The following is a 72,089-nucleotide window of genomic DNA, read 5'->3' as shown; positions in this document are numbered from 1 at the left end:
CACCACAGGCTTTCTTAAAAATTTAATTTTTACCCCTTTACAGCTTGCTTTATGAGACATGCAAAACTCTCATACAATTGGAGAGATTCTAAATGTAAAACATAAATTTAACTGTTGAAGAAACAATGATACTTAAACACTAAGGTGTCCTGTTAGGCTATCTGCCCTCATACTGAAAACATATATGTTTTTCATTGTTATCACCCATTTTTAGGCCTCCATTCCTTTATTTACCTAACCTCTAAAATACAAATATGGAACTGAGATCTTGTTGTCTGTAATATATGGGTCAAGTTACTTCATCTACTGTTTTCCATATGACCCTAATTTTTTCTATTGTGTAGGCAATATTTTTAAAACATATGGAAGAAGTGTATTAATTGTAAGAGTATAGAATTGCAGATGATGTACATTTTGAATGGAAAGTCAAATCTTTTGAGACTCCTTATACCTGACTGTTGCAGAACAGAATGAAATCTGAAGTGGAATGATAGTGAAAATGACCCACTATTGCTATTTCCTCCTGATACCAATGCACCAGATAGTCATTGCCTCTGGCCCTAGCTGAACTCTCCATTTTCCCATGTTTGCATCCTGACTCTCCACAGAATTATCTTTTTACTAATCCTGGCATATTCCTTTGGCATCTTTCCTTTTTTAATTAATGAACTCTCTCAGAAGCACAGCTCAAAGACGATCTTACCAGTTACAGTTAATTCCAGGAATGCAAATGCTTCTTGAGTAGTGTAAAAGAAAGTAGAATAACAAAACCTCTCTGAACTGGGTGTCTCAAATGTGTTTGGCACAAAGTGCCTTTGAGGTAGCTTATCAGACAGGACCATTTATTCAAAGTTATATACTACATAAAGGAGCCTACCAGCTCCATAGTCATTTTTAAAGGAAGTAGGATGCAGCTGTTATCATTCGCTGTCTCTGTGTATGTCTTCATTCTTTTCCCCCCAAGTTTTCTCCATGAGAATGAAAATTAGTGAGCCATAGTCACAGAATTAATGGCACTCTCATTACACATTATTTGTCCTGGCAATACCTTAATTTTGGAAAGTATTTCATTAAAGCAAAGTGTAAAGTAAATCTGCTCGTGGAAAACAAACACAGGTGAGGTCAGTAAAGGCAAAATCTTTAACTAACCATAGAAATTTAGGTGAATTTCATGAAATAACAAAAATGGGCTAATATTCTAAACCATTTATATTCCCAAAGAAAGTTATTTGCTCACTGTAAATGGAAGAGTGTAAATGATAATATTAATTTGCCCTCCAAACAAAGAAGCAGTTAGCTGTAACTGTGTGTTAAACCAACATTATTTTTGTTCTAATAGATGCCAAATACTGTTAAAATTATATATATATATTTTATTTCAAGAATATCTTCCTGACTAAAGTCTGATGCCAGGCACAAAGAACATCAAGATGAGCTACAGTTTTCACAATGGTGGAAAGCTTCTGAGAGCCCCATCCAGATCTGAGGACATTGTTGAAGGTAGAGAAGGTACAAAGATGAAGGGACTGTTCTCAGCATGAAAACTGACTCAACTGAACATGCCACTTCAGAAGCCTATTAGGAAGTTGTCAAAAGCAACACTTGAGAGAAATGGTCTAGCAAATCACAAAAGTAATTAGTATGCAAATGCAGGTGAGAACAAAGCTGAGGACAATGAAGTTGAGTACAAAATATTTGTAAAATCTTCCTGAATTACTCAAACATATCTGCTTACATTCAGACCTTGAAAACAAGTTTGTCTGAATGACAAGTGCCATCCAGTGAGACCAATTTACATAAAATTAATGGTTATTTTTGAAAGGATACTTGAATGCTTTCATCAGATATAAATGCATCACTCCTGTCCAATTCTCTCCCCACAATTAGGGTATCATGATTGAATTATTATAACTCTTACTACAGAAAAATATTTATATTGTCAAGGTTTCTAAGACTTTTCTGTTCATCAGTAGGTAGCAGTTGCTCCTTAGGTCTACAGTAGGTTTTATTGTGCTGTTTAACTGCCCATTTCATGGTGGTCTATGCTTTTCCGTGACAAATGACTGCATGCAATTTGGGTGCTATATCATTAAGACAAGGAGGGGCATTTATGTTTTCCTCTATGCAATGTAACTGTGAATGTGCATTCACTTTGGGGGAATTATTTGCTTATTATGACAAATAGTGCATTTTCAAGTATTTAAAGATCTTTTTTTGGAAATAGTCCCTCCTCTATGTATATATTGAAGGTATTGCTGTGACACAGCATGAGAACTTATGGTATAGTTATCTGAAAAAACTTATCCACTCCCTATAACATGTTTAGATTGCTTTTTTAGACTCTATAAAATTTTAGCAAGCACTAAACATAGAACTTCATTCATCATCATGCAAGCAAAGACTGCCAAAGGAAGCCTACTCTTCCTGAGCTAAAAGTGGCAACACTCCAGTATTGGTAGAAATCAAATGAATCATTTCCTGCTTTTAGTTTTAGATAAATAATCAAAAAAGATTGTCTAGATTCTGATCCAAAAGTAATTTTTCAAAGCAAGGAATAAGAGTACAGCTACAAAGACTTTAAGTGGGGAATGTTCTTCCATTAATTACTTCACTGGAAAGGCCCTAAGGAACTTGTAGTCAGATCAAAATATTAGAATCCAATTTAAAACAAAATGTTAAATAATTATATTGAATTTTAAGTAGAGTATCCTCAATTGCATTGAAATAGAGAAGTTTGAGGATTTAATTTGCTCTTGATGCAGGCAGAGCAGGGGTGGCAGCTGCCACAGTAGAGAGTGGGTGGTGGTGATTGCCGTGACAAGTTGTTACCTGTGAACTCTGTTTTGTTCTTTCTGTTCTTCCTCTTCTGTTATCCGTCATGAAAAGTGTGTCTGGACTGCTGACAGGGTGATGCCAGGCTACATTTGAGTTTGTGTGGTAAGGGGAGACCTAATTAAGGGGGATGGAGGAGAGAATAAGGGGGTCAAGGATCACTAGAACCACAAAACCACTGAGAAATTAACGGAGAGCGGTGGTCAGACCAGGGCATGAAATCAGGGTCAAAGAAAGAGATTAATGGACAGAAGAGAAGAGTTGAGAAGGTTTGAATTAAAGGAGCTACTAGAACTGTGTTAGGAAGAAGGGCAGGGTCAGTGACATAAAGGATGAGACAAGGTAGGGAGAGGCCAAGACCCACTGTAAGAATCCCTGTGAGGCTTATGTCTCACAGAGGCTCAAAACTCAGAGATAAAGTATGCCTCTTACTCATTTGTCTTACCTGTCTGACCTAAAGGATGACAACTTCTAGGATCCTGGGTGAAGGTATATAAGAGGAGTTCAGGTAAACGAGAGATCTTGAATGATTCAAGGCCAAAGAGCAAGTAGTTCAGTAAATAACTCCTGGGAAAAAAAAAGGAGAGACCAAAGAACAATTACAGAGTCCTGACCACAGCTTAATGCCTGATTAACTGTCAGCTTCAGTGTTTATAAGGTGATAAAAAGATAGTTAAATCAAATTTAAAGTCCTAAGTAAACCTGCATGATCTACATTATTAATTATGTAAACAGTAGAAATGACACCTTTGTTTTTTCAGAGGCTGGTAGCAGAACATTGCAACCGGCACTGAGTCTATACAAGATCCAACCATCATCACATTTACTTATTGAGTTTTGTGGGTGTTTCTCACAGCTCGGTGAGCTGGTCCCTAGCTGTCTCATGGGAAATGCTGATAGTTACTTTGTCAGATAGTTACTTTGCATGGTAGCTTCCCACTTTTGCAACAAAACTCCTCAGTATTTTTTTAACGACAGCATATGATGGAGTCCAGTTCTGCAACCAGCCCAGTGTGGGGCTCCTCTAGTGGAGGCCGGGTGCCCATACAACAGCAAAGCCAGTTTGAATCATGTCATTTTATGATGTAGTCCTACAGTCCATGTTGTACCTATCAACAGTGACAGTAAAATCACTGTAAAGCTGGCATTGTCAAACACTTACCCAGCTCTGAAAATAAGATTGATCACATCTGGACAGCCTCCCACTCCCTTAGGGGAATGTCATGGGACTGGAAAAGTGAGCCTTCTCAGACACAGGAAGGGATTGAATCCAGTTATCTGACTCTCAAGATCGGTTCTGAATCATGAAACATTACACTGTAGCGAGTGGTTCAGAAGAAGAGTGGTAATTTATATATGTAATATAAAAATTATATATTGCAGATTTGTGGCTATATCTGGTCAAGAATTTCTGTTTAGGATTTTGATGGTAGGACAGAAATCTGTAAACTTGTCTTTCCTGGTTTTATGACCCAAACCCCCAGCATTCTTGCACAAATCACAAGATTACAAGTCTGAAAAAAACATCTTTCTGAGATTTTGTTTGGATCTGAATAAGGCATTTTTCACTCAATCTAGAATCCAAATCACAAGGGTATTCTTGGCATAAGGCTTGCAGTTGAAACCACTCAGAAATATGCGCGAATATTGACTTGATATGTGGGTTTGGATCATTTCAAAGAGTAAAAGGTGTGATTTGCTGTCATTTCTGGGATACAGACTGCTATTAACTCTTTTCATATCACCAAGAAACAGAAGCATAATGTGATATCTTTATAATTTATATAATATCGCTATGCATTTTGAAATCAGCGCCAGTTCATGGATGCCACGATATTCAGACTATAACCACACAACTAACCATTGATAACGTTGCCAAACTGGGTGATTTTTATGACTAGTCATGCAACATCTAGTTGTTTAGTGTTTGAGCTGCTAAAATCAAGTATTACATAACAATGTAATTTCATTCAAAAAAATAAAACAATGCATTAATTATTGGTTGAGTGTCTGCTTTCATGGTTGCAGACAGAAGCTTAAAAATGTGACCATACTGTAGACTAAGAATAACAAAACAAAAGACACTTTCTTCTTAAATATGAAGTGCCAGCCAGTCTCATAACTTTTGGTGTCTGAGTCATGATTTTTGAATGTTTGGGATTGGCAGTATTGTACTAATATGTTTTGTATCAAAATTCAACTTCAGAAAAGCATAACTTTTTCCGTCTAGAAATTTGTAGGTCAAGAGGCTATAAGGCATGGAAGGAGGGGGAAAAATGAGGGTTGCCTCTCAAAACAAGACCTTTCAATACTAGTTTTTCCTAAGGAACTATAACTTGAAGGCAGACCCAGATTTCTAATCCTGTCTCATGGGGCAAAGCTTGCTTGACAGAGGGGTTGTGCAGACAGGTTTCTATGTTGCCTCCACATTATGACACTGCAGCCAACTCCATGGGGGAGTGCCAGTTCAGAATGCCCTGAAACTACCTTCCCTCTGTGCCCAGCCCGGGGCTGTGGGTGAATACCACATTTCTGCTCACAGCAATGAAACTCAGTGTCTTCCAAAATAAATATTGTTTCTTGGTTACTAATATAAATAAATGTATTGCACATTACATTTTTGGGGAAGAATGTGCAAGACCAACATTTTTGAAGTCTAATGGAGAGGTCCTCCCTCTGTATCCCTCTAGTCTTCATACAGGGAAACTTCCACTTGAGTCAGTCGGAATTTACAAGACTAAAAACTACAGAGGCACTCAAAAGTACTTGAGTTTTTTGTTTGTTTGTGTGTTTGTTTGTTTTTTCTGAAAATAAGTATGAGATTTGGACAAAATTTTATTTGTGAAGGTGAAACAACTCTGATATTTCTTTTTTTCTAGTATTTTTTAAATAGTTGTAAATTCTGTAGTTTGTAGCTCTCTGAAAGGAAAAACGAATCGTTTGTTCACTAAATGGAAAATTAGGGAAGACAAATAGCACAGTTAAGAGCATGATTTATTGCAGCTCACATCGTATTGTATGTCCACAAGTTCTTTTAATGCTTTTCATAGGAAACAAAGCCTGGATTCACACTTCTCCTGGTGAATGTAAAAATAATTATTTTTCAAAAAGTTCCGCCCTTTCTCTCACTTCATTTACACTTGCCTTCATTATCTTCATCATTGTTGTGATAGATGATAGTGCTGGGAAGAAAGAGACAAAGAGAAAACAAATATTTCCTTATATTCATCATCGGTCTTTTAAAAGCCAAATAACTGTTTTTGTGTATGGAATGAGACTAAATTTTCCTCTGATCCTCAAAGCTAAATCTGTGCTTTGTAAAGAATTAGTGATAGATCAACCCTAACACTTAGCTGTTTGGATTGTGTTAAATGGATCACTTGAAGACATAAAAGTGCAATCATGCTATGTTTTATATTTAATAATAGTAAGCTTTCTCACCTTGATTGTATAACATCATTTCACAGATCCTTTCTTTACTTGGTGGAAGCCAATGTGGTTCCATTTAATGAAACATTGATGATTTTGTTTTCTTTTTTAATTAAGTTATTTCTTTTCTGTTTTTACACAAGGTGTTGATTTAGCATGTAGTATTTCAAAGCTAAAAACTCAATTTCTCAATTGATGTTTCAGCCCTGGTTTCAAAGCTTGTGTGGGGGGGGGGGGGGGGGAGAGAGAGGGAGTTTAAAAAATGGTTTAGACTAAACTTTCTCTATTCTGCCTTCAAAAGGAGATTGCCTCACTGGGAAAAAGTGGTGAGTGCTATTCTCTGAACCATTCCCAAGCAGTGCCTGGGAGATGCTGACATCATTCCAGAGGCAGTCTATCAGAATGGACAGGAGAATTCTAGGTCTGAGACTGTGCTCTGTCATTGATGTTTTTATCATCAGAGATGTAACCATAAAAAGCAGTTTGGACCTCCTACTTTCAAACGCTAACTATTTCCCAGAATTACCCAAAATATCTCATTTTTTTTTCTTAAACACCTTCACAGAGACTCACATGTGATCAGGACTGTTATGGCTTATGTATTTCAAATACTTTAGGAAGAATGGAAAAAAATATTGCTGCTAATTCCAACTTTGCCTATAATTCTCTTAATAGCAGTAAATTTAAGATATAGTCCAAGAAGTGGGAGCTGTGTTGATCCCAACCCCTAGAGGTGGATCTTGGTCATGTAACTTGAACTAGTCCAAATAATTTTCCTGTGAAGGAAAGTCAAATATATAGCTGTTTGAGGGACTAAATTTGGTGTCCTAAGTAAGAAGTATTAATTCTGGTGTTGATCTGAATTTCTTAAACACAGAGATTGTCTACAACTAGTGTTGTGGCATCTGTTTTGGTGTCTGCCCATCATCAGATATCTTCCTTTAGGCATTTCCAGTGTATGCTGTTGCTTTTTTTTTCTACACAATTGCTTCCCTAAAGAATTTTTAGAATACTAAAATAAGACACTGTTGATTGACCACATGGCTAGTTTGAACTGCAACTTTGGCAGCTCTTAGAAATTTGACTTTAAATCAAGAGTGATATACACTTGCTATGGTTGGTTACAAATGAAAACATGCCCCAGGAAAGAGTCCATAGTGGAAAATCTGGAAATTAAGGGCTTCTGATCTGTAATTGGTAGGGTGAGTCTTTTCTGGTGTTCCACTTCATATTTGTCAAGTCTCATTATAATTCAATATCACATATGAGGATGATCTGCAAGAGCGTAAAATCAAATTATAGACAAATCTTGGCTTCCTAGAAGGTTTCTCATTTTCTTAGTGGATGTTTTAAAACCTGTACTTTTGTTAGTAAATTAATAAATAATCGTCTGGTGTAAGAGGTCAAAAGGAGATTCATCGGAAAGCAAAAATGAATGTAAACACACTGTGTGAGTTGGAGTTATGTCACACAGGGAGAAAAAGAAATTAAAGAAAAATATGATCTGAACAAAACAGAAAAAACAGGTTCATCCACATAAATAAAACACAGATCTAGCTCTGTTAATTTATGTACTATTTCTTTGTAATTTAAAAATGAAAACAGAATCAATGGAATAGCACAGAGTCATAAAATTGTAGAATGGTTTGGGTTGGAATGGACCTTAAAGATCATCTAGATCCAAACCTCCTGCCATGGGCAGGGAACCCTCTACTAGACCAGGTAACTCAGAACCCCACCCAGCAAGGCCTTGATCACCTCCAGGTATGGGGAGTCCACAACCTCTCTGGGCAGATTGTTCCAGTGTCTCATCAATTACAGAATCATAGAATCAACCAGGTTGGAAAAGACATCCAAGATCATCAAGTCCAACCCTTGATCCAACACTGCCGTGGTTACTAGACCATGGCACTAAGTGCCACATCCAGTCTCATCTTAAAAACCTCCAGGGGCAGTAAATCCATCACATCCCTGGGCAGCCCATTCCAATGCCTGATTACTACCTCCGTAAGAACTTTCTTCCTAATATCCAACCTAAACTTCCCCTAGCAGAGCTTAAGACTCTTGTTCTACTGCTGGTTGCTTGGGAGAAGAGACCAACCCCCACCTGGCTACAACCTCTTTTGTAGAGAGTGATGAGGTCTCCCCTGAGCCTCCTCTTCTCCAGGCTAAACAACCCCAGCCCCCAGCCTTATAGTAAAGAATTTCTTCATAATATCTAATCTAAATCTATCCTCCTCCAGTTTAAGGCCATTCCCCCCTTTTTTTATCACTATATGCCCTTTTAAAAAGGTCTCTCCCCAGCTTTCTCGTAGGCCCTCTTTAGGTACTGGAAGGAGCTATAAGTCTCTCCAGAGCCTTCTCCTCTCCAGGCTGAGCAATCCCAACTGTCTCAGCCTGTCTTCATAGGAAAGGTGCTCCAGCCCTCTGATCATCTTAGTGGCCTCCTCTGGACTTGTTCCAACAGGTCAATGTCTTTCTTCTGTTGGGGCCCCAGAGCTGGACACAGTGCTATAGGTGAGGTCTCATCAGAGTGGAGTAGAGAGGCAGAATCATCTCCTTTGAGCTGTTGGCCATGTTGCTTTTGGTGTCTTTCTGGGCTGCCAACCACATCTGTTAGGATGCAAAGCTATTAAGTATGGAAGAAATGTTAGTATTAATGATACTTTTTTTTTAAACTGTCTTTTGGCAACTGGATACCAGACTACCAGAGACAGAGTGGATGACACAATGCAATTAGAAGCCACAGGCTAAGGCTCAGTACAGACAAAATCCAGAATTCCTACCTAGTAATCCCTGAGAGGTGAATTGACCATACACCTTGGGAGTAATTTTAAAGTTTAGCTAGAAAAGAGGTATAATGAAGTCCTCGGTCAAATAAAACCCATTTCGTTCAAGTTATAAACCTGAAAATGTTAGGTGAAATTTGTAGAAAAAAGATCAAAGACCAAGGAGCTGGTGGATGTAGTGGTCAGACAGGAATTTGAGGAACATATAATAGAGCATTGCTAACCTGAAAATATTCACAAATCATCAGTCAAGTATGGAATGTCATGAGTTTGGGGAATTTTTTGATATAACAAATATAGGACCTGTTTTGTCTTTTAAAGACTCAACAGCAGGGCATTTTTGAGCCACTTTTTTTTAAACCAAGTTGTGAACCATAATGTTATGTTTGGAAAGAATGAAAGCTAAGAGTCTTACTGCTCAGGAAAAAAAAACTTCAAGAAAACACTTGTTGGGTGACTTGCAGTAAAGGTCATAAAATTTGGCAATGCAGAGATAGATTAATCTGAAAAGTACTGTAGTTGAGGAAAACTGCTGGCAGTCAGTATGTGAGAAATTGAAAATAAGGCTGTATAATTTTTATAAAAATAGCAGTCATCATGCATAGGCCTGAACCTGATAGCTGCAATAAGCTTAGACTTCTGATATTTGACTCACTCACAAATGATTTTTGCTTTATGAATTAAGGTATTTGTTTTTCATAAACATTTACTTATAAATTATCAAGAAATCATCTGAGTTTTTAATTTCATCTATGCTTTTATCCTGTATTATTTTGCTTCTACTCTATTTTCTTGTTCTGATTACAAACAGAAAAAGTGACAAGCAGTCTGCTTTTAGTATAACATTTTTAGAGGTGAGGAAAAATACTCTTTTATTGTGGGTTGTAGAATATCAAAAAGGTATATGAAGTAGAATTTAAATCATACAATCAGGGATGGACTGCCATTATTTTGTTAGCCCTAATTTTGTAAGATCAAAATTGGTCTGGGCTAGTATGTTTGACTGCTGAAATTATTAGTGATCTAGACAGACAATGAACATATATTATATTATGGCAGCTTGAGATCTGGATCAGGAATTATTTCTTTGATCAGGAATTATACTTTCCTGGATCAGGAACTATATTGCTTTGCGGTGGAGGAAAAAGTTGCTTCAAACTCTAATCAGTAGTAGTTGATATTGGAAAGCTCTTATTTTTTTATAGAATTAATATATACTGCATTTAGATTCCAGTTCAGTGTTGGAATTTTTTTACATTAAGCCTTTTTAGCAGTCTAAGAGAAGGCATCCAAGCTGCAAACTTTTTTGTCACTTCATTTCTGAGTACTATAAATTTTTGCTAAACAATTATTTTATTAATCTGTTTTTTGTAAGGAAAAACCCCACCTCCTCTTTTCAGCTGGAGAATTAAATATCGGGTTTCCTACTGAAGGACACATTTTACGGAGAAGTTATAAACCCTGAATTAAAGTTTGTAATGGAAAGTGTGACAAACTTAACTAAGGCAATGCAACAAATATATTTGTAACAACACATAAAGAAATATATATATGAAATATATTTGCAACATACTACATGTTTATTACAGCTTAAACACTTAAAAATGGAAAAAACCACAGCACATACCCCCAACTCTTTTTAAAATTTTTTTAAATATAGCCAGAACACATTGAAAATTGTAGGACTGAAGAGTATATGGTAAGTGTTTAAATAACATCAAATGCAATAAAACATTTCATTTGAAATGTTAGGCAGGTGATAAAAATGTCATGTAGAATTACTATTTGGTGTGCTTCAAAAAAATAATTAGGAGAAAAGGCATAGAGAAAACTTAATCACCTGTGCAAATGAGACATATTTGCATTTGTTCAAGTGTTCAGAATTTTGCAGCAGATCAGAACCTTTATCAACAGCTGAGCTCAACTGCTGTGGCACACTGCGGTGGGACTGTACGCTTCCATCCTCATGGGTATCAGGATGTGTGAACAGTGTGGTAGCTCACGGCACATGCTCCTGCCCCCTTACCAGCCAAGCCAATGGGAAAAGAGGTAATAAAGGAAGTTTTTTCTCTCCCTTCCACCGTTTCCCTTCCTGGAGGGTACTGAAGAGGTGAACTGAAAGCTATATCAACCTCCTGCAAGAGAATGTGGCAGAGAGCAAGAGGGGTTGACAAAGGAGAGGAAAAGAATAAAACGTTGGGTACCTTTAAGACTTCCTCACTAAAAATAAAAAGAAGAAAAAAACTGGAATGGAAGGAGACATAACTCATGGGAGGTGATTCCTTGGGTGAGTAATATCGTCTGTCCATTTGTTAGACAAATGTTGGAAAATGTGTGCTCTACATGTTGCCTTGTAGTTATTTTTTTTAAGTTTGGGAATGGCCAAGTAGGCTTGAGGAGAATTTTGACCATAGATTCTTATATATTATTTTATGATTTTTATATAAATGATATTTTTAAGACAACAAGAATAATTTTGGAATCTAAAATAAAGCCATTAGTATAATTATTACTTCAATGTTCCTTCTCTTGCCAGAAATTCTGCCATTTGCTCTCTGTTTACATACACTGTTTTTCTAATTTAGCTGCCTATGATAAATCATCCCTTCCACTTCAGGAGGAGCAAGAGAATCTCTTGCTCTTGTTTTCTGTCATATTAACATCATCCTGAATACTCCTTCCTGTTTTCTCTCATAATACTTATTTAGTTACCTTGTCTGCCTTTGCTGGCACCAAAGACTTACTGTGCAAGGAGAAAGGTCATTTCTGTCTGGTAAATAATAACCCTAGTTATTATTTTGAGAGGTGGCATGAACCGCTGCTACTTTCTCTATGCTTCTTCTCAAGGCACAAGATGTTTTCCCTGCCCTGCCATTTCTTCTTTCTCCCCAAGGTCGGTTTCATTTTCAGTGGATACACTTAGACAAGTCTTGGACTTGGTTCAGTTAAAATTACTGTATGTTTGGCCTCTGTATCATGGAAGCACAAGCAAAGCAGCTAAACACTGTGGAAAGTTGTTGTTCTCTGTTTTCTCTGGCCATGCATAAAGTTCTTCAGTGCAGAAGCTTAAACATTTTGTTTTGAATTGAGTCCTCTCTAATTATATGCTTTCTGGTCTTATGCTAAATTGAAGGCAGAATATAAATGAACCATTGCTTCTCAATACTCTTGACAGTAGCTGTTATTCTTTTGTTAATTATTATTATTATTTTTTGTATTATTTTTTAGTATGGTGAGGTCCAGCCTAAGATTCAGGCTCTCTGTCTAGACCCAGGAATAGCCCAGCTTTTCTTGCCTGTATGGAGAAGAGATCCTTACAAGCCTGATAGCTGGTGAAAAAGGTTAAGCCTCCATCTTCCTCTATTTGCAGATACTCTAGAAAATTAGTATCAGTTTCAAGAATAACTATTTAAAATAAGCAGGGAACATCTGCTCTGCCTTGCATTGCATCAGTAGCTGGATTCATCTTTTGCCTTTTGGCTAGTAACCAAACAGAGCAAACCAAACTGGCCTGGGAGGCATCTTGACAGTGTCTTTGTGGTGTGCTACAACTGTAGCTTGCTAGTCCTCTCAGTAATTTGTGATTTGTGAAGAAGAAGATACTTGAGGACACACGCTGGTGTTTATTAGCTGCTGCCTTGCGTATTTTAAAATTACTCCGGCTTATGGAACAGGGGTCTGTTTTAGAGTCAAAAAAGTATGGCATCATTCTGCATAGCTGTGAAAAACTGTGCTGTCCTCAAGGTGCTGGAGAGCCAGACCCTCCTAGGGACAATCTGGAGCAGAGCTGGTGTTGCAGGAATTTCAGAATCAAGATCAAGTGTGTGTCAATGATGATCTCGCCATGTTCAAGGTCATATCCCATTCATTCTCCCCGTTTTGTTGGTGAAAAACAAATCAGTGAAGTCCGTAGATATTGTACTAGAGGAGTAGTAGAGGATTGCTGGTGATTTAACTACACTTAAAGCTGTTTTAGAAAAGATACCATCACATTATTTTGATTCTCTAGACATCTTGGTTTCAATTTTTCTCACTATATTTCAGATTTTTTTCATGATGACAGTAATTTTATAGGGACTAACCTATGTGTCTGTGAAAACAATATCAACAAAATGTTAACCAGACTGTGGCCACTCTGGTACAACTCAAAAGAACACAGCAAATAGGATGATTGTTGTATTTTCTTGATATTGTAAAGGAATTTCTGAAATCCATGAAAAAGAGTACAAAGGATTATACTGTCTTTACTATTCTCATAAACAATATTGAGACTATTAGTAAATGTAAATAAGAATATAAAAATTGATGTAAGAAACATAGTAAATAAATGTAAAGCAAAGTAGAATACATTTAATCAGCAGTCATTAATTTAATTTTAATCCTTTTTGAAATATACTTGCATAACATGCTGAACAGCTTCTGTAAGATCTGATTTTATTTTCACAGCACTGGGTGAGATATCATTAACTTATATGATGTAGAGAGAATGAAAATATATAATTAGAAAACTGGGTTTTAGAAATAAATATATCTTTTTGAGATAGCTTACATGCTTACATTTCCCTCTTTTCTGATGGCCTAGAGCTGTTTCTATCCTGCTGTCCAGAAGGCCTTACTTTTGTTATAACCTTGCTGCAGGATTCAAAAAATGCAGTGTTAAGAGTAGTCCAGGTGATAGGGTGATGGAGAACATGTTCATGACAGTCCTGTTTCCATTGTTTCAGTGAGAAAGATTGATAAGTAGAGAGTAGAATGCAGGCACAAATCTCTATTTAGACATGTTCAAGTTAACTGAGCATCTTTGCTTCCAAACTAGGAATGTAATATTACATGTTGTTTGCTAAAGCTGCTCAACAGAGAAAATTTATGAATCAATGTCTGTTTTCTTATCAAATATTGAGCAATTTGAGAGTTAGGTTTAGACTACTGAAAACAAAATGAGCTAACTGTGGTCAAAGTCACCTTACCATTTAGAAAAGGTAGCAGCTCCATCAGAAAGTTGCTATTCAACCTAACAGAGCACTATGACTCCATAGGTAGACATAAAAGCCTTGTATAAAAGTGCTCTGCACACTTTTTTTAATAAGTTGGACTAGTATAGTTATGATTATTCAAGGTTTAACTTTGATAGGAAAAGAACTCAATTCCATGTTTTTAAACAGATTGCATGGGCAAAAATTAAATGTTTGTCAGCTGTACACTTAAAACTGATTGGAGTGACAGAGTTCTGGACAACCTCACTGCAGGTTGTCTTGACATCTCTTTCCCTTATCTGCTAGTTGTTATGAAGATCTTGCGATCAGTGCTTTAACTACACACAGGTATATATATTAATGTACACTGGAGACAGGTCCAACCTATTAGAAATTCAGGTACAAGAGAGTTATAAATGTTACTTGATACCTTATAAAGCCCAAGATACCTGACCGGTGCATAGGCTCTGTTGCTTGATGTAGTCAGGTGATAACATATGTGCACTCATGCTACCTACTTCAGCAAGTGTCAAAAGTTCACGCTAAGTACTACATAAATTATCACCTAATTAAGCGCTGTTATGGTTTGGATTGGGAGGGAAGTGTAAACTTGATTCTCCTTAGAGAGCTATATGCAGAAATATGATGTAGAATTAATTTTACGAATAAAGGTCAAAGATCAAAGCCTGAACGTATTTATTGGAAGAAAGAACTGGAAGGGAATCTTGACTTCCTTAATTAAATCCTTTTGTGATCATGAAAATACCAAGAGGTTAATTTGGTTTTATGTGTACTTCCCTATTATATTGTAGAGATGTCAAGAGCACTGTTCTGTTACCGGCACAGTTTGTACCCCATTGGCTCTCTAAACTTCCCTTTGCTATTCTTACATCAGTAGTTACTGAATCATAATTTATGAATGCCAAAAAAATACTCACTTGGAGGCTGGAGTTTAGGATTAAAAGATAAGGCTGTTATGAAATGGTCTTGTCTGGAGACATTAAACATGTATAAATGAGTCTATCGATTTACTGTATTCAGAAAAATATGCCTAAATAAGTTATCTGTTAGATGTGAAGATACATGTACTTCTGCTGGTGCAGCCAGCATACTAGCTGGCTAAGAATTTTAAAATAGAGAATCTGATATCAACCCTCCTGATGTCTTAGATTACAATGTCCTTTAGGACAGGAGCAGAATCTATCTATGTTTAACTCACCTAGCAAAGTCTGGATTCAGGTGTGACATTTTTTGCCAATGCTAGGTCATAAATGAAGTAAAATAATGTTTATCATCCCTTGAAGAGAGGAAAAAAAAATGAAAGATATGAAGCTAAAGGGAAAAATCAGAAGTCAGGTTAACTTTTAAGAAGCACTTAGGGATCAAACTATGTATTTTCAGGCAATAAAGAGATTCTTCTAAAACAGTATGAGGTACTGACATCAAAAAATACAAGAAAGTCAACATTAGCAGTGTGACAGTTAAAACATTGATTCAGAAAAGTGTATGTTAGTTTATTTTTTCCTCCAACTAGACAGTTACTAGCTGAAGGCAGCTAAGCACCTAGGAATATCTGTGCTAAAAAAACACATGAGAGTGGAAAGAAACACTGAGTTGAGTGGGAGGAAAAAACCAGTCAAACACAAAGAGGCAAGGTAGCCAAACAGGCAGTTTCTTATCCCAAAGTGCATCTGACATTTCTCCTTCTCTGCACTTCAGAAAGGTAGAGAGGGGGGGAAATGCCAGCAGCGTGATATTTTTCTGTGGCAAGCAGTTTTCCACATCATGAACACCACTGCTGCCCCAGCTGGCATCACAGGTAGTCTTTGCAAAGATGCCGAGGGCTGTGCCACTGTAGACACCAAATTGCTTCCTCTTCTCCTCCCCAGGTGAAGTCTGAAGCATGTTGGCATTTCTGTGTTGGAAAATTTGCACTGGCCCTACTAATACCAAGAAGTGATTTCTTTGCTACGATGTGTCTGACCTAGTTATGTGTTCAAACTGTTGACTGAATGAGAGGAGCTGTTTGCAGAGTTCTTGAAGATCTTTAGGGGTACTGAACCACCTCAGTTATAAGTAGTAATATTTTCAGTACTTCTATAAAGTTTTGGGTTTTATGTCTGCATGTTTTGAATGATGTGCTTTTACATATGACTTTTTTATGAAAAGGGTAAAATTCTTCAATATATTATGCATACAAGGCAATTGTGATTAGCTGGCAGTGCAGAGCTGGAGATGCTGCTCAAAAACAAAGGCCAGACCAAACGGTTCTTGGACTGTTTTATATCAGCTTTTTTTGTCAATGCATGGATGTCAGAGAAAAATGGAATACTTGATTTTTATTTTACCACTGAACTCTGTATTTGGTCCTCTATTGTAGTGCTCTGGAACCTCAATGCTGCAAAAAATGTCTATTCTGTAAATTTTGCTACATTTTAGTACTACAGAAAGCAAAAACAAAGGTGGCACCTATTATAAAAGAGAACAATGTCACATTAACAGGAATATCCCAATGTTTCTTTAGTGTTTCCATGCTAGCAGAATGCCCTATGATAATCCCAGCCACTATCAGGCAGAAGACTGCTACTTACAATATTCAGGTAACCCTGACAGACTTTCCAGTCACTCAACAACTTTGTCCTGGTTATTTTATATTATAACCATGCTGCTCTACTGTTGGTTCTGTGGATGTTCAAAGCCTGTTCATAGAAGAAAAACTACTTTAAGCTTTTACCAGGTGGGTGACAATCTCTGTCTCAAAAAGCAGCAAAATCACTTCTGAGTCTGCAGCATGTTTCTTCCCTTCTATACCACAGGGAGACTTAGCATAAAATTCATTCAATGAAATTCAGATTTCATTTACTTCAGTGAATGAACAGTCAGGTCCCATCAGTTGTCTGTAGAGCATGGTCTACTCCTAGCTCTGCCATATATTACCATTATATCTGTGAGGCAGACTTACTGCTTGGTGTCCTGTTTTTCTCACCAAGAAATTATTCTGAAGCTTGAATTTGCACAGGTTTTTAATGTCCATTGGCCATGGAACATAAAAAGGCAGAACAAGAGTGTTCTCTGAGTTTCTGTTTTCTGTATACACGAGCCAGGCAATTGCATCAGTTGTTAGTTTTGTTAAAAGGCAAACTAGATGATGCAACAAGTATGATAGCATGAGAGAAATTGCTCTTTTGAAGTCTTAAGTAAAGGGGAACACAGGCATCTGTGGCCCAAGTTTGGTTTACTAACCTTTCAGTTCCTCAGCTGAATGCTTAGGATCAGTCAGTGAGCTAGAAATCCTTCTGGACTCACAGCCAGTGTGTCTGCAATGCTTCTTTCAGCAAACACAAACCAAGTTTAAGGGTCTGGAAAACAGTACACCAATTTGCTGGGCCAGAAGTGAAAATAAACTGTGTGCAGTATGTCACATTAGCTCTTAACTGTCTCCAGGAAGTGAAATGTTTGCTTATGGCCTCATTTAATTCATGTTTCAAGGAAAGAATTGAAGTCATACCCCCAGTGGAGCACTTACATCAATCAAGGGGAGGATGCTGCAACCTCCAGGATGTCATCTTCCTGCACCCTCCTCCCTGCTTCCCATTCAAATGAAGGAGATTTTACAAAATGATGATTTTTTTCCACTGGCAGAAGTGGTTTTGATAGCAAAAGAACCACATGGCATTGCACCCTCTCTGAATTGCAGCCCTGGCTTATCTTGTTGGAAAGCAGGAGATACTTCCCTCAATACTTAAGAAAAGGTGGCATCACTTCCTAATCTCTCTCCTTCTCCTCCTAGGATGTACCACAGACTGCTGTTGATCAGTGTTTGGTGCTTCCAAATTCATTCACCCAGCATGGCTAACCTGATGAGCCAACCATTCAGGTCCAGGAGATGGACTCGATGATCGTTGTGTTTCCCTTACTACATATTTTATGATTTTATAATCTCAATTGTCAGCTACTCCCAAGATATGCAGCAAGTAGTGTGATTCTGTGTAGGACAGATTGGATAGCATCACCATGAGTTAGGTGTAGAAATCTTTCCACATTGTGAAGGGATGATTTCGTTGTGGTGGATCTCTTTGCACCTAACTTTCCACTCCCTGTCTCCTCCCAGTAGGAAAGCATGGAGAAATACTAGTAGAGGCTTCCACAGTGTTAGTATAAATTCGGAACAACTCCATAAGGAAGCTGTAGAATTACCTTCATACGAAAAACTTATGCCAGAGGAGATCAGGGCCGGAGTGCAGAAGGTGATTTTTAAAATACAGGTGATAGAACACAATCCAGTTTCTAATTTCTGATTGGGTTCCTAATTGTTTTTCTCCATCACACTGCAGATCCTTTAAGGATACCCTCTTGACTAACCTCAGTGTTAGCTTCCTTGAGGCAGAATATTAAAATTTAGGCTTAAAAGTTGAGATAAAATTTTCAAAGAGAAATAGAAGAAATTTGCTGATGTTCTAGTCCATGTCTTTTCTTTGTCTCACCTTCAAATTCTGCTATTTTTAACTTTCTTCTCTCTGACATGGGAAGGAGTATCAGAACCCTGTTAGAAACCTACCACAACATCTCTCCATACTGCTGTCATTGATGGGAAGGTAACCCCAGAACTTCATTAAAGATGTGAGTGTTTGTGTTTTTGTGCCCAAAATATTTCTTAAGCTATTTTAAGTAGGCAAGCTGATAGACTAAAGTACTAAAAATAAATATTTAAAAATACTTGACCTCAAAATACCGATCCATCAGTAGCAGAGTGTAAAAGGACCTTTAAAGGAATCTTTTACTTGCATCCTACCCAGAGCAGAGCCTCAGATTTACAAACTTGTGGTTAGGTATGTAGACTGAGCTGTCACCTGAGTTGGCATCATAGGAAGGGCCAGATATTTTTCAGGTTTCTAGTACTCTTGGCATGGGTGTTGAAGGTCTCAGCATAGCATGGGGGTTTCAATCTGTTCTTAGTGAGATAATACAGTTCACAAAGGCTGCCTTATGGGTCATAACCCTTTGAAAGGAGATGCTGCTGTGATCACTTCCTTGTACACAGTTGTGGCCATGGCAGGAACTATGTTTTTGCACAATATTAGCAAAATGGGTGTGAATTTACTTGCACAGAAGCATGTTCCCTTTTTGAAAAGCATGAATCCTGGCATCAGTTTGTTCTCTTGAATTTGTTTACTCCTATTCAACTCTTCTAGGGGTTTTTTTTGTTGTTTGGGGTTTTTTTGTGTGTTTTATTTTTGTTTGTTTTGGGGTTTTTTTGTGTGTAGGGTTTTTTGTGTTTCATTTTTTCCATTTGTTTTGTTTGTTTGTTTTGTTTTCTTTTGTTTCCTTTAATCCTTCACAGCAGGGAAGAAGCCAGCCATGTGTGGTTCACCAGTTTTCCATGGAGTGACAGGAACTGGACTACAGCTTGGGCACTTCAGTAGGCTTTTCTGAAAGGAGCATCAGACAGGGTGTTAAAGAAGAGTGTTTTCTCACAGATGCCCAGCACTATCGACACTAACCAGTAGGATGATTTGGATTTCTGCAGCGCTGTGCCACATGGACCCTGACTCCAGTCTTCATTTCAGGTTTGTGCTCTATGGTTATGGCAAGACTTCATCCTGAAATAGCTGTTTGGTTTTTGAAATTCAGGCACGACCCTCTTATTTGGATATTTCAAGCTGTAGGTTTCAGTGGAACCGATAAGCAGCAACTGGGTTTAATAAATGAGGACAGATTTTCCCAGGTATTTAAAAGCTGGGCAGAATGACAGAGTGTCTGCAGGCAGCTTGCTCTGTGCTGAATGAAATCCAGAGAGATCCATTGTTGCAGGGTTTATACCTTAAAATGCACATATGGTCAGAAAACACTTTGAATGTTTATGTCCCAGAGAAAACAAAATGTTTTACTTAATGTCACAATACATACAGAGGATTCTACAATAACAGTGAATTATTTGGATTTTAATTTACTACTTCGTATTGCAGAGAACTCAGTCTCTTAATTAAAACTTATGGCCTTAAGATCAAAGCCTAAATCTGGTTTTAAAATTTGTATTTTAGACCTTTCCTGTTCTGAAGATAAACAGAACAGTGTGTCATTAAAAGGCAAATATCTCCAAGAAAAGAGAATACGTAAATACATGAGTTTGATTTTTTTTTTTATGCTAAGGGTTATCCAGTCTTGAAATACTCAGGACAGAGAGGAGAATTGCCAGATAAAAATAATGGCATATGACAGCAAAGCAGTCATCTAACTTAAGAACAGGCAGTGTTTTTGGGTTTTGCCAAGCAAATACATCACTGGTTCATACGGAATGCACTCCTTCTCATTCTCATGGTCAGCTGAGTTTCCGTGGTCTTCTAGAATTGCAAAGGGTTGGACTGAAGGTTCATTTTAGTCTAAGTGGGACAGTTTATTCTTCTGTAAGTTCACCTTTTCCTTTGTCAGGGATATTGGTGTGCTGGGGAGATCTGTCAGTGTTATGAGCGATCAGAGCCCGAGAACAGTAGAAACAGGAGGTTTTGTATGTCTTGAATGCTGGAAATGATGAAGAAAACCAATTCACAGATCCTCTTCAAAAGATAAGGGCGTCTTTCCCTATTTCACAAAGTGAGAACATCTTACAGGGACCAAGTGATCTGTAGTGATGAATCCTTGCTACCCAAACCCTTTTCAATGCGAGTCTGTCCACTAACTCAGTCACTGTTTTCTGGATGTTTTGTGACACCACAAAGCAGCTGTTCTTTACTCTTCTGACTAAGACATTTATATTCAACCCTGACATTTTAATCTAATAAAAAAAAGCTTTTTACCTCCTTGCAGTATAAACAGAGAACCTCTATATAATGGGCATCTGTGGAATATGGAATTAATCCCACTAGTGCGGAAAAACCTTCATAACTCTCTTGCGGCTTCATCACTCTTTGAGTTATGAGGTCTTCCTCTCACTTGTGGGATAAAGTCCAAATCCCACAGAAGCTTATTATGTGTCCACTATTTATTAAGACTTCATCATTTAAAACAAAACACTTAAGAAAGACACTGGGAAACATTTAAAATCAAAGAGGTTTCAGTCTGAGGAATATTTGTTATATTTGAACATTTTTAAAAGCAGAGAAGAAAAAGTTCATTTTAGTCCTGATAACCACTGAACTTGCTGCTTCTGGTTATTTTTCCTTTTTTTTTCTCTTTCTCCATGGAGAGATTCTGAATGCTTTCCCTTTCTTTCCTACACGATTTTATGAATCTTTTAGTATCCTTCTGAAGATTTTACTTACTTTTCTCTGCTTTGCAGTCCAATGACTAGAACCATTAACTAAAAGTAAGAGCCCTTGTTCCCTGGCTTATAGTTGTAAGTGTATGTACTTGCTGTACCTTGACTTGCAGAAAGTCCTTTAAATGACACTCACTATTTTGCAGAAGTGTAACATGACACAAATATACTCACTAAAGCTTAAGTCTAGTAGTTTAGCAGCAGTAACATTTTGTACCAAGGCTGTTCTAGAGCTAAGAAGGTTGGGCAGGAAGTAGGGAAACCTAAGTTTGGTTTGAAACTCTGTCATGTTCTCTGTCTGAGCGCATTTAAACCTCTTTGTCTTCCCTTGCCTTGGTTTACGCAGACAGACCTTTTCAGTTCTATTTCTTTATGGTGTTTCTGTACTTCGAATAAAGTAGCAGCTAAAGGGTACCAAATCATTTGATGTAATGCAAATGAACATAGTCATTATATTACCCATGCTGCCTGGGAATTAATTTAACCTCATTGTAGTAGGTTTAAGCAGGAAACTTTACAGTTACTATATTACAAAATAAGCATGAGAACTGATTAAAAAATATCTTTTAATGACATTGATGTTTTTTGAGTCACACAAATACTATTTTTATTGATATACTAAAAATATTTAAATTTATTATTCCTGGTTTTGGCTCATTTCCCCCCATTTCTTCCTATTATAAAGGAATAACTGTTATCACCTATATAATTCTCCCCTTCCCTCCCGCAAAAGTAACTAATTCCCAAAAAATTTGTGAAAGACAAGGAACTATATTTTGCAGCTTAGGAAAATGAGACAGATTTTCTACATAATGGCTACTCCAGTGCCATCATTTACATTTGTGTCAGAACAGGGATAAGGAGCCAGAAGTTGCTGGCTGCCAGCCCTTAGCTCATGGTGTGGCTCCTGGGTAAAGTTGGTCAATGTTGTGCACTGAAACGGGTGTATACTTTTTCATCATCTTGCAGAGAAGTAATGATGAGGTGAGAATATTGAAACATTTGTATGGTACATGTGGAGCAGATCTGGTGTTGGTACCTTTCTGAATCTTGTCAGACAACTGAAGCTGCAGGTGCTGTGCTCCCTTTCTGCTGGTACTGAGGGCAGATAAAAAGCACAGTGCAGTTAAAATGCGTGTACCTGGAAGACTGATGGTGTTGGAACTGTTTACGCCTTAAAAACAAATGTTCAGGTAAGAGAGCAGATTGCCTTTAGGGAGTGGGGAACAGAAGAGGATTGCTTTACCTATTGGAAGATTGTGGGCACAATGTATCATTCTTTACCTCTGGAAAAAAAATCAGACAAATTTACATAAATTCCAGGAGGTCAGCCAAATCTTTTGTGCATACTTGAACTCTGAATCTATTTACTTATTCATATGTTCTTCCAGTTAATCACTTTTCTTTCTTTACCCCTAATAGAGAAAACAGGACCTGAATTTAAGGTAGACAGGGGAATAAAGAACAAACAGCCATATCTGCTGCCTGTTTCTACAAATGCTAAGGGCTACTTCTGGTCTCCAGTGAGAACTCAGGATGGGTATTCTTTATGAGAATCTGTGAGATTTACAGCAAAAAGTGTATGGCCAGTCAGAGAGCTTCAACTTGATGACAGATCTTTCTGCTCAGCCTTTGCTGCTGAGTGGGACTGAATTAGCACAACTGACCCTTTTATTCCTCTGTAGCATGGGTTTATATTCACAGGGGCAGCTCCTCAGTAGGGGTAAATTGTCTTAACTCTTTCAAAGGACTTGAATTTGACTGTTTGAGGTTTGATCCCAGCAAAAGGTGAGCGCGTGTTCAAGCTCTGTGACTTCATCTGTGAAAGTCACTGTCACCATGTGGCACCTCCAATCTTTAGCTTTTTTGCATTGTTTTTCTCATCTTTTCAATGACATTGAAAGGAGTTTCAACCTGTTGTAAAGGATGCTGTTGTAGCCCAAGTGTAATAATATTTTTAATGTAATTATATTTAGGTGTGAAAAATTTTGGGATGTGATGAGAAACAACTGAGATAAAATTCTTCTCTTTTGTTTTAAACTGCTTTGCCACCTTCAGCAAATTAATATTTTTTCTTTTTAATATTTTGAATAATTTATTATCTATACATTATTTAAAAAAGAAAGCTAGGACAACTCCGACGACAGTAGTCAATTTTTTCCTCTGCTACTTTGATAAACATGTAATAGCAATAAACATAAAATGTAAACAAATTCAGTTTTCAGATTAAAAGAACAGAAAAGGCAAGAAAAGCATGGGCTGCAGAAGCAACAGGAAGTGAAAAGGTGGCGAGAGTGAAACAAGAATGTAAATCACATTTTTTATGCGTGGCCACCCGGACGACAGAGTGCAGAAGCAGACCAGGGATGTTGTGAGAAAAAACAATGAAGAGTGCACATGTAATAATACAAAGTGCCTAAGTGAGGGGTAGGGCTGGGGCAGTGGTGGGCTATCCTCTAGCAGGGCTTGGAGAAGGCTCATTGCTTACTCTCCGTCCTGCGTTTTTGGTCCCCTCAACCCCCTTTTCTTTTTTCTTAAATGAGGTTGGTTTTGGTAGGGATGGTCCAAAAAAGCACCGTCTTGAACAATAAACACAAATGACTGTGGTGGTCCTGTCAGCTTTGGATCTTTGTAAAATAACCAGTGATCCACAACACTTTCTGGAATTGATTTCACAGGCTTTCCCCCTACCTCCTCACTGACAATCTGGAAAAAAATCCCCCTACCTCCATCAGTGAATGCTATTCATTTTCCCATTATTGTAAATTCTTGCATGTAAAGAGTTCTGAAGAGTTATCCATTTGAAGCAAAGGTGATTTTGCTACTGAAGGAGTAACAAATCAAACACTGTGCTCACAAACTCTTACATTTTGAAAAGAACACTTCCAAACGATTAAACAGGTATGCAGGGCAAGGATTTGAAATTTTGATGATTTATTCAGACTCCATAGCCTATAGTAAAATATAAATTTTTGTTAATAGTGGCATAAACCACATTAGGGACATGGTTTAGTGTTTGAGTTAGCAGTGCTGGGTTAACAGTTAGACCTGATGATCTTAGAGGTCTTTTCCAACCTAAGTGATTCTATGATTCAATGATAAATATAACGTTCTTTCCTTTTGCTCCCTTCCCCCTTTTTTCCTAAGTGTAGGACTTCCAAGATTTTTTGTAAGAAAAAAAGCATCTGTTTTTCTGTATGTTTGCTTTTTTTATAGACTTCATAAATCCAGCAGGCTTCTATTTGGACCACTAGGCCCTTTCAATAGAAGCATGTTTTCACTGGGATTTCCACATTCATAATTATTCCTCTCGTTTCTCTGCTGTGAGAAGACAAGCTGCTATTTCATTGCTTTGGGGAGGTTAATAATATGGTAGGCAAAACATCAGGAAAAATTATAATGAATGAACCTATACAAACTGCAGGGAAACACATGTTGCTGTTATAAAACGTTCCCATCATAAATCCTGGCAAATCACTCTGTGCACAAGTGAATAACTTTTTAACACATAAACACTCAATTAATTAAAGGTAATATACTATATACACTCAAACTAGTGTGACACAGAAAAGACAGATTCAAATAATGGCATTCAAGATTGTAGGCCCAGTCCTGTCTGCCACAGTCCTCCTGAGAGATTTGGGAATAATAACACTCCAAAGTAACTCTCTTCTAGACCTGAAGTGAAAATGAAGTTCTCAGCCTCAGTACTGCTATACTATATTATCGCATTCACTTAAGGCATAAGTAGGAAACTCCTTACTTTTTTTCTCACCTTATTTCATACATATAGAAAATGTTTTCTCAGATTCATGTAGGTCAGCATTCCCTCCTTCTTCTCCTCCCTACTATTTATTAATTATTGGTATTTTTATACCTTACCTGGGATTCTTGGAAGATTACTTCTTTTAACAATTGAATTATTTGCAAGAGCAGTTGATTTATTGACATTCTCTTTTTCATCTGTGATTGTGGTTCAGCTCCACTAAAATTTTGAGAGCCATGTTGGTTGGAATTTGCTGGGACTATTTTAAAAATACTGTTCAAATAAGTGTTTCTCTTTATAAGTAAAAACAAAAAGGAAGTGAGAGAGAAAACAAACTTTGAAATGTTTTCAGTTTCCATTATGTTTGTGTCAAGATCAGACAGAGACTTACCAGCTGTAGAAAAATAACCAACTTGTACTCACATAGAAAGTTACAAAGCAAGGTTCAGTTCTCCAATGCAGGGGTTATTTAGTTTTCTTTAAAGGTGAAATAGCTTCAGCAAGAGTCATTGAGAGCAATCCACCAAAACAGTAGTTAAAAGCAGTGACTCAAATACATCTTTTAAATTCAAGAATACTTGTATTCACATACCTGCTTGAAGTTAAATGATATTGCTATATGAATGGACAAATATTTGCATGTTTTCACGAGGAAAAAAATAATGATAGTCACATTTTTATACAATATTTTAAAGATAGAATGGGAACCTTTTTTAGCTCTTTTAAGGTTTCTGAGATCAAGGAAATTTTTCCACTGAGGTTTAAACTGTATATATTAACTATGACCAGTCCCTATGTGTATTGTATGTAATAGAGATTATGATTCATCATGTAACTGTGAGCGAACAATAATGAACATTTTCTTCCATCTCTCCACTGGTCTTTTTTGCACAACTCAAGTAGTCCTGTGTTCATCCATTTTCATATCGCTCTTATGACTGGTACGTCTAATAAGAGGTAAATTTTACACAAGTTGAGAAAATATATACAGATTAAATAAAAAAAGAATAATGAAGTCTAAAGCTCCCCCTCCCTAAGGTAACAAAGACATGAAACATAGGTTGCAAAAGACCTCCGAGATCCTGAAGTCCAACTATCATCCTAGCACCATCATCGTGTTCACCACTAAACCATGTTCCCAAAACCAGGGAGAAATAGCTGACAGCTATAGCTGGGACTGTTTTGGGTACATGCTGTGTGATCACCTCTTTGGAATTAATTTATCATACCTTAATTTCTGCCTGAGTACTGAACTACAATGAGCATGCTGGTTCCAACACCGCTAACAATGAAGTATCACATAAAAGATGTTTTCTCTTGTCTCACCTAAGGCACATTAATATCTCCTGCCATCATGCGGAAGTCCTTTGGGGCAAAACTCCCCCATGGATTTTGGAAAACTAAGACGAATTCTTGGTCATCTAGCAGAGTGATGTGGGTTGTCACACCACCTAACAATAATTAATGGCCTTGATAGGCCTTACTCAATATTCTGTATTTAATATGAGTGTGTTCAGGTTACCTTGTGAGCCATCTGGATTGATATAGACAGGGTTACCTGAAGTGTGCAATGGAAAAACCACGGTCCTGGGAACATACTTGTTGGACTCAGCAAATGTGGTTATAGATTATAAAATTTCATACAAAATTACTGGCAGAGAAGTTTTCAGAGCTTGAAATGAACCCTCATGCTTGGCCTCAGATATTTTAACTGATTCATAAGTATTTAGGCCATTTAAAGGCTTGTTGGTTGCTATAAAACTTTATCCTGTTAAACCTTATCCTTCACTTATGAAGTCTGCTTCTAGAATTTATGTCTTCCATTACCCTACCCTCATTCATTGTGTTTCATAGCTGCTCTCTCAAGAGCAACTATTTTTAGCCATGGAAGTTATCTTATATAGGCATGCTACCAAATGATGTCTCTTTACAAGCCAAATTTAACACTTCAGTCCTCAAAGAATACTTTAAATTATAAGTATACTGATGTTGACAGTAGCCAACAGCAAATCCGCAGGGGAAGAAGTGAATATGAATTGATCCAGTCTTAGATCCTGTCAGCTGGTGATTACCCAAGAAATGGATCCTCTAGGAAATTGTCTCAGTTCTTTATCTCATTTTTAATCTTTGGCCTTCACAGTGCCCTGTCTTCAAATCTTCCACTGTTTAGTTCTTTGCTAAGTGAAACTTGATAACTAAGAGTTGTGGTGGCACTCTACTTTGTGTGTTGCCGCTCACACCGTAATGTTCATCTATTTTGTTCTTATCTTACAAAAAAAGGCTGGACCATTGCTGATAAAATTAATGTAAAATTCAGTTACAAAACAAGGGTGGGAAATCTAGGAAATGCATGCTGGAATTTCTAGAATTGTACAAAGAAGTGAAACCAGGAGATCAAAATGGAAATCACTCCATAATCTTTATTTTAATACTTAACCATGTCATACATTTGAAGGAATAGTAGATGACAAAAAAAAAAAGAAGGATGGAACATGAACTATACTTTTTAGTGAAAACCAAATGAAACTTGAAATCATAGACTACATTTTTGTTATGTTTTGCACATTATAATATACTGGTGGTAATAATAAATAATATTATTTTTCAGTATTATTTATTTATATTATATTTATATAATTTTTTTCTTCTCAGAAAAACTAGTCCAAACTAGTGACATTTTTGAGCTGTTTATAATCTGCACTGGTAGAACTTGCTTCACCTTATTGATTTCTACCATTAGAAAGGTAAAAGCCAGCTGCATTTTTAATAGCCCTAAGAAACCATTTAAGATGGAAAAAGCAAATGCTATGTTGGAAGCCAGTGAAATAACTGGGAGAATTTTAGGAAGTTAGTGTGTGATTACATGTTTTGAATTTATTTAAACTTCCTGTCTCTCAGGCCAGAACACATATGTTGCCTCCAGTGCCCAGGCTGATTTGTTTAATGCTGATTGGAGCATCTCCCTGTACTGTGCAGATAACACTGCGTGTGCAGTTAGTGCCTGTGTGCTTCTAGGTTTTTCGCTGCTGAAGAGAGAGGCACTACCTAAAAAAAAAAGGTTTTATAAATAATACATGAATGTCCACACAGAGAGGCAATAACAGTGACATTGCTATAGAATAGTAGGATGGAAATATTGAAAATAAACCATTCAACAGGAGTTGCCAGACACAGGCATTTGTTGAGAACCAGCTCTCTGGTCCTCTCCTTGGAAAAATTCCTGATGAGGAGATGACTTGCTATGGATCTGTGAGGTAAAAGCTTAAACGGAAAATAAAATCTGGCTTCTGCTGTCTGGACTGAGGCTCCTACCCCTTATCCACTGGCATGACCTCACTGGGAGTGGAGTCAAAAGCCTTCCTGGGTTGATGCAATGTGACACTGCTGCTGACTTGTCACCTTCCCTCCTGTCCTCAGAGATTACCTGCTGCTCCACCCACCGCCAAGCAATAACTCCTTCAGGGATGACGCATCTAGTCGGTCCCTGATGCCAATGACCAGGCACTGGAAACTCAGGCTTCCTGGACAGGATCTTAGCATAGTCCTTCCTGCCACAAAATGTCAGACTGAACTGGAGGCTGACAGAGTCCAGAGTTAGAATAAAATGTTTTAGCCATAAAATCTTGCATCAGAACATATACAAATACCATTCAAAATCCCTCCTTTGGGCAGTGTAACAGATTCATCTACCCCAAATTAGTGGACGGTGAAGTATTTCCTCCTTCAGCACTCCAGGTCTCCGTGGTGAGCTCAGATACTAGACTGATGGACAACACCTCAGAGTCCTTTACACTGTCCCCTCCTAATTGTTCAATAAATTTTCAGAGTGCAAAGTAACAACTAAGATTTTACATTTGCCTGCATGATGAAAAAATACTTTTTATAAAGAAGGAAGTGTGAATTGTTATTTCCCAACAAAACTAGTGTAATAAGAAGAATGCAACACACCAGAGCCTAACAGTTCTGTTGGAAGCATGTTTTTTCCTTGTTGTTAATAACTTTTATAATGATTTGAACTGCTTTCTTTTTACAGTCTTCCAGCTGCTCCCAAAGGAAGCTTTTTCCTTATTTAGTGCCTCTAAAGTTCCTTGAAAGGCTTGGATACATGGTCCTATGTAAGAGCCAAAGATTATTTTATTCACCAAACTTCAGAACATTGAAAATACCCCATCTGTTTAAGTAGTGATTTGATTTTGGGTCATTATGAAGTAACTTTTATGTAGTTTGCAGAATAAGGGCTGTTTGGATTGTGTAGTGTTCACTATGCTGCAGAGTATTACTGAAATATTGAAATTGATACATTATTATGTCACAGCAAAGGTGCGTGTACATAAGCAAATGCCAGTTCCACCTCTCTTATGAAATTAAACAGAGCCAAGGAACTTCCTGGATACTGTAACTCAGACATCTACACTGCTAAATTGCTGGAACAGTCCCTGGATGCTTTTGGCCCAGGTCAGCATGCACTTTCCCAAGCAGTTCCTGGGTTCAACCTGGAATTTAGTAAAGGTACAGCATTAGCCAGGAGTCAGCATTTGGTCATTTCTGTTTCAAAGGCAAAAAAGTTTAGTGCTGTGGAGTCAGAACAGTTATATGCATGTTTAATATACTAATGAAGACATAATATGTATATAACGTGCGTATTTCTTCAATGACCTTATAAAATCAAACCTTGGAAGCAAATATTACAGTTTCCACACTCTTTGATGAAACAGCCAGCAACTACCTTCAGGTCATTGCAGTTACTTGGTATGTGATTGAGAAACACAATATGATTGCCCTTACTTCAGTAATTGTCTAATGAGGGTTGTTTGCGTTTGTATCTGTCTTTTAGAGAAAGACCATCTTGAGTTCTGAGGTGAAAACATTGTACTGATAGTTGCATGTAAAATGAGTACATTAATGAATATATAAAAGTTATTGACCTGTAGTAATGATTGTTTTGCGAAGCTATTCCAAGACAGGCTGTACTTTTCCCATCAGGCTGCAACCATCACCATTTGTGAGCAGGAAATTTTGATTGTTGAGACAAAATTGAATTCAAGTACAAGAAGACTTGAAGACAAACTGAATATGTCCCTATACAATTGTTTCCAGTCTCATGTGTGTGCCTGTCTAATACATACAGAGATCATGGAACAGTCATTTCCACTGAGGAATTAGATGATCTCATATCAAAGCCTTACCTTTTGTAGAGAGAAGAGTAAGAAGAGCTAAGACCACAGCAAATGATCATCATAGAGTAGTTTACATGTAAGTGGAAAGTGGTGGAAATTGATGTAGGAAAGATGCTTTTAAAAATGTAAGTTCCTTCTTAATGTAACCTAGTTCTGATTTTCTCATCTGAAATTAAGTTCCTCTTATACTCATGCAGTTATAATAACATTTTCTGAAGCTTGTTTAGCCATAGTTCTAGCTAAATTCAATTTTTGTCTGTTTAGCAAATAAAAATGTACATAGAATCAACTAGAGGGAAAGCATTGATAAAACAAAAGATTCTCTTAGATCTTTGATTGTCCTAAATTTGCAGTTTTTCATATTTAAGAAGCATACTTGAAACAAAATTCAGTGAAGGTTCTGCAGAGAGTATTAGAGGCAACAAAATCTTTGCTCCTGCTAATCAAAAAGTTAGATTATTTTGTTCAAGACATTGTAAAATTGTGAAGCAGAAAACAGCATGGTTGGGGGCGTGTGAAGGCTTAAACTAGAATAAATTATTTTTCTCCAATACCTATATTTGGATGTAAATATGTTTTCCAGGAAAGCAAATAGTTTGAGGAAAAGAAGGATGAACTCCCCATTTTCTCTAAGCAAATAAGGTTTCACCATGAGGTAAAAGTTTTAGTAATGTTTTACTTGTCATCCAATATTGTAGATTGGTGGTTATAATAATAATTAAAAACATTATTGATTCTCATCTAATCTCTATGAAATCTAGCAATGGTGACAGTAAGGATCCTTTTGAACAAAGGAAAACAAACAGCAAGACCCACATAGGTAGTTGGGGTGAAATTCTGGTCTCGTGGAAGTAAATAGTAAAACTCCCGTTGACTCCAACAGGGTCAGGATCTCTTCCCCTTTCCCTCCACCCCCAGTGTGTAACCACAGCTGTGCTTTTGCTAAGCCACATGCAAGAACAACTTATGAATCACATCTGGTGACCCTGTTTGGCATCTCAGCAGAGAAAACATCAGTAATATTAACCCCTTTGTTACATAAATTATAACAAAGAGACTTTTGGACTCCCTGGATAATGCAAAAACTAAGAAAAAGAAAATAAAAAGAGAATAAAAATACTTTAGAGAAACAGAAAATCAGGGCCCCAGTGAGAGAGAAAAGCTGCTGAGGCATTGTAACTACAAAATTTAAGAATAAACACATTTTTCTTTCTCTTTTAGGTTTAGCTGCCAATGTAACTAGATAAATTTCTATGGTTTGTTTCCACTTGTTCTCACTGACGCAAGCTGGCAATAGCCTTTGTAGAATTTCAGGCTCTTTTGAGTCAGTGTCTTGATCTTCTGTCAAAACCTCTTCATTTTCCAAGAACCTCTTAGTTTTCCATTTCCTTCTTGGCAAAGCTTAAAACCATATCCAAAAGCTGTATTAGCATTTTTTCACCTGAGACACTGGAATTTCCATCATCACTGGACTTATTTCCCTTTTCTGTCTTTGGAAGCTATCTTGTTAAAATCCAATGTTAATAGCCAAACCTCTGTATTTTATTTTATTTTTTCCTTTTTGGGAGGTGTGTGTATATTTTACTCTGGGAAGGAATTTCACAGTCTGAAATTTAAATCATAGGTGTCTATATCCAGGGCTGAATGAGTCTTTTAGGTATAAACATTCCCAAACCAAGGCATTTGTTATCAAAATCTAGAATGCAGTCCTGTACTTTCTCACTGACTAGGTATCAAACAGTAGCCGTAAGGAGACAATTTCCTGCAGTTTAATCTCATTATAAGGCTTTATGCTAGTTATTTGACATGTATGACTTGTTATATGTGGAGAATTTCAGTGAAAGTAGAAAAACATACTACATAGAGCATTACAGACCATTACATATAAGCATGTAAGTCAGCTGGATTCTCCTGACATCACTGAGGCCATTGCCTTCACACTACTCTCATTTCTTCTATTTAAAGAGATTGTACCGGGCTGTAGAATATTTTAATTATATCTGAGGGGTGAAAGACCCTGATTTAGCACATTTGCTGGACCATGTGAAGTTACAGAGCTGAATTCTGCAGGAAAGACACCGACTACCAGAACTGGTGGAGTCCCTTAAATTACGAATGGTGGCGTTGGACGTGTCTGGTTGAAGTCTAGCTCCTCTAAGCATTTGATCTTTCAGCTATCTCTTTTGAAAATAGTATCTTTGCTGTTGTTTGTGAGCATTTGACTGCTCTCTAGTGGGATCAGGGACAGATTCTCAAAGATATGCAAGTGTCTAAACCTACTGAAATCAGGTGCTTCCGAACAGTACTTCAGTACAGAAACTCTTCAGTACAGAAATATTTCTAAACAATTTAATCTCTTTAAGTCCAGGAAACAATTAAAATATAATTGTAGTCACGTTACAAGTGTGCAGTAAAAAACTCATAGGTTTTTTTTTCTTGTTAACACACTGTGAGATAAAAGTTAGAAAAAGGAGATATATTTTCAATAAATAGAGTATAAAATTAAAAAAACTATCTGGAAAGGTTGGTGTAAGATGTCTGTATTTTGAACATCTATGAATGATGTTTCTTTTCACATTAGTATAGTATGACAAGTTCTTACAGAGTAAGAGGATATCTGTCAGCTGTGGGGAGCCTAATATAACAATAAAGAAATAGCACTATATCAAAAAAATGCAGAGGAATTCAGTAATACAGAAGTAAACACAGGGAGAATTAACATAATAGATGCAGGAAAATATTTCTGTTTGTTAGAATACTAGTACAGTTTCAAAGTTATTAACCATCAAATAATTAAAATAATACTGAGCAATGTTGTTTGAGAACTTCATACCAACATGACGCTCTTTTGCAACGTTTTCAAACCTTTTGCCATGCAGAGAATTCTGATGTTGCAACTCAATTCAGTATGAAAACACGTTACGGTTAAAATAACCTATGATAGAATTTCCTGTTTTTCAAAAATGTATTATTGTTGAGGTGTAAAGTGTGAGCAGGCACAAGTAGAGCAACCAAGACTAATATATGGTTGTAATTGGGCATTTCAAATATCTGCATAGAAATTCATCCTTTCCAAAGGGCGATTTAAAAAGAGAACTTCTTGACCTCTCAGACTGTAATTTTTATAGCAGTAGGTTCTACAGCACACGTGAGGGAATGTTACTCTGTCCTATGTAATATTCAAGTGTTGGTTCAAGAAGTAACTATTGCCGAGCCACTAATTAATGGTGACCAGAGCATAATTAAGTTCAACATTCTCAAGGGAGTGATTGAACCAAATGTGGGACTGTGACACTTAACTTTTGATAATGAAATTTTTTTGAAGGTGAAAGTTAGTTAAAAAACCCTAAAGTCAAATGTGAGGAAATTAAAATCCTTACACTCAGCATGGAGGCTTCTTAGGCATCCCAGGAGTAACAGAGGAATGAATGCACCTTAACAAAAAATAAAATAGAAAGCCATTTAAAAACTAGTATAGGGAGACTGCAAGGTTCAAGATATTACTTTAGACAAAATGGTAGCTTTCAGAAAACAGAAGTCTAGCCCAATTCAAGGAAAGGACCAGATATTATGGAATTTGAGAATTATGGAGGTAAAAGGTAAGGTATGAGATGATGAGTCATCAAAAATACAACTGAAAATACCAACAATATATTTGTATCTATCTCAGTTGGGAATTGTGTGGGAAAATTGGATGATTAATTTTTTCATCCTTGAGAAGTTATGGATAATACAGATATTAGAGAAAAATAAACAGTGTTTGGTATCAGGAGTCTTCAATGAGGCTGGGGTATCTGAAAAAATATTCATCAAAGGAATTCATTGTCAATAAACAGATAAGCTGGAAAACATCAGTTCACAAGGCCTTCTAAGAACTCAGAAAAACGGGGTAGCTGAACCACTAGTAGAAGAGTACAATTTCATGTGATTTGTGATTCTAAGCTGAAATGTGAAACAGCAGCAAATGTTTAAAAAGTACTTGAGTCACTCAGAGAATTGCAGGTGGCTGTGTGGAAGAATTCATTAGAATAATCAGTAGGAAAAACGATAAAGTTGCTTTCCTTGTTTTTTCCTAACTTTTTTACTTTTCTTAAAGCTGAAACAAACCCCACATGAGAGGCTGCTGGGCAAATGAGGAAGCCCTGGCTAAGGACTGACATGGCATGGATACAGAGAAGAAATGGAGCAGAAAGTGGCAAAAGAGGCAGGATCTGCTGCCTGGCACTGGATGAAGAACAGGTTTAGCAGCATCAGACTGAAGATCTGCCCTTTCCCCTCACCCCTGCTGAGTTGGTGAGTGATTTAGCATTGACTTGAATGCAGCAGGATCTTACCAGCAGGCTCTGGTTTTGGCTCCAAATACATACATTACACTGGTCACATTTGCTAACCTCCTGGTATCATTCACCATTTACACAAGACTATCTCTAACAGAGACAACTCCTCTAATTGTACCTGATGGTCCTTATGCACAAGATGAAACAAAAACTGAATAGTGTCACAGTAAGACCACAGTTACATTATGCAAATACTGTGCCTATTTCTAAACAAATGTAGTCCTTCCCTTCAGTCAGACTTCTGCACTGCAGTAGTCTGACCTATTTCAACAGAACTGATACTGAAATCTGAATTAAATGGTTGGGTGTGACATACACCAAGGCCTTGTCAAACAAGTCTGATAATGAAAACAACATTAATTGAAGAGTGTCTGCTGGAAGGATATAATAATATTCCAATGTGAGCAAACTCCAAGTCCTATATGTTTTTGAGATATCTAATCTGTAAGAATGAGCCTTATTTCATTCTGCCTGCTGAAGGATAGAGATTCGTAATATACTTTGAGAGAAAATCTGCCATTATAGAGAGAAGAACATAAACCAGAGAGAAAACACATGGCTATTTTAAATTACTTATGCATTTTTAGACTAATTTTCATGAAAAATATGATGTCCTAAAGGAAACATACAGTCTGTGGTGCTGATGGAAAGAGCTTAGTTGCACTCAGTTTCTGTAACTTGCATAATTCACTTACTTACAGCTTTAGTTTTCGTGAATAATGCTGTCATTCCAAAGTCATGTCAACAATAGTGCCTTTACACCATTCCATAACATGGGTGTTTTGCATGTACATACATGCAGTACATAGAGTTCCTATCCAGATAATAAACTGTCAGACTAGAGACTAAATTCCATTTATCTTGCACCTTGACATCCTCCCATACACTAATCCATTTCCACTGAGACTCTTTTTAACAATCTGACCCTCCCAGCAATTAAGAACAGCTGCCATTTTTTTTTAACAAACCTGCCAGGAAAATATTTCTTGCTTTCCTCACAAACCTGGAATTCTGAGCCACCCTCCCACCCCCAAATTACATTGGACTGATTCCCAGGACATGTAATGTTCAGTCCTGGGCTAATGACTGGTTTAAATTTCAATAACCCGCAGTTTGTTAGGACCAAAAATAGATTATAACATGGTGGAGATGGGATTCCCCCTTTTCTGACAGGATGTGGCCTTTTTTTATCTATGCTAGACTTGCTAGAATACAAAATACCAGAGTTTAAAAGTCAAAGTTATGTAGGTGCTGGTTAATGTTCTAAAATATTTCATATTGTGCTGCTACCTACAGCTGCAACCGCAACTGAGGCCCCAGCAAAAAGCTGTTGCAGAAGCACATGGTAAGGACAGCCCTCACCATGGGCACTTCATGTTCAAAGGAGGGAGGATGAGTTGGTGAAATGAGTTAACTACAGTCCTGAAAGAGGTTAGTGCCAAGCTGCAATTAAATGCTATGACCCCGCTCCTGATCTACTGTCCAAGCCTCATGAAAGCATCATCTCCTCAACTAAAAATAGTAGCTTTAGCTGCATTTTCCAGTTGAAGCTGAGGCATGTGAATTTGTGATCTTTAGGCAATATGTCTTTATAGACACTGAGAAAAGTGACTCCAGCAAAGAGGCGCAGCATGGGTAAACCAAAGCTGATTTGTGTCACGATGTAAAACACCTGCTGGTGTAAAGTGGCCTGAAGATTTTATTGCTGCTTGGTGTTCAACTTAACTCATGAAGTCAGACATACGTGACTCGTGTGCTCATCTTATTCCCACCTCACCCAACATTTCATTTATCTGCTCTGCTAACATATGCAAAACCTCTCTATTGCAAAGATGTGAGTGCTGATATGTTTTTGCGTTTAAACTTTGCAGTGTGCCTGTCACCAGTATTGGGCTAGTGCCTCCTCCTGAAATGTGCCTGCCTTCACTGTAAATCATCTCGTACCAAACAGTATGTCTATACTGTAGGTGTAACTTGGTTTAGAGGACAGACAGCAGAAAATATCCCATCACAAGAAAAGAGGAGTAAAATGGAGTAAAATGGTTGTTTAATCACCATCAGTTGAGGAAAAACTAACAAACCATATTCTTCAGTACAGCATGGGTGTTTTCCTCATAAAAGCAAGGGAGAAAACATCTTGCCTCACCTATGAGGTATGAATGGCACTGAAAGGAAGGACCTGCTGCTCTACAACTTTTCACTGCTTTGGAAGGATGGATCTGAACAAATCTTTGTTGTGGTCACCTCTGGCCATGTTCAACTCATAATACAAAAAGCTACAGCATCTTAAAAAAACACAACAGAGCGTCTCTGCAAAGGTTGTAGCAAGTTCAATATAGTGCATAGGTGACCTTCAGACCACCTTTATACAGAAGTCTTTGGCCTCAGCTTTTGGCATATCAGTTGCACCTCAGGATTTTTTTAGCAGATAGAAATGACACCATCTTTCTAAAACTCTCAAATAACAACAAAGCATTCAGCTTTGCATATAGATATTTCTCCTTCATAAAAATAGATGTTTATACATACCTGTTTTTTGTTTCATGCATTCAGACTTTGTTTCCAGCAAATCATTAAAAAGTGATGACTTGCTGCACTGCTTTTTAAAATCTAGTCACAAACCACAATCGCTTACAGGAAATGGAATGTTTACTTGAGTTTATTATACAAGGGTCTGGATATGAGCTGTGGGATTTTTACACCTCATAGCAACGGTATTACAATTTATTTACATCTTCATGTTGGCAGCTGCACAAACTCTTATGAAATAGGACAATCACACCTTAGGGAACAGTAATTATAGGCAAAGGTATAAATAGTATAATGGAGTGTATGCATTTGGCACTTAAGTCGAAGAGAATAGAAACTATTCTGGCAAATCTTCAAAAACACAGACTCTTGTTCATTATGAGGGCATGAACTAATTAAAAAGAACTTGTCAGAATCAGCTGCATGAATAAATTCTAGTCAACTCTGGCACAGTCATGCTCCAAACCCACGAAGAGCAAAGTTGTTTTAGTGATGTCATAATTTGGACGTTCGGAGTATGATATCATTTTTGACAGAATTAATGCAGAATTAATACCATATGTTTAACCATTAATAGGTATTGAATTGAACACCCAGTGATAAGTCTGTGCTGGTTTCCAAAGTAACAGTCTGTTTTTTTCCTTCATAATATCAGAAGGCAAATTTAAGATATATTTCGACACTTTTGTAAGAAAACCTTCAAGTTTTACATCTCTACCTCTATTTCAAAATCTGTTTGCATAAGAAAAGCAATTAAACTGCAGTGCTAAATTTTTAATAGTGACAAAATCAGTGTTGTAAGAGAATAATTTTAAGGCAATTGTAAACTTGAAAGAAATTGTCACAATTTGATTGTTGGGAGGAGAATTCCTCTGAGGATGAGTGGCTTCATCTATAAGTCATTTGCTCTTCTTAGACAAGGAATACAACAGTTAAAATTTGTTGCATTTTACAGCTTGTTAGTTCATAGTTACTGTCAGTGACCAGGTGTTACTCTTTCTCAAGTGCTTTGGCTGACTCCCATCTCCTTTCTTTCCCAGCCTTGATATATTAAATTCTTTTGCTGTTATCCGTGATAGTTCTTAGGGTCTTCTTCTTCAGTTTTTCTTCCCCTCAGGATATAGTTTTATTTTGAGGATTTATGGCTGAAACAGATTTCACCTTCCTCTTCAAATGTAAGGGTGAGCTAAAGAGCTAGTGAGCAGAGGTGGCGTAGGGATATGGATGCCAAAGTTTGCCAATGGAGCTAAACAGAAGAATTAAAAAAGAAAATTGACATTGGGATGAGAGAAGCTCTCTTGATACTGAGTACTAGTGTAGGAAACTCAGAAAAGAAATTTAACACTGACAGTGTGAAGAGTTGCATGCGAGGAAACAGCCTACATTCTACATTCATATTGGAGAGACTTGAACTAAGTGTTGAAAAGAAGAAAAAGATTATGGAGTTCCAAGCACAGGAGAAAGTCAGCTCCATATTCAGTAGTAATAGGAAGAGTAAATCAGTTATTAGGAATTAGAAAGAAAAAGATAGAGAATCAAAGAGGAACTCTCCTTTTGTCCATGTTCATCCCCTGTCTCCTCAATGAGGCTGTAAAAGAAATGATAAGATAGGGAAAATGACAAAATGGATATTGAAAAATAAGGAATAGCTTCCATGTGAAGAAAAATTAAGTACATTAAGACCTCTCAGCCTAGAAAAGAGGCAACTGAAGTACAGTGATTGCTCACAGTGTCAATTGAGCATACTACAAGGGCACTCTCAGAATAAACAAAACAGATTTTGTCATTTAGAAGTCCCATATGTCAGGTTCAAAACAAATAGGGAAGGAATAATTTAAAATAATTTTTTTAAAATGTAATTTGACTGTAGAATTCATTGCCATTGTTTAGGTATGTCAGAAAACAGTGGCACAAATCAGTTTATAATGCTATATACTGGGTCTGCTGTGTCTTACTGAACAAGCCTTTCCATACACACAGTGCTACATTCTGTATGTTATTGTCCAGGCTCCTCTGACTTGCAAGAGCTCGTGACAAGCAAGGCAATTGCAAATCAGTATGCCTCCTATTTACTCACATGCTGAACAGTTCTTCAGTGTGCCTGAGTGAGGGTGGGCATGGCCAGGAGCAGACAGAAGGACAACCTTTGAGTGAAACATTTTTTTGATGATAGGGCAATAAAAACATTTACCCTATGCAATGAGTTTGTTCTGTTTTGCCACTAAGGGGTACGGATTCAGGGCTCATTTACTGACAAAAAATCTCTCCCACATCATCCTGCGCTGCTGGAAGTGCAGGGCTTGCCCTTCTGATCACAGCTCAAAGAAAGTTGAATGATGCCCTAAAGGTGTTTATTCTCTCCCTCAGCTGAATGCTTACTGCAAGTCGTCTTATCGAGTGCTAATGTGCTTTATGGAAACATTTGTAATTGTCCATGGTTTTGTAATGGGTACAGTGTGTTCTGGAGAAATATAGGGTTTGGTTTTCAGGAAAGATCGTTGTAAATTATAAGGAGAAGACCTCATTTCACTCTTCTCTTTCTTACTGATGATTAAAAAGCAAACTGAAGTCAAGACTATTTTCAACTTTCTATAATACCTCTGATTTTGTTTGACTCCTTTCCAAGTTCTGTGGTTTTAAACAAAGAACAAGTAATGATCTGAAAAGCAAACCAGTGTTCATTGCACTTGCACCTGCCTTGGATTCCACCCTTTTGTTTTCATATTACCCCTCTGGGTTTCTGATAAATTCATGATATGTTCCAGGCTACCTTTTCATCATATAACCACAAAAACACAGATCCACATGGGAGGTTTCCCAGAATGCATTAAGTATGCAGAATTCCTTTATTGCTTAAGTAAGAAAAACAAACTATCATTTACAGGGAAATCAGAGCATCAAAGGGGAAGGAGAAAGATTTAATTATACAGTAGCTGCACATTTGTTACTTCTAGTGGAAGGATTTTACTTTAGTTCAATCTTAAAGATTTTAGATACAGTAAAATGCAAGGAAAACAGAAAATGACAGGGAGGAACAAGCATGGTCTTTTTTTCTATTTCGAGAACACCAAACCGAAACACCTCCTATTTCTGTAGTCCACCGTTTTAATTTAAGCACTTCAAAATTGAATGGCACTCACAGAACTCCTTACTCCTTCCTCTTCTAGTGATATAGATTTTTTTTGAGTATATAATATTCTGAGTAACTTTTTTTCTCATTTAATAGGAATTCTCCCTAGCATAAACATCAATATGATTACAATTTTCCCATTTCTATTTCCCTTGCCATGGTGGTTTCCATACCAAAATTTTCAGAAGTCCCTCCCCCCCTTTTTTTTTCCCCTCCATGGCATATTCCCTAGATAGGAAGGTTTTTGTAAAGAGGAGTGTTTTAAATTTGCTCTTAAGTCTGGACTTGTTTTGCCTTGGGGAAAGGAATGGGAGCTATATGTGGAAACATTACAAGTATCTGTATCTGTGGGTGAAATATGGGCCTCAGTGAAGAAGAAATTCTGTACTCTTTATTGGGTTATGAATTTCCCTCATTACCACGAACACAAAAACCCAGGAAGGTCTTGAAGTAGCCAGGCCACAGAGTAACAGCAACATCTTGTAATGACTCAATTTGTGTGTTCATTAGCCATGAACTGGTGTGTGAGAGGGAGAGGGGACTTAATCCTCTTTTGGAGACATAGCCCTACTGACTAGCATTGTAATGAAATGTAACTGTATATTTCCCCACAGACTTGGTAACTGAAAGACAGTCCAGTCTGGGATTTTAAAACATGATATTAAAATATGATTTCATATTATATTTGGTATGTCTTCCCATTTGTGGCTCTAAAGTCCAGGCTAATTTCCCACTTGGGCTTTACTTAACAAACTGTTGTGTGTTTCTTACTCTGCTTATACATTGCTTGAACTAATAATTGTCCCCTGAAGTTCCACTACTATCAACTTGTGAAAAAAGTATTGTTAGATGTGGAGGACGTGGCTGAAATATCTGGGTTTCAATGCAGCTGGTTTAATTTGCACTGAACCCCCCACTCTCTGCAAACATACACACGCACAATCACATTTCAAAACGTGATTCTAAACTCCTGAACAAGGTTATTAGATATAGGGTTGTACACTTTCATGTTACACTCACATTAGACCATTACAATCTTCCCGATGTTCATATACAAACCAAGGAGGTGACAGTGACCATGGGGTTTTATCCTGGTCCCCCTGAAGTCACTCGGAAATTTGCCATAAGCATAATCAGTACCATTGGAACCCTGATAAGGAAGATAAGATCAATGTGAATGCATAAAAATTTTATTTATCATAATTAAAATTGAGAGTACTGTTCAGTGCTTCAACAACATAAGAAACAGGTAACTGAAGATTTCACTTTCCCAGGGAAAGGAAATATTTTCCCTGGCCTCATATGATTTTCACGCACACTCTTTACAATGTCCAATACATTTTAGCAGATTTTTTAAGAGGTCTGTCTTTTTTATGATCCTTTTGATGTGTTTTGTTTAAAATATGTACTTTTAATGCTTTTAATATGCTCATAGAAACCGAAAGGCACCAGTAGGGAAAAAAGTCTAAACAGATAAATAAAGAAAAAAAATACATAGAGTGCACGGTTATCCTCAATGTCAATCTATCCGTGTTAATAAGAGAGCTTTGAAGAGACCATGTAACCTTCTTTTGACCTTTAAAAGAGAGATGCCCAAACTTTGCTTGGTAGAGAATCATACATTACTTCAAATGAGTAAATTAACATCTCGTCTAATAAACTTGAGCTGCATTTTTTTTCAAGTCACATTTCAAGTTTAGGTCCATTTAGGATTCCCAGACCTTTTGATACATAGCAGCTCCTTATAAATGTTATAAGAGTTCTGCTGGATACTTCCATCTCTAAGAGAAAAACAATTTCAAGGCTGAGGAAAAAAAGTTACATACAACACAGACTTGTATAACAGAAGACTGAGCTGGACTTCAAGCATCCAGTCAGTCCCCTATATGCTAAGTAACCATAAAAGTCCCACTTCTGAATTGGTTAAACATTTTAAAAAAAAGAAATCTTTACTGCAAATGCTGTCTGTGTTTTAAAACTGGTCCAGATCCTCCTCTGACATGTAGAGTCTGTCTTTTATTTCCCAGATTAAATGAGCTGGTTAATAACTTTTTTTTCCCATTGAATGGTATTTACTTCAAGTAGTTCTTCAGCTGCTTTGGTGTTTTCATCTTTTGGACTAGGAAATACTAGTTCACTGGGATGGGTGGTCTGCTTTAAGGACATTTTCAGAAGGCAACCCTGTGTTCCTCACTTAGAAATGTGTTGCAAGAGAAATAAATGGGAAGATTATATCTTTTCAGATACAGTTAGGAAATAGATACACTGGAGAAAAAAGTGGTGTTTTTTTTTTTTTTTTTTTTTTTTTTTTTTTTTTGTTTTTTTGTTTTGTTTTGTTTTTTGTCTTTTTTTTTTTTCTCATTAGGTCCACAGAAAAAGCTATCCATTTGTGTTTGTCCAGATTATTGCAAAATATTTGTGTTTGTAGTGTGACATTCATACAAGAATGAACACCTCTTACTTTGTTCTGCTGTCTCTGTTGGTTTATTCTGTTCCTTTCTTACATGGGTTGCAATGTTTTAATGATTCTCTCAAATATTGCTGCAAACTCCTGAGTGTTCATTTGGTTTTTAATTGCATTTGAGTGTTGTGTCATCACAGCTGCCTTCTTTGTGATCAGATACAATTTGAAATGTACGTTCTGCAGTGCTTAGAGGTGTCTACAGCAATTGTGGATTCAGGGTGCTCTTTCATACTCTTCTCAAAAAGATGACAGAGCTTGAACTTGCCTGAGGTTTCAGGCCAAAGGTGGTATAAGTAGCCTTTCCATGCTTAGAATATATCAGAGCACAGCATAATAAACTAATTTATTTTCTATAAACTAATTTCTCTGTGATCGGTTACTAACACAAATTCTTCATCTTTGCTCCTGGTGTAAACCAAGGGAATTTTATGATGGTACCTTTCTTTTTTTGAACAGGTAGCTAAAAACAAAAAAAAAAGGATTTTTTTTAAATAAATTTTTTGCAGTCTAGCTGTGGATTGGTTGGTTGAAGACAAAAGATGATGAAGTAGCAATTCAGCATGCCATTATAATTAGAACAGTCACTATGTCCCAGAAGTATTTCTCACACCACATTACATCACTGCTTACAGAATCACAACCTCTTTGTTTAGGTGCCTTTTAATGACAGAGAAAAACAATTCTTCCACAAACAAAAGTGTCCTCTTAACAGCTGAAGTCACAACTCAGTTTGCCTCTTGGCTGGGATACACATTCCATCTGGAGCTCTATCAAGACAGTGCAGGGAGGTCTGGCAGCTGAATAATGAACTCTAAGTAAATAGGTCATTACAACATATTGTTTCTGTATTACTGGATTTTCACAATATGAGCTTGCAGCCTGGATTCTCATCTCTCTAAATGGGGTAACTTTATTTCTTCTAACTTCAGATAGCAGAGATGACAATGTCTGATTCATCAAGGATAGTATAGTGTTCATTTTTGAGCACTTACTGACCAGGTGCATCAATGCATGTGGTAGCCTGTATTTAAATGTGTGCTTTCTTTATGATGACAAAAAGCTTGTACCCAAAAAACATTACATAGGGTAAATCCCCCGAATTATAGTTTTTGATGGTTCGCAGATTTATTAACATCATTCTGCTTCACATAGAAAAAACTATATCAGTGGACTGTTAAAAAGTATTTCTTTAGTACATACATGTACTCTGAACTCATTCTGAAATATTAAACAACGTTAAAATTCGTCAGTACCTGTAAGTAAATCCATCAAATTTCTACTTCTACTATTCTTAATATACAGATGCATATTGAAGGCATGAAAGAAAACATGTTTCTAACACCTATTCAGCATGATCATTACACTCTAGCTCATATGCTTGCATGTAAATGTCAATAATTTTTGCTCAGGGTCATCCCTGACAACTCATTTCTTAGTCTGCAGAACGCTGTATATATCGTCTGGATTTTTTCAGAACTCATAGTTGAAAAATTTCTGATTCTTACTTGTCAAAATTACAACTAGAATTGTGCTTTGTCCATCTTTTTCTACCTGAATAAACTTCTTAGGAGACAGGATTGATTCCTTACACCTCAGTGTGAGTAACTGGTGTTTACTCAGACTCTTTGAATCCCTGGATTGCATTTTCAGTTTGGCCTCCTAATTAGCAGTCCCTCATTTTCATCTGAAATGGACTCGGAATAAGCAGAAATCTGATCTGCACAGTTATTTTTTGACTTATATGCATTTGAAGACATTATGCATTTGAGACACATCTTTGCCACTGTGCCTTGGTTCTGCCATGTGGCTTTGGTGCTTTACACTAATGGCTGCCAAAGTTAAGTGGAAAGAGATATACACTGTTCTATAATCAATGGTAAAGATATATGTGAACTTGAAGTGCATGTTGTCATTTACCAGAAGTCAGTATTCTGGTGACAGGAGATATTTTCTCCCAGTGTTGGAATCTGAGACCTCTTTTGATGGCAAACATCATTCTAAGACTTCTTTATCTTCCACTCACAGCCGGCTTGTTTCTTCCCAAATAACACTCATTGCTTTTGGGTGTGATGGGTTCCTCTCTTAGACTATAAATACAAAATACACAAACTAATGAAATACAAAGGACATCAACTACTTTTTCTTTAATAATAGTTTCAGCTTTTATTGCCTCCATAAGGTTAATTACCAGGATTCTTCTATTTATACTTGGGTAATTTTAATCAAATAGCACTTCTTTAGAGACAAATATTCCAAACAAGACCGTTCTTTCTCTTTCTGGAAAAAAAAAAAAAAGACCAATATAAAGTATGAGAGTTACAATATCCCATCTGCAGCGTGTACAGACAGCCAAACCATGCCATGGATTAAATCCTACAAAGATATACACTATATGAGGTGTAAAAAGTCCTCAGTCATGAATCATTTATGACTGGATGTTTAGATTTTTTTTTTTTTTATACAATGCTTGTAAATATTTTTCTCATGCTATCTCCTCTAAGCAAGCCCTTCCCTCTCTCTTTGTATTTATCTGTTTCTCCACCACTGTAGTCTTGGAGGAAAATCTGAGCCTGGATTTTATTTTATTTCCATTTAAATCCTTGAAGTGTGGAATTCTTTTATTTCAGGATTTTAAACTAGACCCTCAAGGCTACCTTGGCAGACTTCTCTGGTTTTAGAGGATGGATTTTTCTGTGTTGTTTAAGAAGGTATCACAATCAATGACTCTTTAGAACTTTCAGCGTGCAGTAAAAAAATAGAGATGACTAATATCTATTTAGCAAGTAATGATGGCTTAGCAATATTTACCACTCCAATTTAGCCTCTCTGGCTCCATTACTGAGGATATTTTCCTGAATTAAATTTCCCTCAGTTCTATAGCCAGCAGCTGTCCACAGGAAAATAAAAAAAAAATCTCAAGTACTCCAGAAATAATGATTTCATATTTCTAATAGGTTCCTTTAACTGCACAATCAAAACGGTCTCTTGTGCCCTCTAGCATGTGGTATGTCATAATAAAACACTTCAAGTCAAGCAGCTAGAGGAATACTGGCACAACAGATTAAAACTTCTATCTTAATGGCTTTTCATGATGCTTCATTTACATGTATGTAATAATTGATCAATAAAAGGAGGAGAAGTGTATCCTTCATCTGTGGAGTTTGCTCTGAAGCTAAAGTTGATAACCACATTGGGACTATTTAATGAGTATGTTCATATGAAGTTTGTGGATGCTTCCCAGCCCCAAATGGATCATGCTGTTTTTCCATTTGTGTCTAAGTGTCACAATATTTTGTTTCTAAATGGTTAGGTTAGGTCATCTTGACATCAGCTGTACTAAAGGATTTAAAGGAATACAAGAACATGTATACTTAATATTTTTTAAGTCCTAGTATATTTAGCCTAAACTTATTAGACAAAATTCTTTCTGGTAACTTTAGTGGAGTTGTTTGTTAGTTTGCAATACATGTTTTCCTCCAGAAACTTTCCATTATTGTAATGCTTTAAGATATGTATTGCTATACATGACTTTTATTTTCCTTGTAGGTAAAAAGAAATATTTTCTCCTTTACTATTATGTGACATCAAAATATTTCCTAAAATTCTGCCAGTGCTGTTTATGACTTCTGAATAACTAACTTACACATTAAAGAAGCTGGGTTTAATTTAATGTAGGTTCTTAAGATCCAAAGGTAAATTTTAAATTAAGTATAAACAAACAAATGGACAAGCATATCTTAACTCTTAAAGATCAAGTAAGGATTTTTTTCTAAAGGTTTCATCAATATTGTATATCAGAGAAGAGTATACCCAGCTACACATTGACAGTACTGATTTGTAGAAGTATAAAAAATTATCAGAATTTCAATGATACAGGAAATGGTTTTTCAATTTCTTATGTCCTCTCAAGCCACTTCTAGTCAAACTACAATTTTCATACACTGCTGAGGTACACTTTGCTTTACTAAATATTTGCTATCAATCACATGATGCCAGAACTGATTGCCACCAAAACACAACAACTTATACATCTTGAGCATTCTGAACTGCAATTCATCCAAGAAAGTATATTCAGGACAATGTACATTTCTTCTGGATTAAAAAGTGTCAGGTCAGAGATTTTAAGAACAGATTAAAGAATTGTTTTTCTAAGGAATCTGAGATATTGGAGCTTGAGACTTCAATAGAAAGGAAGATTCCTTTGACAACTGTAGAAGCTTTGAGTTATGCTCCCACTTGATGAATCCTGTAGGAATTTACTTAAGTGAAAACTGTGTAAGTCATTTCAGTAGTCATTTGAAAGCTTAAATATCCATTTTTTGTGTCATACAGCAAATAGTCTTGAAATTAATAAATTGTTTCTCTAGTTCACTGAAATATAATTTATTATTTTGACAGTACTTTGAGATTTTAGTTTGCAGAATAACCAATAAATACATAGGACACACAATTTTTTTCCCCTAGTGTATAAAGTGCTTGGCTCTAAAATGTCTTAAGGAAAAGCAATTTAAAGAGGTTTGCACAAAGTTGTAACCAGTTATTCTTCCCAAATCAGGTGCTTAGTTTATAACAGTTTAGAAGATATGCAAAGTTTAAAGTTATAGTTGTTAAACATTTTAGACCCTTTTACTAGAAGTACCCCACTAAAGAGAGGGGGATGTTTAGCATCACTATGTAACTTTGATTTTTGTTTAAACTCATAAAACATGACTTTCCTGATTTTGCTAGTCCCACTGTACCCAATAATATGGAAAATATTGCTCTCCCAAAACCTTGGGTAGTTCTTTCTTGTATAAAATTATGTTCTAAGCCTCATGAGCATATTAAGCTCAGCTGAAAAACCTTATAAATACACATTTTAACGGAAAAAACCTCCTAATTTTTTCTGTCAAATTATTACTTTAAATGTGTGAGCTGTTTTGTTCACTAATCTGAGAAAAATCTTATTCTATTGCACAGACTTGGAAATATATTAAGGAATGGATGAGCAATGGAGGAAAGAGTTGTAAAATTTCACAAACTCTGTATAGGTTTTTTCAGCTTCATTTATGTCTGTAATGGTGGAAGTGAATGTCTGTTCCTGTAAATGGTAACAGAAAACAGATATTTATGTTGAGAGTTAAAATGTGTTTGATTGTAAAACAAAATGTGTATGTTAGAACAATAAGTGCAATATATTGTACTTTTTGCATAGAAGTCAGAGCATGTTTAAATAATAGGAAACTTTCTAAATACAGACCATGGGAACTACAGTACTGAAATAGCTTAGTGGTCCACATGGTCTCATTTCTGATAGCGTTCAGCTGTTAGAGAGGAGAGTGTAATAGACAGACATAAAATCTGTCCTGCTGTCACATAGTGGCTGACTTCTGCTTTACAATGGGAAATTTGGTATTCTATAGATAGAATGTGTTTTCTATAAAAAAATTCCACTCCTGTTAAAATAATTATAAAAAAAATCTGAAAATATCTATTAATCTTCTTTTTCACTTTTTCACTTTAAAATTTTCTTCAGAAAAATAGAAAATTTTGGAGGAAATTTCTGTGGAGGTTTCAATGGATACTTTTTCTTTTTTTCCAGTTAAACACTATAATTTAATATTCTTATTATTCATATATTTTTAATCTTGGTAAGCCAATGTCCTCAGTGATATTTTCTGGCAATCAAATTATACAATTGTGGATTTCTTGAAAAGGAATTTCCCTTATTCTGTGTGGTTTCTTCCATTTTTTTCAACTGCCGTTCTGCATTTAATTTGGAAAAAAGGATGAACAGCAGTTGCCCATGCAATTTCTCTACCCCATTCAGTGCTCTGCTTTGTCAGACTATTTCTTCTTATCCTCACTTCTCTTTTTTTTCCTTGCAAAATGGAAGCATTCCCAAGCCTTGAAACTTTCTTCTTTCCCAGTTCTTAATTTTCCTTGAACCTTTACACTGCATTTACAGCCAGTATGATGGAGGGCCTGTTTCTGGGGTCAGACCATGCCTGACTTTTGCAATGCAGGAAATGTTGAAGGTAAGGAAAGGTGATGGACCAAAACAGAAGGCATGGGAGGTGGCGGAAAGTAGTATCTAGCATACAGAGAAAATGAGCTAAGGAGGTCTGTGAAAAGGCCAAAGAGGGGGCAATGAAATGTGAATACACTAATAACTGCATTCACTTATTACTACCTGACAACACTGTATGCAGTTCACTCCTACAGGGAAGTAGTAAAAGGAATATTATCCCTCCATACTATGTCACCATATTCCTCTTCTGTAGTTCTTTTAGTTTAAGTGCCCTCCCTCCTATAGAAACTCAGAAACAGTTGCTCTATAAGCAGGTACCCACAGAGAAACAAACTTTTTTCTTTAAGAGCATTCTCTATTCTCTTACAAAATGCAGTTAATAAAGCAAAAAACTTAAAAAACCCAAACAAACAAACAAAAAAACCGCAAACCCAAAAAACCAGAAACATAAAAAGAATAAAAAAACCCAATTCTGAACTACTTTTCCCTGTTCTCAGTCAACTCGAAGTAAACACTTGTAGAGATGGGAGAAATGAAGGCTATCTTTGTGCCACATATTCCATTTACTAAGAGGCAAGAGAGTCATTCACAAGTTCCATTATGTGGTCATAAATCGTAGAAGAGTTCCTTATGTTTGTTTTAATAAACAAATTTCACTCCCTACTGATAAATTGAGCAAACCCCACTAGATAGCAGCCCTCAGGCTTCGTGGCAAAAGGAAATGTACATTTGAATGTTCAGTTAAGCTGACCTTCTAAACTGAACTGGGAGAAAACAACTGTTTAAGGTCTATTCCTGCAGTGACAAATATCATTCATCTTTAGGCCCAGATGTGTTATTCAGAAAGGCAACCACTATTATTAAAAAAACACTTCTGTGAAGCATGCATGGATGACTCGTACTCTTCCATCCCTCACAGCCAAGGTACAAAGCTCACCAGTTGAGCAGCAAGCCTGGTAGCTGTCTCCCTAGGGCTCTTTCACAGGTAAAATTTTTTGCATAATGGTCCCTTTTAACAAAATATTTTGGTATAAGTAATCCATTTAAAATTATACTCAACAACTCAGAACCTCTACATAGAAATTCCAACTGCAGCCCTTGCTTTTGAAATCCTATGCCACAGTTTGTTTTTTAAGACAACACATAGCTGCTAACAGATATAATAAATGCATATATTAAGCACTGTCCCACACACAGAATTAATTCAAATATAAAGTGTCTTGCAGGAAACACTCTTTGGTTTCTTCTGTAGTCTATTGTTTAATTAAATTGTTCTAGAAAATTAGTGGTTTGGCATTACTCTAAATTATTCATTTCACTGAATTTGCACTATGGTCAAGGTTTCAAAAAGCATGCCTCGAATTAAAAGGTGAAAGTACTTATTTTTGTATCTAAATGAATGCCTAAAGTTTAGAAGTGACCTTACTATCACAAAAAAAAAGGGACTCCATTGCTGTAGGAAATGGCTAGCACTCAGTCCTCGCATCCCTCGTGTTCTTGGGCTGGTGTAAATGGTCTGTGTGGCCATTCTGACTCATTGACTTTGGAGAATTTTATTTTGGAGTCTTACTACTGACCTCAGTGTTTCAATTATTTTTGCTGCATCACCATGCAAAGAGTTATGCTGCCTCAAATGAGGCAGCAAACAAAAATGGACATGGAGAGAAGGACTTGTTTAAACTGACATTATCCCAGAAAAAGATTTTGTGAACACATTTATGCCAGCAAGGTGGTTCAATGGAAAGCTGAAAAGAATTTCTTATAAAAGTCTAAAAAGTCAGTGTTTTAACCTCTGAACAGAGAGAATGGTAAATGCATTTTATTTTTTGATTAAGCCAGGAGCCAAGTAAGCCTTGTAGCTCCAGCAAGGGAGTGGAGCAGGACTGGCTCTTTCCTTCTGGACATCACAGCCATGCCCACAGCCAAAACCCTGGAGTGGGAGATATTTATGGGGCCCCAATAGTCTCCTCCAGAAACTGAGCAGGAAATGTAGATAAGATTCTCTGTTGACTCAAACAAGGCAAAATTTTAAACTTTCAGTTTAATTGAAATTTTAAAGCAATATTTTGTTTGGGGTTTATCTCAAGTGAACGTCCCTGCTTGCACTTCCCCTTACCCTGCCAGCCATTTTTCTGGCTGACTACAAAGCTGACAAGCCAACAAAAGACCACAGGTATTCACATGATGCTAAGTGGTATTTTGGGGATTCCAAGCCCATTTCTGAGTTGCTGCAATTTGAATTTTAACAATTTCATGCTTTAAGAAGAAGAAGAAATCATCTGTGGTTGCTCTTCCATCCCATTGTGTTTATTTTTTGTCTACTTACTCCTTGTAAAACGAGCTCCTTCTAACACAATGGTACTAGACAAAGATGTATCCACGAATGCAGCCATTGAGTTCACTTTTTCCCACAAAAGAGCATTGATTTCTGTTGTTGAGGGATAAAAATGAACAGTTCAATAGAGTTATTGAATATGAATGTATACATATTTCTTTTTTTTAAATTTACAAGCTTGCAATGAACAGGAAGCTTGTAAGGACTAAAATTCTGTCGTTATTTTATTTTTAAAAGCAGTACCAGTTTTCTCTTATACAAAACATTAAAATTCATTTATACTGCACTTTAAAAGCCTACTTTGGGAAATTAATAACATATATTAATCAGAAAAAAAGAATAGAATGATCTTGGAAAGTCTTGTCTTTGTATGCCTTTGGGTCAGATTTCACAAGCTTCACTCTACCATTAACTTTGCTTTAAATTATCAAAATTTATATATGAAGAATTTTGATAATTTGAAACTTTTTGGGGGGGGGTAAAAATATCTCTTGCTCAAGGGTGCTTTGAGACCTGAAGTGAAATACTTTAACTTTGACACCACCACATTTGGGTTTTCCCATTTTTGTGGATAACTTTTTTTGGGTATTTTCTGCTTCATAAATGTCAATGTTCAATTTACGAACAACATTTGCCCATTCTGCCACAAACTACTGTTTAAAAAAACCCACAACAGTGCTCTGCAGAAAAAACAAACTCTGAATGTTCCAGAAAGAAGCTCTAACTCTCATGTTATCTCTATGTATCATGTCACATGTTTTAGCTAAATGTTTTAGCTCCAAGAGCCCGTAGTTAATATTTGTAAATATTACCTCTGTATTTTTCCAGCTGAAAACTCTGACCTAAAAATCTAGGATCCAGTTGGATTGGGATCAATATGAAACCATGCATTATGTAGGAATTTTATGTGAAATAAGCTGTCTGAGCATAGCTTGTGGATATATACACAAAGCTCAATTCATCTGGGAAGGACTTTATTCTTATCTTCCATCAGCCAAAGTGAAGTTCTCACTGTAAGTCCACTGTAGATTGTATTTAATATAAACTTCCTGAGTCAAATACTATTGTTTCTAAAATAACTTGAAAAATCATTTGCATATTTCCCAGAATGTCACTTAGGGATATTGCTCAGACTTTTAATAAATATAAACCTGACAATTGTTTCTGCTCCAAATATGTGCATATTTTGACCATCACAAAAGCTTTGTAGGTTTAATAGAAAAATAATTTTTGGAAAAGAGTCCAAAATGCAGCATTACTTTAAACAAAACAGTTATCTGTGAAAACCATCATTAACTGTGAGGTCTGTAAAGAAAAACGTCATTGTTTACTTATATATGTATATAACATCCAAACCCCATTGCTAAAGACAAATATTATGCCGCTCTAAATTCCCATTTTAATGTGTCTGAATATCCTTTATTATAGAATAAAATGGAAATTTTACTATGCTAGTACAATAATTTGATAGAGCTTCAGAAAAAAATTGCAATATACTTTGTGATAATAGATATTGAGACCAGTTTTCTAATGGAGCTGCAGATCATGTAGAAGTGCATCTCAGGAGTGATTGCACGTGCATTCAGTAATATGCCTAAAATGATGGACCATATTAAAATGCCGTTTTAGTACTGCTGTGGTGCTGAAAATGGGCCAGAGGTGGCCTTTCTAAAATGCTGGTTGAACTGATGCTGAAGTGAAAGGGGAATATAGGGTATGGTCTCTAAGGAAGAGCTAAATCAGATATTTCAGTGTGGGGCTGTATAAGAAGTAATCCTTGATCTTCCCTGCATGACTGGTTTGAACAGAGTTTCCTTTTTCTATGTATTTCCCATCCCCTATTTATTGTAATGTTTCATAAATATATATGCTTAGAACTCTAATAGCTACATATACTTAATTACATATTTATTATATGTATAATTAATTAATTACATATGCTTAATCACATAAACTTAGAACTCTATTGAAATGGAAGGAAAATGCATTTCTGCTCTTCAGTGAGCTCTAGTCTGTTTTTCTCTCCTCCCCACAATAAAGTCCTGAAAGAATAGAATTGCAATATTATGGGAAAATGACAGAAACCCGTCCCGGAACTCTTTACAACTTGGTGTAAATTGAGTCCTGTACAAAATTTTAGAGGGCCAAATCTAAGCCAACTTTCCTTTTCTCAATAGTTCCACTGAATTAAAGATCTGGCCTCATCAATAAGAGCTGCTGGGTAAGGTTCAAAAATTTTCCAGATGGTGTGAATTAAATTCTTTAACAGATCTATAGGGTTTTCATTACATGAAAGCAGCACTAAAATATCGAGACTAAAAATATATCAATAACTCCAACATATATAATAAATGTTGTATATGATATAAGCATTATACGCAACATATACGTCATATATATGTAAAGCTATAAAATTTAATAGTATACAGACAGGAGGAAGCAATGTGCAAGTAAATACTACCTTGTCTATCAGAGATATAATACAAAAACTAATTAAACAGCATATACTTCAATAAAAACACTGAATTAAGCTTTTTATAGTTACTTCAACTCTTCCTGCAGATCCCAGGCATTGACTATAACTTCCCCTAATAAGGCTATCAACAGAACAGTTCACTATGGCAAGACAGACTTGGACAATCCCTGGCACTATACCAATCTAAAAAGAACGTATACTACATACATTCATTGTGAAAATACTTGCCTTATAGGAAAGAAACATCCTTTGACTACAAATATTGGGGTTTTGTTTGTTTGTTTTTGGTTTTTTTTTTTGTGATTTTTCCATGGGTCTTTATTTGACTAACAAAACCAAACAATGAAAATATAACTCAGCTGCTTCAGTGATGGAAGATTTGGATTCAAGATTTGAAGTCTTGATATAAATAAGTTGTATGTTGGAAAAATGGTAAACTGTTTGGCTACAAGTTCGCATTAAATTTTATTCCTCTCACTATGTTCACTAAAATTCCTGTGTAACACTGAGCATTTGGGATTGTGTGTAACAGGTATTTTTCTTAAAACTTGTTCCTTTTAAACTTCACTCTTGGATGAGGTTTAGTTCTTTCTCGCAGGTCAGCAAAGCATTTAAGTCCACAATGATTTTTTTTAAGAAAAAAGTACCTGAAGTAAATGGGTCTCTGAATGCTTGAGTGGGCATGGACTTTTGCATGTGTTGCCTTGTCAGCTAAAGTGTTCAGTATTTGGTAGGACTGAGTCCTTCCACTGTTTGAAAAGGCACTTGGGCAAAGGGTATTGCCAGGCATTGTGTGAAAAATGCTGTGATCCAACATGATAAAGAAAAATGAAGAGCCAGTAACCCCACAGTAATAGGTATAGCTGAAGTGAGATTCCCTTATACTCTACTCCGTTCATGGCTACATTAGAAGCCAAACCCTCTTGTTGGAGTTTTGAACCCTAAAACTGAGTTCTAACATTGTGCCCTGAGTTATCGAGAAGCAGAGCACAGAGCCCACAGTCATGAGCTCCTATTTTCTCTTGCCTATTCCAAGGTTTGAAATAAAACCCACTTTGATGTTCCTTTGCCTGTGCTCAGTTTGCAGTCCTGGCTGGGATGTCTCTACAGACTGCTATCCTGCAAGACCTGCAGGCCAAGCAAACCTTTAAATCCTACTTTCATGGAGAGATCTTGCTAAGGTCAAAGCTTAATCCTTTGACATCTTCTTGATGAAAGGATCGATCCTCAGCTTGCAAAGGGGACTCTTATGACCTCTCAGGAAGGATACTGAGGTGCTGGAGCAGGTCCAGAGAAGAGCAACGAGACTGGTGATGGAACTTGAGAGCAAGTGCCATGAGGAGAGGCTGAGGAAGCTGGGGTTGTTTAGTCTGGAGAAGAAGAGGCTCAAGGGAGACCTCATTACTCCCTACAATGACCTGAAAAGAGGTTGTAGCCAGGTGAGCATCGGTCTCTTCTCCCAGGCAACCAGCAGTAGGACAAGAGGGCACGGTCTTAAACTCTGCCAGGTGAGATCTAGGTTGAATATTAGCAAAAAATTTTTTACAGAGAGAATAATCAAACATTGGAATGGGGTGCCCAGGGATGTGGTGGATTCACCGTCTCTGGAGGTTTTTAAGATGAGACTGAATGTGGTGCTTAGTGCCATGGTCTAGTAACCACAGTGGTGTTGGATCAAGTGTTGAACTTGATGATCTTGGAGGTCTTTTCCAGTCGGGTCTATTCTGTGATTCTATTCATGTCCCTGTGATAGTTCCACGTGGCGGTGAAAAGACTGAACCAGTGAAGAATTGTGTTCGGAATACCTGACTGAACTGAAAATGTAGCTTCTTTTACTGTTTTCCAGGCTTGATTATTACTAAATAGTGTTAGCATTCTCTCTAGTGATTTTTATTTTTTTCCTTTAAAATATAAATATGCCAAATTTTTAGTGTATTAATCTAGATTTCCACTGAAAAGTTTGGGTTTATGCTTTTTTTATGTGGAGAAGTCTGTCTCACCTTTAATTCAGTGCCAGCCTCTGTGTGTTTATATGTATGCAAGTACATGTGAATAGGCTTACTTTTTGAATATATTTTTTTACTAATTAATCAGAAATGCTAGACAGGTTTGTCTAGTTGGGTGTCATTTACTTCTTAGAACCAGGCCACTCCTTTGGATGATAATTATAGTCTAGGGATGCCTAATTATGGAAAAATGTAGTATTTTCCACATCAGCATCTGCCTTCATGGCACTGTCTGCAAATATTCATGTGTGTGGTTTAGAGATTGATTTCTGTGTCATACAGTTTGATTACAGATAAGCTTTCTAAATAATTTCTTTCTCTTCATTATTTCAACCTCTTTATTATTTTCACCTTTCTAGTTTCTTTGCTCTCTCTTCATGAAATAAGAATATTGATTTCATATTAATGTATGTAGAAGTTCGTGTTAATCCCTTTTACTTTAAAGCAAAGGTAGTGGTGCATCCTCATAGTTCCAACATAACTTCTTTGTCATTAATTTATTGGTAGATTAGTACTGAATTGAAACATGAAACAGAGAATTCACATTTTATGTTAGAAATCTGATGCAATCTTTTGACCAACTCAGGTAAGGAAGAACCCTTGTAAAACTGGACTTATGTTCAAGTGAATACACTCTGACCCAATGTGATTTTGTTAGCTCAATTAGATGAACTTCTCAACCATTCAGACTCCATGATTTTTAGAACTCACCCTTAATTGAAGAACTTATGAATGTTAATTCTGCTGATTTTCAGGTAATTCTAAAAAGACAAAATCAAGGTTTCGTTGTTTTGTTTGTTTGTTTTTTTTTTTTGGCAAGTTCAGTTCTTATTTCAAGTACTTATTTCAAGTATTTTTTTTTTGGCAAGTTCAAATAGTAATACTATAGAGAAAAGTGAGGGTAAAGTTTTCATAGTAGGACTGTTGTCTCAGGAACATATGTAGAAGTGTGGATTGGTTGGTCTCTCCCATCTTTCATTTACACTTTTTAATGCAAGGCTGTGGTGAGAAAATTAAGTAAACTGAAGTTCTGATTTGGAAAAATCAAACTGGAAATGAAGTTCCACACATTGACTGTAAGGAATATAAGAAATTATTGGCCCTTAAAGGGAATGTGCACATGTACAGCAGGTGCACTGATGTCTGTTGCTCCTGGATACAGAAAAAAACCCCATAAAATGAAGAACCACAGAGCCAGTATAATCTCACTCATTCCAGAAGAGCTAAAACTTTGTTTTCCCATAAAGCGAATTAGATATTGTAGACTTCAAATTGCCAATTTCTCTAGCCAAGGAAAGCAGAGATCTATCCCTTGTTGCTGGGACCACCTACTTGGTTCCTCCTTCCAACAAAGAATAAATGCAGCCTGATTGCAACAATTCTTGGATGACCAAATTTTATTCTGCTTTCAAGGTCGTTGTGATGCAACTAGGCTGTAATCAAGCAGTCTGGTCTAAAGTCACACAAGCATCATCTGTGAGTACCATTTGATACAGAGATGGAACACATTAGCTAAGACTGATGATTTGCTGTGTCAGTGCTTGCCTTTTCCTTGGAAACGTAACCAGTTCAAAGGTCCTTTGAACTGACCTACTGGAGTGTTAGGGGAAGGAGGTCTACTCACTAATGGAGGTGGCAGACCTTTTTTGTGTAAATAATCTCACTTCTATTTAAGTAGAGTGATTAAATATTATTGTGTCAGAGTGTGGAATTGAAAAGGATGTGCATTCAACAACGGTAGGTAACTGAAACACAGTTGTGATCTATTTAAATAGAATCGTACCTGCTAGTATTCCAGGTGTCAAGAAATATTATTTCTTTCACCTTCAACTGACCTTACTGCTGTATCAACAGGGATATTACTGCAAAAAAAAATCACTATTGTTCCTGGTACTTTAAGTTTTCCTTTCACTAAAGTGGAATTTCTACTTTGGACTACATTTAAAAAAAAAAAAAAAAGAAAAAGCCCATGAAAAAGTAGCGTTCAAGATTTCTCTTTACATGTTTGTTAAACAAGAAACACTGTGACACGGAGTGATACAGTGCTGATCTCTGTAGTGATGATTTTAAAAAAAGCCAACCACATAGTCGTTGCAGAGAATGTGATAGATATAGTGAACAGAAAGGGAGGACAAAAGAGAAAAAATGATATATCAACCAAAATTGGAAGTGTATTGTTTTACAAAAACATTCAACCAAAAATCCCCTGGCAGAAAAATCTGTATTTTGAGAAATTTCCATTACAGAATGAAACCTAACATGATTAACAACTGATTTTAATTAGCCTTAAATCAGCCATGACAGAATTACCTTGATGACATTTAAATTACTGTAACCAGGTGCTTGAGTTAACATTCCCCTGAGATGACAAATGAGCATTTACCCTGTCAGACAGTTCCCTGCCAGCCTACACTTGGCTCACATTCAGAATTATTTTTTTGGACATTTTTTTTTTTTTCCCTATCAGAGAACATTTAAATTATGCAACATTTCACTCAGAGGAAAAGAATCTTTTACAGTCGGTGAAAAGTGGGGCTTTTTGAAATCCTGCTCCTGCCACTGGAGCTATGGACACGTTTGGAGCTCGCTAAAATGTCCCTAACATGATGGCTGATCTCTGAGCTGATTTTAATGGACAGCAGAAGGGGAAAAGTACCAACCAGCACAGCAGCTACAGAAATATGAACGAAACTGTTTTTATCATTTATACATAGGGTTTCCTACCTATCTTATAATTTGCATGATTCAACACCAACAGCAGCTGGTTATATTACATACATAATTAGTTCTTGGAAATCTGATAAAATTACAGTTGTCCAGCTGTGTGAACACCACAGCTTTTGCCATGGGATTGAGAGAACACTCATGAGTATCTGTGGCCTAGGAGCAGGAAACTAATCCCTAAATTAGCATCACAGACAATTTAAGAACAAATGCTATTAACAATGTGCTCTTTTTAAAACCTTAGAGAGGAGATAAACCCAGTGTTTTACTTTTGCTTAAGTTTCTTTGTCGTTTACTCTTCTTTCTTTAAAAAAGATTATTTATTGCCTCTGAATATTTTTTGATTTCCTTCTCTTTGCTTTTCTTGCTATTTATCTTTTATAAAAGAGTTTCTTCCTCCCTCAAGGGGACACTTGCATATTTTGCATCCACAAAATAAACTCATTAAACAATTGGAGAATATTGTTACTAAGAAATACAATTCCTTTAAGATTACTTTCTTCTTATTTCAATTCATTTTGATTAATTTTATTTCTTTTAATTAAACACCACTCCATATTTTTTTTAAATTTAAATTTAAGGTCTTCAGTACAAGCGGCTAGGTGCTGGTTTTATCTTTTTATTTCACATCGTCCACCTTCTTGCTCTTCTTGTGTTAGCTTGAATTAAAATGAATCATCTTTTTTTCCCTAACAGCGCCAGTTGCACTTCTTTTTCCATCAGTGGGAATGAAGTAGTGAGTGAGAACTGCAGGAATGCTGTCAGTTGTTTATTCTATGGCCAGTGCTATCTTAGAAGGCAGCTTCCTGAAGAAGCCGTGCTTACAGTAGCAAGGGAAGCCAGCAGTGACTCATGGCTCAGCACCCCACTTATCATACCTGCCGAAAGCGGGACCATCCGTTCCCTGCTGCCGGTCCGTGGGTAAAGCTGCTGCTTCCCCTCACAGAGGTTTTGTCTGGAGCCAGCATGAGCTGCCTCCCGTTAACAGTGTGAAATAGCTGACCGTCCTGGTTTGCCGATGCTTCCAGAGATTGTGGGCTGGCAAAGATCCACTATAATCACAATTTTATTTAATCATTTTATCAAGTCCAAGGGCTGCATGTGGCAGTTCCAGGTAGAGCAGGAAGTTTGGGAAGCGATGGTGCCAGCTCTGCTGCTGTCTCTGTGTTGAGGAACTCATCCAGACTGACCACCCTGGCTGAGGAACCTGGGCAGAAATATGAGAGTTCTGGAGGGAGGACGTTCAGACCAGGATCCTGACTCTACAGCTGGGGCTGGAGCGAAGGGATCCTATCCTATTGAACACTTCTTTCCTGCTCTCAGTCTTACACCCTACCTGTAACTACTCTACTTTATCAAAGTAAATCTGACCCCAAACATACTTGATTCAGCAGTTCTTCAGGGACTGCAACTTTGACTCAAAAGACTATTACCTTCCTTAGCCTTTCCTGGCTTTACAGCAAAATATGGAAAAACCCTAGTTAATTCTTTTGAGATGGAATCAAAAACTCTATTCCTCACAGACATTCAACATCATTGATGGGGAGTTCCCCAACAGGAAAATCCAAAGGCAATATACAGAAGCTGAAAGAATAGAGCTTCCAGTTCTCACTGGCACAGGGAGCACTCTGAAATAATATGGCTATTATAAACACCTCATGGTAAAAGAGATGAGTGCAGCTAAGAACTGTGGGACATGAAGAATTGAAATCTATGGTTGTCAAAATAAAAAGGGTGCTTTAATTTCTTTCTATTTACTTGTTTTGTATGATGCAGTAGGTACAAGGGGGAATTTTCTAAAGGAAGTTCTGGAGATAAGTAGTAAAGAGGTATTTAAATGCTGCAGCTATGAATATTGGATACAGTTAGAGGGTATTTGTATAGTAAAAAAGGAAAGAAAACAAAAAATTACAATCATTAAAAAAAAAAAAAGTGACAGGAGTTTCAAAGGCTCCATTAAACTTCAGGTTTCTGGATATAACTCAATTTTTACGTGACAGAATTTAGGGGAAGAAATTGGCATTTATATTATTTCACAGCTACCTTTATATTTCTGTCAGGTTCCTCTAAAACCAGTTGTAAGACCAAGTGTAACAGATCTCAGGACTGCCTCTCTCTCCCCATTTTCTATAGTTTTATGGCTGTTTTATTCAGGACTCTATTTTGCATCTGTAACTTACATATTTTTTGTTCTTCAATGTAGTACAGAATTTGCCTCTTCCAAAGGACTTTGTGAGTCTTCTTGGGAAGCTAGCAGGAGGAATTTTAATGTGATATAATATTTTAAATATTTTATGAAATTAGGAAGCAACACAAGCAGTGTTATTATACATAACTTTATTTGAGTCTGCAATTTTTCCTGTATGGTTTCATGCATATAAATGGAATACCCTGGGTCTGGTCATGTGTTAACATCTCACATTTCCTTTCCTGCCACAAATGCTGCTTATTATAATAGTATGAACCGAAATATGTATTTTTATTGCTGTTAGGAAAGTAGAAACACACAAACATGGATTTGTTTCCCAATATTACCTGTGTCTGTTTTATAGTCTGATAAAAGTTTTGGTTGACAGAGCACTGAATAAATGTAGCCCTGTACAGCATGTTTACTCAAGTATTTAATTTGTGAAATTTAATAAAATAACAATTTAAACAGATAAGGATTAGTCAAACACAAAAACTATTAGAAACATTCACATAATTAAAAATAAAATTCTCAGCCATTATCAGATGTAGGAAAACCACATAAGAATCCATAAAAAAGTTTTCAAGCTCCAATAAGTTAGGCATAATAGACCTTTTTTGTCAAACACAAAAATAAATATTATTGATATTATGAATAAATACATTTTCTTAAATGATTTAGAAAGCTCTGTTTATTCATATACAGACAGTGTTTAGAATATGTAGTAGCCAGTATGTCTGCAGATATATTTATGTTGGACTGTTTAGATTGGCTTCACCTCTGTAATAATTTATAACAGTTTCAATGTAAACCTGCCATTGAGCAGGTCATAAAGGTCCTGCATTTTAACCATCATAATTTCAGATAAACCCACAAAACTATTTCTTGCAGGAAAGCTCTAGTTAATCCTTGAATATCTTTGGGATGGAATTTGTTTTTTTATTTAGGGAAATTTAAAGAGCAATAAAGGCTGCATTTTAACTGTGCTTGATATTCCAGTACTGGTGATAATTTAAAATATATACATTTTGTTTTGTTTTACAGCACTAACTCTTCATTGACACGTATTAATACAAAAATTCTACCCTCCAATTGATTTCAAGTCCTGCTCCAAAAAGAAAGCTACTGTTCATTTTTAAATGTTTCATTGTACTCTAGAAGTACTAACATAAATAAAGTAGTGTTTTTCCACACTAAATGAAGACAGATCAATGCCATTTGTTTTTCACATGATAGAAGTTTCTTAAAGGCATGCATTTTGAAAGTATGAGAATTATTTATTTAATTTCTAAATTTAAAAAATGCCTGCTTTTCTCAAAATGAGCATTTTCTAACAAAATTCCATCAACATGCTAATGTTCAGTAAAATGCTTTTGAATACTAAAAGCTAAATCTTTTTGAAAAAGGTGCTGCATTTATTTTAGTAAATATATTTTAGTATTTTAAAAAAACAATGAAAAAGCCAAAGAAGTAAGCACGAAAATTCATTCGGTGTGTAGGTTGGTTTTTTTGGGGGTATTTTTTGTGGGTTTTTTTTTTTTTTTTGTTTAGTTAAGGAAAACTTCTATCTTCTGATTGGCATCTTCCTCTTACAACACAACAGCAACTAAGGGAGTTTCCCTCATACTCCCTTAAACTTCCGATCTCACCAAGGAAGTTCTGCGGTTCCACTATGATTGATAGTAGAGCATGAGACCCATAGAAAAGGTCTCCCTCTAAACATGTGCTATCTTCTAAGAGAAATTAAACAAATCTCAAGCTTATTTTCTGTAAATACACAAAACTCCAGGTGAGTTTACCTTTCCATGAAGAATATTGCTCCCCACTTGCCTGTTTCCCACTCCTCTTGACTAAGGCAGCCCAGGGTTTATGGGCATAAGCACAAGCGGTGCCTGCAGGATGCTTGCAAGAAATTGGGCAGAGCTCTCTCATTAAAAGGAAGAAGTTAAAAGCCTGTGGCATTTCCTAATAAAAGAACACATAGAGCTCTTCCCAGACAATGTGACTGTTAATTTCTTACCATTTCTCATTACCATGTGAATAATCATGGGCCCGTAGAATCGTAGAAGGATTTGGATTGGAAAGGACCTTAGAGATCATCTAGCTCCTACCCCTCTGTCATGGGCAGGGGTGCCATCCACTAGATCAGGTTGCCCATGGCCCCATCCAACTTGACCTTGATATTTCTGATACACCTTGTCTCACATCATTCCTTCAGCCTCTGATGACCAAAATGTCAGCCAAGAGATGGTTGACTGACTGCAGTCAGGAATAGGGGAGATTATGTATCTAGGGGAAGATGTTACCCATTTTCTCCAGGGAAGTTTTATATGTACTCAACTATTTAGGATCACAATTAGAGTGTTATTTAGTTACTTTACTGCTTGAATTTTAATATTTCTAGATATGAGACAAAACAGTAGACAGTATTTCCAGCACTGTATCCCCCTTAAATCTATTTTCCTAGACTTAAAATTAAATTGGACTGTCATGGCAAACAAATTGTGTAGACTGTGTAGTACTGGTCACAGTGTTTCATTTACTACCAGAGGGAGGAGCTCTTGGGATTTTCCAGTGTGTGGACATAATTCCAGTGCCATTATATCATTGACTTTCAAATTAAATTGGTGAGCTTTTCAAAAGTCCTTTTGTGCTCATGTAAATGTCCTGATGATTAAAAGGTAACAGAAACATAATTTCATGGTTTTCTTTCTATAGTTTAGCATTCATCCTTTGGTAATCCTGCCTGTGTGGTAATCCTGCCTGTGACTCAGAAGTCCCTTTGCTATTAAGCAGTGTTCAACCATGGAAGAGCAATCTAGTGGTATGAACCAAAGTTTTATATGGTTTTCTACATTTGAAATAAGAGGAACATTAGCACTTCTCTTTGATAGAAGTCAAAGAGGGACTTCAGTGGCCTTTGGTAGTGGATAGTTATTTTGTAAATACAGAATTACAGAATATTCTGAGTTGGAAAGGACCCACTTAAATCAGTGGCCCATACGAGAATCAAAGCCAAACCTTGGTGTTATTAGGACCCTTCCAACACACAGAGCTAATCTCAGCCATCAGAGAGGTCAAACATATTACTATAGAAACCATGCTTTCCTCAAAAGTGGGAAAATGGAGGCTTCAGAGTTATGTATATTTCTCTATCGATACATTAATATATATATACTGATAGTGGGCTCTGGTCCATATAATGGAGGTGACATTTCCTGTGAAACTTCTATAATGCATCTGTACATGAAAGATTAATTTGTATGGCCTGTTCTCAAAAGTACACAAATCTGATTTCTCTCCGTATTTTTTTAAATTCATTCATCTGTCCTACACTGCATTTCTAAAGTATTTATGAAAGTGTGACTGGCACGCCAAGCAAATGTGGATGTTTTGTCATGCAGACGATACTAGATAGGAGAAGTTATAGGGATGGGCTGTGCAACTTACTATTGGCATGCATAATATACTGAAGAGCCATTATTGATAGTGTTTGTACAATGGTTACTTGGCATTTCCTGGATAGAAATGTCACGCTTGTGGCCCGGTCAGGATTTGGGCATAGGGGAGGATCCACTTCTATCTGCCCCTACATGTATTACTCTATTTCCAGTGGTCAGTGACTGTCCAGATGTTCTTTTTTTAGTAAATCCTGGTAAAAATTGAGGATTGGAATGATGTTTTGTATTGAAACATATAATAAATTTTGTTTTAAAAATACCTCAAATAGTTCATCTTTTCCCCAGAACCTTACTTATTCTTCGAGTTAGCAAGACCAGGAGTTGTTTAATTATTACAGTGTACTTCGATTTTCCTGAATGGCACAGTTTTCCTTTAGCTTCTGGCTCAGCTTCTGTAGTGTCAAACTTTCCAGGTGGGCAAAATATTTGTTATTTCTCTCCCATGCCCTCCACCTTTGATCACTGAAGGCTGCCAGGTTTTGTGCTTACAGTTTGGCTCACCTGACACTTTTCAAATAAGAGCTACTGGAACTAGGCAGCAGACTGCAGTTTGATGATGAGGATGGAGATGCCTGGCTTGTTAATGAGGATTTTCCCTTCTTTGCAAACATTTGAGTGATCTTAACCAGCTACTATAGGGGGAGTTTCCTATTTTTTTTTTTTTCTGGTGCCACAGTTTTATTAGCTTTGCTTGTAGAAATATAGCAAAACAGAAAAGGCCACACTGGCTTTGCTCTGTAAATATTTAAATGGACACATGGCAGGTATAAACCAGACTCAAGTGATCTCCAGGTTGGTAATGGTCTGCCTAATCTAATCTAAGTATTTCTGAATGTGGTTCACTGTGCCTCTGAATTTATGCGAAGTCATGACATGCTGAGCCTTTCATTGCACTATTTTCCTACTTATACTGTAAAATAAATTCACACTTGGCATAACAGAAATGCTTGGCAGGAATGCTGTTATATTCACAGTACATGAGACAATGACTGATACCTTGTTTAATTGTCTCACAGCATTAGCAAGGAAGCTGAATCATATGCACTCTCTCCCACTGCACACACACGCAAAGGGACAGACTGACTAACTCAGCCTGCTACACTTCACTGTCTTTGCCCCACTACCTACAGCTGGCCCCTCACAGAGCTATTAAACCGGATTTTCTGATATGTTTTATTTTCTTTCACTCTCTTGGGTTTGGTTTTTTTTTTTCTCTCTGACTTTTGAATTTCTTTTCCACGTAGCATTATGCTCCCTTTGCTGAGACCGTATCAAATTCTCTGCTGTGTAAGTTGGCATGGCTATGCAGCACTTGGAGGTTCTTTACCAGTTTACACTGAGAATCTATCGCTAAACAATTATACCCAGTAGTACCAAAAAAACACTTAGAAAAATGTAAGAGAACATTTGGAATCAAATCCCGCTGCCTTCAGTTTCTTAAGTTGGAGAAACTACCAGGAAAAAAGGACATGGAAAGGAAGCAGGGAGGAGAACTCAGGGCACAGTCAGCCTGTTCCCTCAGCAATCAGCATAAAAAATAATAATACAAATCCCTTGCTGTCAGTTCCTTCAGCAAGAAGTAAACAGAAATAAGCAAATCAGATGGTACTTAAAATAAAAGCATTATCTCTGAGTTTTTCTCTGTTTCTCAGCTTGGTTGAAAATCCTGTAACTCTGCAGATACTGTGCTTGACAGAAAGGCAAACATAGATATGGTTATTTAACCATAATTCCATAAAAAAATAGGAAAAAAAAGGAAAAAAAGGTCAGCAACTATATTATTGTGCAGCTGTCAGAACATTCTAGAAGATGGTGAATCAGAATAGAAGTAGTCACCAAACAGGTAGGTGTGAGAATCCATTAAATGGAGGGTATGACATCTGACCTTTTGTCTGAATGTCCTGGGTCTTCATGTTTGCAAAGCCAAAGCTCAGGTTCTTCTGATCACCAGTCAAATTCTGCTCATCTCGGTCATGCAAATTGCCCCCTAACCTCAGCAGCTATATTTGCACGGTTATTGTGAGCAAGCTTTGCCTTCAACACTACTTGGGTCTTGAGCAAAACTTATCTCTTGTAGTCATGGAACAGGAAATGGTACTGTGCAAATATTTACTGGTGTTTGTAACTGTGAATTTTACATTTACAATTACACTGATGTCTGCCTAGGGCAGAATGAATCATTTCTTTTCCTAACAGAATGATCTATCCTATAAATATTTGTTGTAAAAGCAGGACACACTATTCAAGGCAGCAAAAAAATAATTTCATCACTTCAGTTAGAAGAAATACTCTAATTGACTTTAGACCTTGGTAGCCCTATAAGAACTGTCAGAAACTCTCTTACCCACTTTACACTATGTCTGTTGTGTAGTGTTTAAATAAGGCTATAATTCAGACAAATGCTTCCCCTTGTTAAAGTGTCAATAAACTTCTTATTGTTTAAGGAAACTCCTGGTAGAATGTCTTGTGCTTCAGCTGCAATTATTTCTTATTTAAAAAAAAAGTAAAAATATCCTGACTCTCTAATATTTTCCCTTTTTTTACCCTTCAGTGTTCTGCACTGTTCTAAATATACCTGGCTGATTGTTGTGTGTGGATGTGTGTGTCCCACTGTAGACCAAAGCATCATACCACAGCCAGCTTCTCCTAAGGGATGTGACCTTGGGTTTACCCTGTCTCTACCTTTTGCTGTTGCTGATGAATTTTGTCTTTAGTGCACAGTTATTTATTCCCAGTGTTGTGACCATCCTAAGGCAATGTACAAAGAGACAAGAATATATACTTTCATCCTGGCTTCATATTTATTCAAATTTATTTCTATTGAGGAAAAAACACACAATCAAGACAAAGTGGCAGAAGGATTACAATCTATGCGGCTCAATAGGCAGCACACCGAGAAAGCTGAACTTGCCTGTCTCTACATGTATATCCTCCCTTCCAAAAACAGATTAACAAAGGGCACTTACAGATGTCTTTGTTATGTTTTAGTGAAGATAGTCAGAACTGTATTTACTGCAATTTTGATACAATTCTTTCTATAAATTGAACTATGCACTTGTACACTCTGCTTTCTTTGCCTCAGTCATGAAGATAAAGTTGTCATATGTTTAGTTTTAGCTTTGCAATTCCAGTACCTGCCAGACTAAGAAATGGGAGGAATGCCAAACCACGGAGTTTGCTGGGCTCTGCAGCAGCCAGGATGAGCTGAGAGAGCTGAGCCTTTCCTATGAAAGGACAAAATCCTTCCCCCAGTGTATAGAATCTGAGAGGGATCTGGAGCTCTCTAGATATGAAAAGTGAGGAGGAAAATTACTAATACATTCAGCTCTGGACTTCAGTGAAAGCATGTGTATGAACTGGGTTTTGGAATCAAGTGGATAAAGAAGACTGTCATGAGTGAGAATCCCTTACATGAAACTGGATATACTGGTGAAATCAGCTGAAGAAAGGAATTTAAGACAAAATCATGAAGTTACCACTTCAGATCAATCATACACAGGCTAGGAGCCACCTCAGGAAGGAATTGTGTTACTGTGAGGTCAAATACATTAGCCCTATGTAAAAGGTAACAGAATAACTACAGGTTTCCTTTGCTTGTGAAATAATCACACAAATTATTTTTCTCATGGGGGAGTTGGGCTTCCTGAACCAGCCAATTTTCATGACTATCCATAAGACTAACTTTTCAGTCCTCCAGTCCTACATTTGCATATTATTGGTTTCTGTTGGGTTTTTTTGTTTGTTTTGTTTTGTTGTTGGTTTTTGTTTGTTTGTTTTGTTGTGGTTTTTTTTTCCTTTTTTTTACTTTCATTTGGGGATAGATTTTAGGAGAAAAAACATTTTTCTTTAAAGTTTGCACTTTGCTTAGTTTCAGATTTCTGACTGGCTCTGTGGATGCAACTCTGTGCAATCAGTTCTGGTGTTATGCATGAGAAAACTAAGAAACAGGCTTGCAAATAAATTGAGGCAACAAATGCACAGAGCGTTAAGGTGAGTATTATATAGTCAAGGCTCTGAGGCACATGCAATGAACTTAATCTGAAAAAGTATGATGGTCACTAGTTGTAAAAGATTTTCTTGAGCTAGTATAATAAAAATACTATGGATTAAGCATATGAATGCAAGTTACATCCAAGCTGTTAGCTTTTCAAGCCAAAGTTTTTCTGAAATCCACAGGAAGGTTGTGCCTGACCCAACTAATCATCAGTGGTGGCACCTCAACCTGTATTGACATAGATAATTAAAAAGGTAGTAAAGAAGATGAGAATATTAAGATGATTCAAGAAGTAAAATCAGTATTTTGCATGAACTTCTGCTGATTGCACAACTTTTCAATATCCGTGAGGATAGATGTAAAAGCAGACGTACAATTAATGAGTGACAGTGTTTCCACTATTAATGCAAATGAATATGCTATTAAAAAATATGATCAAAATATTTCAGAGACCTTCAGGCAAAAACCTGCAGCAACAAGCATTAAATCTCCTTTTTATTCATTAAAATAAAATATAGTAAATCTCACTTCCTGCTGTGTTTTTTGCCTGCAGGATGGAGTGTGATGAAGGAGTCTTTGGAACACAGATTCATTTATTCACGTCTGGTCTATGTGAGTCAGACAAGTGAGAGACTTACAGCAAAACAAGATCTCCAGGTATGTATGGTTTTGGAAATTTTCTATTCTACTTGGTTAAAATCAGTACCAAGCAACTGTGTCTGCTACAAAGGAGAAAGCTGTGGACAACCAATGAGCAGTTCCTGATCTGCCATCCAAAAGGCAAACCTCCTGTTGTTCTCTGGTAAGTTTGGAATCAATGCAAATTTCTAATTGTTTTATGCCATGTTAAGAAAAAATTAACTTGCTCTCATACTAACAAGGTCAAAAATACACTCTCAGGTTTTGACTGCTTATTTTTTTTGTTCATTTTATTTATATTTGTTTATGGCAAGGGTAATGGAGGCTTCTAAACTAGACTATCAGTAGTCTGACTTTTTTATTAGCATAATTAATTTCATATTAATTTCATAGCCACTATCTCTATTCTATTTTGTTTGTTTGTTTGTTCTTAACAAGAAAGGAAGTATTCCTGGATTTGCTTTCTTGTCTGACATATATATTAAGGAAGAAATGCTCCAGTTTTCCATTTTCTCTTACTGCTTCTTTAAGGGGCAAAAGCAAATGCATGTCCAAAACACTTTACTGCTTGTAAAGTCTTTCTGTATTTTAATGTGCCTCAGTATGACAAAATAAGAGGATATCTTTAAGTTTAGTAAGTCTCCTTTTCCTGTGTACTTTAATTTATTTTTCAGGCATTTCAAAGTGACTGTGTGGCACTCTATACATTGTAAAAAAAAAAAAAAAAGGCCTCTAGAAATGCTGGTAACGTCTAAAGTGAGAATAATTGGCCCTGACAGAGAGGAAAGTAGTAATTGGAATGAGACTTGTTTAAATAACAGTTTAAATTTTCTTTCCTTACTTTTCCGATTATATGCACTATAAAGCAGGATTTCTTTGCCTTGGGTGTTTCACAGAGTCGTTTCTGTATGCAACATGTCCACAAGTATAACTCAAGTAATAAGCCTGGCTATAATTTGGATTAGACTTTGAGTTTAGCTCCCTTACATACAAATACGCTATTCAATTGGTATTAACACTGTATCATCAAAATATTCAGTAGGCTGAAGCAGGACAGGCTAATTGCACCCTCTAATTCTTCTAAGTTGTTATTATTTCTTCATTCTGAATGGTTAAATGGAAATTCAGATGCAACAGTAGAGGAGGAAAAACACGCTTAAAAACTCAAGGTATGAATACACTTCATGTTCTGCTGAACCCTCTGCTTGCTGCTAGTATCCAAGGAAGAGTAAAGTTACAACATCTTTTAGCCTTTCCTCTATGTGATTTCTGTTATTTTTAAATAAAAGTTTGCTTAGAGCTATGCAGAACAGGTGTTCTAAGAAGCTTTAGATCATGTCAAGGTTTAGTACAGTAACATGACAGATTATTTTCCAATCGAGCACAAATGTCTCCAGCAGTAGATGCAACCCCCAAATAATAGTGAGGGTCTGTGTGATCACATCTGCCTTACTTCAAAATATTTATGGCGAATATAATTCAAGGCAGGGATTGACTTGAGAATCTGGAATGATCAAGTGACATCTGCAATGGAACAAATGAAAATTAAATGCGCCCTAATTTGCAGAATATATGAAAAATATTATATGAGGTTGGTGATTCCCTACTGCAGCTTTAATGGACATAGTCAAAATGCATTAGCCTTGCTAATCTCAGGGATCGCTTGTCCTTCCAATAGCTTTTGATGTTTGTTTCCTGACCTTTGTCTGAAATATTTAAAGCGTCTTAGATGATTTGAGTTTGGTATTTGTTTTCCACTTTTACTTGGTTTTTTTGTTTGTTTGCTTGGGATAGTTTTTGTTGTTTTCTTTTTATTTTTTTTTAATTTGTTCTTGTTTTGTTGTGGGCTTTTTTTACTTTTTTTTTTACTTTTTTTTTGCTGGTGGTGGGTTTGCCATTCTTTTTTTTTAAAAGGTAAACAAATCCATAGGTGAAATTTGACTCCATTAATGTGAGAGAGAAACTTCTACTGACTTTAATAAGAAAGATTTTAGTTCTTCTAAAGCAGTGGCTGATCTACTTTTGAATTTCTTTAATGTTTGCAAAGGTATTCACTATTTTTGTAACATTGGGCCACATAAAAACTATTTATATGTGGAAAATGCCAACATTTGTTTGAATAAAAGTTAACATTAGGCAAAATGTGGAGATTTTGTGGAAATTTCTGACTTCAGTAGCAAAACTAATATTTTGGCCATTAAAAACATACTGTTTTCATTTTAATTTCTCTTCATTATATTAGGAAATACCTTACAAGAGGTTTAGTTCATCTTCTTATATCTACCTCTCTCTAATGAATCAGGCCTCTTTTGCTGAACTATAACTCCCATGGCTTTTCAGACTTGGAGAGCTGAGTGCTCTGTGTCCCAGACCCTCATCCACCACAAGAGAAGCACAAGAAGCACTCTGACTATAATTGCTGTGAGCATCGGCCTCTCAAGAACATAATGATACTTTTTTTAGCAAGAAACAGCTCTAGAGCTCACAGTAGGTTTGAGTAAATTTAGAAGCCAAAGAGCCTTCACGCACAAGGACAAAACTGGTGTTGAGTCAAACTGGTTCCAGTCTGGCTTCTATATGCCTGGCCCTTCTGTATTGCAGATCAAGAGTTCAAGTATAAAATGACACTATGTTTTAAATAGGTAGTTTCAGTGTAAGCAGCAGCTGTAAGTGCAAAAAGCAATGATATTGCCATCACACCCCTAACAGTCAAAACTGTTTGGAAATCTCATTTGTTTTTCATTAGTTACCGCAACAGTTTGAATAAAATCCTGTTCAATCTCAGCAAAGAGTACTTTGGAAATGTTAGTCTGTTATTCTTTAAACAAAGTTCAACAGCTATTAACAGAGTACTTGTTTATGATCTTCTATAAATATTATGTTTCTGTACTTCTTTGAAAATGTGGACTTTTTAATTTCATTTTTATTTTAGTAAAAACTGTAAAATTATGACTCACCAGCTGCAGAGTGCCAAGACAGGATATTTCTCAATATATGGGGCAAACAACATTTTTATGTATTTTTGTTACCAATCATATAAAACCCAGCTTATTTTTATAAATGGTTTCATAGGCCTGCATCATAAAAGTTGCATAAAATTTTATCCAAGTTTTCAGGGACTTTGGTTGCCATTACCTAGGAAATGTAAACTCTTGTGTTCCTGAGCAAATTCGACATTTCAGTGATGAGCAAAACCCACTAATTTTCATGCAGAAGTGGCCACCTCTTTTCTACTCATCCAAGATCTCACAGCCCAGACAGAAAGTTGAACTGGACAAAAAAAAGGAGCACGAGGTTGCAGTACAACAGCTTAAAAGGAAGTTGCAAAATTAACAAGGGGTGAGTGGCAATATCTTTTTTGTAATTCCTCGAGTGGCTTGTGGTATAGCCATGCTGATATCACCACTTACCTGTAAACCATCCAGAAAAAAAGTCATATCTTGAATTAATGAGGGGAGCAAGCTTGCATTACATTGCGATGGCTATAAAGCTTGCTGCAATAATACCTGAGTGGTTTACCTCCAGAGCACTCAATGTGCCTGACCAAAAGGAATTCTATTGAGCTATTTGTATAA

Source organism: Corapipo altera, unplaced genomic scaffold, assembly GCF_003945725.1.
Source record: "Corapipo altera isolate COAL_440 unplaced genomic scaffold, ASM394572v1 22, whole genome shotgun sequence".
Lineage (NCBI taxonomy): Eukaryota > Metazoa > Chordata > Aves > Passeriformes > Pipridae > Corapipo > Corapipo altera.
This window is presented reverse-complemented; position numbering follows the sequence as displayed.